The sequence below is a fragment of the Bufo bufo genome, chromosome 5 (genome assembly GCF_905171765.1).
Source record: "Bufo bufo chromosome 5, aBufBuf1.1, whole genome shotgun sequence".
NCBI classification, from domain to species: domain Eukaryota; kingdom Metazoa; phylum Chordata; class Amphibia; order Anura; family Bufonidae; genus Bufo; species Bufo bufo.
In genome coordinates this window covers 297,755,679-297,827,767 of record NC_053393.1, presented here as the reverse complement: position 1 = coordinate 297,827,767, position 72,089 = coordinate 297,755,679, and the positions used below count along the sequence as shown (strand labels likewise).

Below are 72,089 nucleotides of genomic sequence, written 5' to 3'. Positions count from 1 at the left end.
CACCACCACAATGGATTTGAACGGAAACGAACAAGATGTGCTTTAACTGCAGACTGTCAGCTTTAATTTGAGGGTATTTACATCCAAATCAAGCGAACGGTGTAGGAATTAAAACAGTTTGCATATGTGCCTCCCACTTGTTAAGGAACCAAAGGTAATGGGACAAATGGCTTCTCCGCTGTTCCATGGCCAGGTGTGTGTTATTCCCTCATTATCCCAATTACAATGAGCAGATAAAAGGTCCAGAGTTCATTTCAAGTGTGCTATTTGCATTTGGAATCTGTTGCTGTCAACTCTCAAGATGAGATCCAAAGAGCTGTCACTATCAGTGAAGCAAGCCATCATTAGGCTGAAAAAAAAACAACACATCAGAGAGATAGCAAAAACATTAGGCGTGGCCAAAACAGCTGTTTGGAACATTCTCAAAAAGAAGGAACACACCGGTGAGCTCAGCAACACCAAAAGACCCGGAAGACCACGGAAAACAACTGTGGTGGATGACCGAAGAATTCTTTCCCTGGTGAAGAAAACACCCTTCGCAACAGTTGGCCAGATCAAGAACACTCTCCAGGAAGTAGGTGTATGTGTGTCAAAGTCAACAATCAAGAGAAGACTTCACCAGAGTGAATACAGAAGGTTCAGCACTAGATGTAAACCATTGGTGAGCCTCAAAAACAGGAAGGCCAGATTAGAGTTTGCCAAATGACATCTAAAAAAGCCTTCACAGTTCTGGAACAACATCCTATGGACAGATGAGACCAAGATCAACTTGTACCAAAGTGATGGGAAGAGAAGAGAATAGAGAAGGAAAGGAATTGCTCATGATCCTAAGCATACCACCTCATCAGTGAAGCATGGTGGTGGTAGTGTCATGGCGTGGGCATGTATGGCTGCCAATGGAACTGGTTCTCTTGTATTTATTGATAATGTGACTGCTGACAAAAGCAGCAGGATGAATTCTGAAGAGTTTCGGGCAATATTATCTTCTCATATTTAGCCAAATTCTCCAGAACTCATTGGATGGCACTTCACAGTGCAGATGGACAATGACCCAAAGCATACTGCAAAAGCAACCAAAGAGTTTTATAAGGGAAAGAAGTGGAATGTTATGCAATGGCCAAGTCAATCCTCTAACCTGAATCCGATTGAGCATGCATTTCACTTGCTGAGGACAAAACTGAAAGGAAAATGCCCCAAGAACAAGCAGGAACTGAAGACCGTTGCAGTAGAGGCCTGGCAGAGCATCACCAGGGATGAAACCCAGCATCTGGTGATGTCTATGCATTCCAGACTTCAGGCTGTAATTGACTGCAAAGGATTTGCAACCAAGTATTAAAAACTAAAAGTTTGATTTATGATTATTATTCTGTCCCATTACTTTTGGCCCCTTAACAAGTGGGAGCAACATATGCAAACTGTTGTAATTCCTACACCGTTCACCTGATTTGGTTGTAAATACCCTCAAATTAAAGCTGACAGTCTGCAGTTAAATCACATCTTGTTTGTTTCATTTCAAATCCATTGTGTTGGTGTATAAAGCCAAAGATTTTAGAATTGTGTCGATGTCCCAATATTTATGGACCTGACTGTATATGTAAAAATATATATACATGTATTCTCACGATTTATAATCATGTTATTTTGTTGCCATTTTGTTGTAATCACTGATTGTAATTTTCTATAATTTTCTGTACTTAGACAGTTTGAAAAAGGCATTTGTGCCGAAACGTCACACAAAGTGTTTCTTTGCCGCATTACAATAAATACCAACTACACCCAAGCAAATCTTGCTGGAGTTTATTTTACCATATAGACGGGGTGGGATCCCGACTCCATGCTTCATCACCAAGTGTGCCACACTGGTCTACTATTGCCTGCTACAGGAGCTCCACCAGCAGCACCACGACCTGGGCAACGTCCCTTATTTGACGCTTTCCTCATTCTTTGCGTTCACAACCAAACTAACAGATAGTTTATGTCAGGCGACAATGTAACCGACAATAGTCAACAATTAAGTTCATTGACAGTAAGGCAGTGCGGGTGTCATAAAGAGAAAATGGGTGTTTTTTTAATACTAGAATATAACAGTAGTATTTAACGCTGCATTGGACTGTCAGAAATGCAGCAAATGCTGAAAATGTATTATCTAGCACAAAATGGGTATTGTTTTTTTTCCCACCAGAATATAAAAGCAGTATCTAACACTTATATTGGACTGTCACAAATGCAGAAAAGGCCGCAAATGTATTATCTTGCACAAAATGGGTGTTTTTTTAATACCAGAATATAACAGCAGTATCTAACGCTTGTATTTGACTGTCAAAAATGCAGCAAAGGCCGCAAATGTATTATCTTGCACAAAATGGGTGTTTTTTTAAAACAAAAAAATAACAGCAGTATCTAACGCTTGTATACGACTGTCACAAATGCAGCAAAGGTCGCAAATGTATTATTTAGCAAAAAATGTGTGTTTTTTTTTAAAAACAGACTATAACAGCAGTATCTAATGCTTGTAATTTAATGTTGCAAATGAAGGAAAGGCCGCAAATATAGTGTCATGCACAAAATGAGTGTTTTTTTATACCAGAATATAACAGCGGTATTTAACACTTGTAATGGACTGTCACAAATAAAGCAAAGGCCGCAAATGTAGTGTCTTGCACAAAATGGGTGTTTTAAAAAACAATCAAAATATAACTGCAGTATTTAAAGCTTGTCAGGGAATGTCACAAATGCAGCAATGGCCGCAAATCTACTGTCTTGCACAAAATAGGTGTTTTTTTAAAAAACTGGAATATAACAACAGTATTTAAAGCTTGTAGTGGACTGTCACAAATGCAGCAAAGGCCGTAAATCTAGTGTCTTGCACAAAATGGGTGTTTTTCAAAATCAAAATATAACATCGGTATTTAATGTTATGTACTGGATTATCAGAAATGAAGCATAGGCCCCAAATGTAGTGTCTTGCACAAAATTGGTGTTTTTTAAAACAGAATATAACTGCAGTATTTAACGCTTGTATTGGACTGTCACAAAAGCAGCAAGGGCCCAAAATGTATCGTCTTGCACAAATAGTTTTTTTTTTAATCAGACTGTAACAACAATATTTAAAGCTTGCATTGTACTGTCACAAATGAAGCAAAGGCTGCAGATCTAGTGTCTTGCACAAAATGGGTGATTTAAAAAAAAAATGAATATAGCTGCAGAATTTAAAGCTTGTATTGGACTGTCACAAATAGAGCAAAGGCCGCAACTCTAGTATCTTGCACAAAATTGGTGTTTTTTTTATTACCAGAGTATAACTGCAGTATTTAATGCTTGTATTGGACTGTCACAAATGTAGCAAACGCCGCATATGTAATGTCTTGCACAAAATGGGTGTTTTTTAAAATCCAGAATATAGTATTTAACGCTTGATTGAACTGTCAGAAATGTAGCAAAGACTGGAAATATAGTGTCTCGCACAAAAGGGGTGTTTATTTAATACCAGAATATAACAACAATATTTAAAGCTTGTATTGGACAGTCACAAATGCAGCAAAGACCGAAAATCTAGTGTCTTGCACAAAATGGGTGTTTTTTTTAAAATCAGAATATAACAGCAGTATTTAACGCTTGTATTAGACTGTTAGAAATGCAGCAAAGGCCGCAAAAGTATTATCTAGCAAAAAAAGGGTGTTTTTCTTTTTAACCAGAATATAACAGCACTATCTAATGATTGTATTGGACTGTCACAAATGTAGCAAAGGCCACAAATCTAATGACTTGCACAAAATGGGTGTTTTAAAAAAAACCTGAATATAACAGCTGTATTTAAAGCTTGTTTTGGACTGTCACAAATGCATCAAAGGCCGCAAATCTAGTATCTTGCACAAAATGGGTGTTTTTTTAAACCAGAAAATAACTGCAATATTTAAAGCTTGTATTGGACTGTTAGAAATGCAGCAAACGCCGCAAATGTAGTGTCTCACACAAAATGGGTGTTTTTTTAACACCAGAATATAACAACAATATTTAAAGCTTGAATTGGACTGTCACAAATTCAGCAAAGGCCGCAAATCTAGTGTCATGCACAAAATGGGTGTTTTTTTTAAACTAAAATATAACTGCAGTATTTATCCACCTCAGCCCCCATAGCTTAAACACCCTTAATGACCAGGCCACTTTTTACACTTCTGCACTACACTATTTTCACCGTTTATTGCTCGGTCATACAACTTGCCACCCAAATGAATTTTACCTCCTTTTCTTCTCACTAATAGAGCTTTCATTTGGTGGCATTTCATTGCTGCTGACATTTTTACTTTTTTTGTTATTAATCGAAATTTAACAATTTTTTTGCAAACAAATGACATTTTTCACTTTCAGTTGTAAAATTTTGCAAAAAAAAACGACATCCATATATAAATTTTTCTCTAAATTTATTGTTCTACATGTCATTGAAAAAAAAAATAATGTTTGGGTAAAAAAAAAAATGGTTTGGGTAAAAGTTATAGCGTTTACAAACTATGGTACAAAAATGTGAATTTCCGCTTTTTGAAGCAGCTCTGACTGTCTGAGCACCTGTCATGTTTCCTGAGGTGCTACAATGGCCAGACAGTACAAACACCCCACAAATGACCTCATTTTGGAAAGTAGACACCCTAAGGTATTCGCTGATGGGCATAGTGAGTTCATAGAACTTTTTTTTTTCACAAGTTAGCGGAAAATTATGACTTTTTTTTTTTCTTACAAAGTCTTATATTCCACTAACTTGTGACAAAAAATAAAAACTTCCATGAACTCACTATGCCCATCACGAAATACCTTGGGGTGTCTTCTTTCCAAAATGGGGTCACTTGTGGGGTAGTTATACTGCCCTGGCATATTAGGGGTCCAAATGCGTGCAAAGTAGTTTGAAATCAAAATGTGTAAAGAATGGCCGGTGAAATCCGAAAGGTGCTCTTTGGAATGTGGGCCCCTTTGCCCACCTAGGCTGCAAAAAAGTGTCACACATCTGGTATTTCCGTACTCAGGAGAAGTTGGGCAATGTGTTTTGGGGTGTCAGTTTACATATACCCATGCTGGGTGAGATAAATATCTCGGTCAAATGCCAACTTTGTATAAAAAAATGGGAAAAGTTGTCTTTTGCCAAGATATTTCTCTCACCCAGCATGGATATATGTAAAAAGACACCCCAAAACACATTCCCCAACTTTTCCTGAGTACGGTGATACCAGATGTGTGACACTTTTTTGCAGCCTAGGTGGGCAAAGGGGCCCGAATTTTTGGAAACATATGGACGTCTGAATGGAGCCTTACAGGGGGGTGATCAATGACAGGGGGGTGATCAGGAAGTCTATATGGGGTGATCACCCCCCTGTAAGGCTCTATTCAGACGTCTGTATGTGTTTTGCGGATCCGATCCATGTATCCGTGGATCCGTAAAAAACATACGGACGTCTGAATGGAGCCTTACAGGGGGGTGATCAATGACAGGGGGGTGATCAATGACAGGGGGTGATCAGGGAGTCTATATGGGGTGATCACCCCCCTGTCATTGATCACCCCCCTGTATGGCTCCATTCAGATGTCCGTATGTGTTTTGCGGATCCGATCCATGTATCCAAAGTCTCACTTGCCGCTAACTTGGGACAAAAATTTCAATCTTTCATGGACTCAATATGCCCCTCATGAAATACCTTGGGGTGTCCTCTTTCCGAAATTGGGTCACATGTGGGGTATTTATACTGCCCTGGCATTTTAGGGGCCCTAAAGCGTGAGAAGAAGTCTGGAATATAAATGTCTAAAAAATTTTACGCATTTGGATTCCGTGAGGGGTATGGTGAGTTCATCTGAGATTTTATTTTTTGTCACAAGTTAGTGGAATATGAGACTTTGTAAGAAAAAATAATAATTTCCGCTAACTTGGGCCAAAAAAATGTCTGAATGGAGCCTTACAGGGGGGTGATCAATGACAGGGGGGTGATCAATGACAGGGGGGTGATCAGGGAGTCTATATGGGGTGATCACCCCCCTGTCATTGATCACCCCCCTGTAAGGCTCCATTCAGACGTCCGTATGTGTTTTGCGGATCCGATCCATGTATCCGTGGATCCGTAAAAAAACATACGGAAGTCTGAATGGAGCCTTACAGGGGGGTGATCAATGACAGGGGGGTGATCAATGACAAGGGGGTGATCAGGTAAGTCTATATGGGGTGATCACCCCCCTGTCATTGATCACCCCCCTGTAAGGCTCCATTCAGACGTGCGTATGTTTTTTACAGATTCACGGATACATGGATCGGATCCGCAAAACATATACGGACATCTGAATGGAGACTTACAGGGGGGTTATTAATGACAGGGGGGTGATCACCCCATATAGACTCCCTGAGCACCCCCCTGTCATTGATCACCCCCCTGTCATTGATCAGTTAGTATATATGGGGTGATCACCCCCTTGTCATTGATCACCCCCCTATAAGGCTCCATTCAGATGTCTGTATGTGTTTTGCGGATCCGATTCATGTATCCGTGGATCCGTAAAAAACATATGGACGTCTGAATGGAGCCTTACAGGGGGGTGATCAATGACAGGGGGGTGATCAGGAAGTCTATATGGGGTGATCACCCCCCTGTAAGGCTCTATTCAGACGTCTGTATGTGTTTTGCGGATCCGATCCATGTATCCGTGGATCCGTAAAAAACATACGGACGTCTGAATGGAGCCTTACAGGGGGGTGATCAATGACAGGGGGGTGATCAATGACAGGGGGTGATCAGGGAGTCTATATGGGGAGATCACCCCCCTGTCATTGATCACCCCCCTGTATGGCTCCATTCAGATGTCCGTATGTGTTTTGCGGATCCGATCCATGTATCCGTGGATCCGTAAAAAACATACGGATGTCTGAATGGAGCCTTACAAGGGGGTGATCAATGACAGGGGGGTGATCAATGAAAGGGGGGTGATCAGGGAGTCTATATGGGGTGATCAGGGGTGATCAGGGGTTAATAAGTGACAGGGGGGTGTAGTGTAGTGGTGTTTGGTGCTACTTATTACTGAGCTGCCTGTGTCCTCTGGTGGGGACCACCAGAGGACCAGGTAGCAGGTATATTAGACGCTGTTATCAAAACAGCGTCTAATATACCTGTTAGGGGTTAAAAAAATCGCATCTCCAGCCTGCCAGCGAACGATCGCCGCTGGCAGGCTGGAGATCCACTCGCTTACCTTCCGATCCTGTGTCCGCGCGTTCACAGGAAATCTCGCGTCTCCCGAGATGACGCATATATGCGTGACTGTGCGCAGAGCTGCCGCCTCCGGAACGCGATCCTTCGTTAGGCGGTCCGGAGGTGGTTAAAGCTTGTCACGGAATGTCATAAATGCAGCAAAGACCGCAAATGCTGTGCCTTGCACAAAATGGGTGTTTTTTTTTTTTAAACCAGAATAAAACAGCATTATCTAACACTTGTATTGGACTGTCAGAAATTCAGCAAAGACCACAAATGTAGTGTCTTGCACAAAATGGGTGTTTTTTTAAAAACCAAAAAATAACAACAGTATTTAACGCTTGTATTGGACTGTCACAAATGCAGCAAAGGCTGCAAAAGTAGTGTCTTGCACAATATAAATGTTTTTTTTTTTAAAAAGCCAGATTATAACAACAATATTTAAAGCTTGTATTGAACTGTCACAAATGCAGCAAAGGCCGTAAATCTAGTATCTTGCACAAAATCGGTATTTTTTTTAATACCAGAATATAACAGCATTATCTAACGCTTGTATTTGACTGTCACAAATGCAGCAAAGGCCTCAAATGTAATATCTAGTACAAAATGGGTGTTTTTTTTTAAACTAGAATATAAAAGCAGTATCTAATGCTGCATTGGACTGTCAGAAATTCAGCAAAGACCACAAATAAAATGTGTCTTGCACAAAATGGGTGTTTTTAAAAAAAACTGAATATACCAGCAGTCTCTAGCGCTTATATTGGACTGTCAGAAATGCAGGCCTCAAAGGCTGCAAATCTAGTGTCTTGCAGAAAATGGGTGTGGTAAAAAAAACAGAATATAATTGCAATATTTAAAGCTTATATTGGACTGTCACAAATGCAGTAAAGGTTGCAAATGCAGTGTTTTGCAAAAAATGGGTGTTTAAAAAAAATACTGAATATACCTGCAGTCTCTAACTTTTGTATTGGACTGTCAGAATTGCAGCAAAGGCTGCAAATGTAGTGTCTTGCATAAAATGAGTGTTTTTTTTTTAAAACCAGAATATACCAGCAGTCTCTAACGCTTGTATGAGGCCTCCTGCACACGGCCGTTTTTTCCCCCCGTTTACTGGCCGTTTTTTGCGTTCCGTATACGGTCCGTATACGGAACCATTCATTTCAATGGTTCCGCAAAAAAAAACCGGAATGTGTCTTTTACAGATCCACGGATACATGGATCGGATCCTCAAAACATATACGGACATCTGAATGGAGACTTACAGGGGGGTTATTAATGACAGGGGGGTGATCAGGGAGTTTTTCTGTTTTTCCGTTCCGTTTTAACATAGAACATGTCCTATTATTGCCCGCAAATCACGTTCCGTGGTTCCATTCAAGTCAATGGGTCTGCAAAAAAAATGGAACACATACGGAAATGCATCTATTGAAAATGTTATGCCCAGCCCAATTTTATCTATGTAATTACTGTATACTGTATATGTCATACGGAAAAACGGAACAAAAACGAAAACACAACGGAAACAGAAAACGGAACAACGGATCTGTGAAAAACGGACCGCAAAACACTGAAAAAGCCATACAGTCGTGTGCAATAGGCCTTAAACTGTCACAAATATAGCAAAGGCCGCAAATGTAGTGTCTTGCACAAAATGGGTGTTTTAAAAAAAAAAAGCTAGAATATAACAACAATATTTAAAAATGGTATTGGACTGTCACAAATGCAGCAAAGGCTGCAAATGTAGTGTCTTGCACAATATGGGTATTTTTTTAATACCAAAATATAACAGCAGTATCTAACGCTTGTATTGGACTGTCACAAATGCAGCAAAGGCCGAAAATGTATTATATAGTACAAAATGGGTGTCTTTTTAAAACCAGAATATAACAGCAGTATCTAACGCTTGTATCGGACTGTCAAAAATGCAGCAAAGGCCGAAAATGTATTATCTAGCACAAATAGGGTGTTTTTAAAAAAAAAACTGACTATAACAGCAGTATATAACGCTTGTATTTAACTGTCACAAACAAAGCAAAGGCCGCAAATGTAGTGTCTGGCACAAAATGGGTGTTTTTTTAAAACCAGAATATAATAGCAGTTTCTAACACTTATGCTGGACTGTCAGAAATGCAGCAAAGACCACAAATGTAGTGTATTGCACAAAATGGGTGTTTTTTTTAAACCAAAATATAACTGCAGTATTTAAAACTTGTCATGGACTGTCACAAATGCAGCAAAGGCCGCAAATCTAGTATCTTCCACAAAATGGATATTTTTTTTAATACCAGAATATAATAGCAGTATCTAACGCTTGTATTTGACTGTGACAAATGCAGCAAAGGCCGAAAATGTATTATCTAGTACAAAATTTGTGTTTTTTTAAAACCAGAATATAACAGTAGAACCTAACGCTTGTATTGGACTGTCAAAAATGCAGCAAAGGCCGAAAATGTATTATCTAGCACAAATAGGGTGTTTTTTTTTAAAACCAGACTATAACAGCAGTATCTAACACTTATACTGGACTGTCACAAATGCAGCAAAGACCACAAATGTAGTATATTGCACAAAATGGGTGTTTTTTTTTTATTTCAGAATATAACAACAATATTTAAAGTTTGTATTGGACAGTCACAAATGCAGCAAAGACAGCAAATCTAGTATCTTGCACAAAATGGGTGTTTTTTTAATACCAGAATATAACAGCAGTATTTAATGCTGTATTGGACTGTCAGAAATGCAGCAAATGCTGCAAATTTATTATCTAGCACAAAATAGGTGTTTTTTTTTTACCAGAATATAAAAGCAGTATCTAAAGCTTGTATTGGACTGTAAGAAATGCAGCAAAGGCCGCAAATGTAGTGTCTTGCACAAAATGGATGTTTTAAAAATAAAAAATAATATAACAACAGTATTTAACGCTTGAAGAGGACTGTCACAAATGCAGCAAAGGCCGCAAATGCAGTGTCTTGCAAAAAATGGGTGTTTTTTTTTTTTAAAACCAGAATAAAACAGCATTATCTAATACTTGTATTGGACTGTCATAAATTCAGCAAAGACCACAAATGTAGTGTCTTGCACAAAATGGGTGTTTTAAAAAAAACCTGAATATAACAACAGTATTTAACGCTTGTATTGGACAGTCACAAATGCAGCAAAGGCTGCAAATGTAGTGTCTTGCACAATATAGGTGTTTTTTTTTAAAAAAAACAGAATATAACAACAATATTTAAAGCTTGTATTGGACTGTCACAAATGCAGCAAAGGCCGCAAATCTAGTATCTTGCACAAAATGGGTATTTTTTTAATACCAGAATATAACAGCAGTATTTAACGCTTCTATTGGACTGTCACAAATGCAGCAAAGGCCGAAATGTAGTGTCTTGCACAAAATGGGTGTTTTTTTAAAACCAGAATATAACAGCAGTCTCTAACGCTTGTATTGGACTGTCAGAAATGTAGTGTCCTGCACAAAATGTGATTTTTTTTTTAAACCAGAATATAACAGCAGTCTCTAAAGCTTGTATTGGACTGTCACAAATGTAGCAAAGGATGCAAATGTAGTGTCCTGCACAAAATGGGTGTTTTTAAAAAAAAACCAGAATATAACAACAATATTTAAAGCTTGTATTGGACTGTCACAAATGCAGCAATGGCCGCAAATCTAGTATCTTGCACAAAATGGGTATTTTTACCAGAATATAACAGCAGTATCTAACGCTTGTATTTGACTGTCACAAATGTAGCAAAGGCCGCAAATGTATTATCTAGTACAAAATGGGTGTTTTTTTGAAACCATAATATAACAGCAGTATATAACGCTTGTATTGGACTGTCAAAAATGCAGCAAAGGCCGAAAATGTATTATCTAGCACAAATAGGGTGTTTTTTTAAAACCAGACTATAACAGTAGTATATAACGCTTGTATTTGACTGTCACAAATGAAGCAATTGCCGCAAATGTAGTGTCTTGCACAAAATGGGTGTTTTTTTAAAAACCAGAATATTACAGCAGTATCTAAAAATTAGACTTGACTGTCACAAATGCAGCAAAGATCACAATTGTAGTGTCTTGCACAAAATTGGTGTTTTTTTAATACCAGAATATAACAACGATATTTAAAGTTTGTATTGGACTGTCACAAATGCAGCAAAGACCGAAAATGTATTGTTTTGCACTAAATGGGAGGTTTTTTTTTTATATCAGCAGTATTTAACACTTGTATTAGACTGTCAGAAATGCAGCAAAGGCTGCAAAAGTGTTATATAGCAAAATTATTATTTTTTTTTTAAAAAAACAGAATATAACAGCAGTAGCTAACGCTTGTATTGCACTGTCAGAAATGCAGCAAAGGCCGCAAATTTAGTGTCTTGCACAAAATGTGTATTTTTTTAAAAGCAGAATATAACTACAGTATTTAAAGCTTGTATTGGAATCTTATAAATGCAGCAATGACCGAAAATTGAGTGTCTTGCACAAAATGGGTGTTTTTTTAAAACCAGAATATAACAGCAGTATATAACTCTTGTATTGGACTGTCAGAAATGCAGCAAAGGCCGAAAATCTAGTGTCTTGCACAAAATGGGTGTTTTCTTTAAAACCGAAATATAACAGCTGTATTTAAAGCTTGTTTTGGACTATCACAAATGCAGCAAAGGCCAGAAATCTAGTATCTTGCACAAAATGGGTGTTTTTTTTATACCAGACTGTTAGAAATTCAGCGAAGACCACAAATGTACTGTCTTGCACAGAATAGGTGTTTTTTTAATACCAGACTATAACAATAATATTTTAAGATTGTATTGGACTGTCACAAATGCAGCAAAGGCCACAAATTTAGTGTCTTGCACAAAATGTGTATTTTTTTTAAAGCAGAATATAACTACGGTATTTAAAGCTTGTATTGGATTGTCATAAATGCAGCAATGACCAAAAATGTAGTATTTTGCACAAATAGGGTGTGTTTTTTTAACCACCTCCGGACCGCCGAACGCAGCGACGCGTCCTGGAGGCGGTCGATTCATTCCTCCTGGACGCATATACGCGTCCTCTCGCGAGACGCGAGATTTACTGTGAATGCACGCACACAGGCGCGCGCGTTCACAGGATCAGAAGGTAAGCAAGTGGATCTCCAGCCTGCCAGCGGCGATCGTTCGCTGGCAGGCTGGAGATGCGATTTTTTTAACCCCTAACAGGTATATTAGACGCTGTTTTGATAACAGCTTCTAATATACCTGCTACCTGGTCCTCTGGTGGTCCATTTTGCTTGGATCGACCACCAGAGGACACAGGCAGCTCAATAATAAGTAGCACCAAACACCACTACACTACACCCCCCTGTCACTTATTAACCCCTTATTAACCCCTGATCACCCCATATAGACTCCCTGATAACCCCCCTGTCATTGATCACCCCCCTGTCATTGATAACCCCCTTGTAAGGCTCCATTTAGACGTCTGTCTGATTTTTACGGATCCACTGATACATGGATCGGATCCACAAAACACATACGGATGTCTGAATGGAGCCTTACAGGGGGGTGATCAATGACGGGGGTGATCACCCCATATAGACTCCCTGATCACCCCCCTGTCATTGATCACCCAACTGTCATTGATCACCCCCCTGTAAGGCTCCATTCAGATGTCCGTATGTGTTTTTCGGATCACAGGGGTGATGAGACTTTGTAAGAAAAAAAATCATCATTTTCCGCTAACTTGTGACAAAAAATAAAAAATTCTAGGAACTCGCCATGCCCCTCACGGAATACCTTGGGGTGTCTTCTTTCCAAAATGGGGTCACTTGTGGGGTAGTTATACTGCCATGGCATTCTAGGGGCCCTAATGTGTGGTAAGTAGTTTGAAATCAAAATGTGTAAAAAATTACATGTGAATTCCTAAAGGTGCTCTTTGGAATGTGGGCCCCTTTGCCCACCTAGGCTGCAAAAAAGTGTCACACATGTGGTATTGCCGTACTCAGGAGAAGTTGGGCAATGTGTTTTGGTGTGTCATTTTACATATACCCATGCTGGGTGAGAGAAATATCTTGACAAAAGACAACTTTTCCCATTTTTTATACAAAGTTGGCATTTGACCAAGATATTTATCTCACCCAGCATGGGTATATGTAAAATGACACCCCAAAAAACATTTCCCAACTTCTCCTGAATACGGCAATACCAGATGTGTGACACTTTTTTGCAGCCTAGGTGGGCAAAGGGGCCCACATTCCAAAGAGCACCTTTCGGATTTCACCGGCCATTTTTTACAGATTTTGATTTCAAACTACTTTGCACGCATTTGGGCCCCTAAAATGCCAGGGCAGTATAACTACCCCACAAGTGACCCCATTTTGGAAAGAAGACACCCCAAGGTATTTCGTGATGGGCATAGTGAGTTCATGGAAGTTTTTATTTTTTGTCACAAGTTAGTGGAATATGGGACTTTGTAAGAAAAAAAAAGAAATTAAAAGAAATCATCATTTTCCGCTAACTTGTGACAAAAAATAAAAAGTTCTATGAACTCACTATGCCCATGAGCGAATACCTTAGGGTGTCTACTTTCCGAAATGGGGTCATTTGTGGGGTGTTTGTACTGTCTGGCCATTGTAGAACCTCAGGAAACATGACAGGTGCTCAGAAAGTCAGAGCTGCTTCAAAAAGCGGAAATTCACATTTTTGTACGATAGTTTGTAAACGCTATAACATTTACCCAAACCATTTTTTTTACCCAAACATTTTTTTTTATCAAAGATATGTACAACAATAAATTTAGAGAAAAATTTATATATGGATGTCGTTTTTTTCTGCAAAATTTTACAACTGAAAGTGAAAAATGTCATTGTTTTGCAAAAAAATCGTTAAATTTCGATTAATAACAAAAAAAGTAAAAATGTCAGCAGCAATGAAATACCACCAAATGAAAGCTCTATTAGTGAGAAAAAAAGGAGGTAAAATTCATTTGGGTGGTAAATTGCATGACCGAGCAATAAACGGTGAAAGTAGTGTAGGTCAGAAGTGTAAAAAGTGGCCTGGTTATTAAGGGTGTTTAAGGTAGGGGAGCTAAAGTGGTTAAATCAGAATATAACAGCAGTATTTAACGCTTGTATTAGACTGTCAGAAATGCAGCAAAGGCCGCAAAAGTGTTATCTAGCAAAAAAAGTTTTTTTTTTTTTTGTTTTAAACCAAAATATATCAGCACTATCTAACAATTGTATTATACTGTCACAAATGCAGAAAAGGCCGCAAATGTAGTGTCTTGCACAAAATGGGTGTTTTTTTTTTTAAACCAGAATATAACAGCAGTATCTAACACTTGTATTGGACTGACACAAATGAAGCAAAGGCCCGAATTGTATTGTCTTGCACAAATTGGGTGTATTTTCAATCCAGAATATAACAACAATATTTAAAGCTTGCATTGTACTGTCACAAATAAAGCAAAGGCTGAAAATCTAGTGTCGTACACAAAATGTTTTTTTTTTTTTAATCTAGAATATAACAACTGTATCTAAAGCTTGTATTGGACTGTCAGAAAAGTAGTAAAGGCTGCAAATCTAGTGTCTTGCACAAAATGGTTGTTTTTTTTTAAACCAGAATATAACTGCAGTATTTAAAGTTTGTCATGGAATGTCACAAATGCAGCAAAGGCCGCAAATGTAGTATCTAGCACAAAATGTGTATTTTTTTAAAACCAGATTATAACAACAATATTTAAAGCTTGTATTGGATGGTCAGAAATGCAGCAAAGACCGAAATTGTAGTGTCTTGCACAAAATGGGTGTTTTTTTTTTTAAACCAAAATATAACAGCAGTATTTAACGCTTGTATTGGACTGTCAGAAATGCAGCAAAGGCCGAAAATCTAGTGTCTTGCACAAAATGGGTGTTTTCTTTAAAACCAAAACATAACAGCTGTATTTAAAGCTATTTTTGGACTATCGCAAATCTAGTATCTTGCACAAAATGGGTGCTTTTTTTAAAACCAGAATAAAACAGCATTATCTAACACTTGTATTAGACTGTTAGAAATTCAGCAAAGACCACAAATGTAGTGTCTTGCACAGAATGGATGTTTTTTTAATACCAGAATATAACAATAATATTTAAAGAATGTATTGGACTGTCACAAATGCAGCAAAGGCCACAAATCTAATGTCTTGCACAAAATGGGTGTTTTCTTTTAAACCAGATTATAATTGCAGTATTTAAAGATTGTCATGGAATGTCACAAATACAGCAAAAGCCACAAATCTAGTGTTTTGCGCAAAAAGGGTGTTTAGAAAAAAAACTGAATATAACTGCAGTATTTAAGCTTGTATTGGACTGTCACAAATGCAGTAAAGGCCGCAAATTTAGTGTCTTGCACAAAATGGGTGTTTTTTTAAAACCAGAATATAACAGCAGTATCTATCACTTGTATTGGACTGTCACAAATGCAGAAAAGACCACAAATGTAGTGTATTGCACAAAATGGGTGTTTTAAAAAAAAAAAAAAAACAGTATATAACAGCAGTATCTAACACTTGTATTGGACGGTCACAAATGCAGCAAACGCTGCAAATCTAGTGTCTTGCACAAAATCAGTGTTTTTTAAAATCCAGAATATAGTATTTAACGCTTGTATTGGACTGTCAGAAAAGTAGCATAGGCTGCAAATCTAGTGTCTTGCACAAAATGGGTGATTTTTAAAATCAGAATATAACTGCAGTATTTAAAGCTTGTCATGGAATGTCACAAATGCAGCAAAGGCCACAAATCTATTGTCTTGCACAAAATGGGTGTTTTTTTTAAAAACAGAATATAACAGCTGTATTTAAAGCTTGTTCTGGACTGTGACAAATACAGCAAAGGCCGCAAATCTAGTATCTTGCACAAAATGGGTGTTTTTTTAATACCAGAAAATAACTGCAGTATTTAAAGCTTGTATTGGACTGTCTGAAATGCAGCAAAGACCGCAAATCTAGTGTATTGCACAAAATGGGTGTTTTTTTAATACCAGAAAATAACTGCAGTATTTAAAGCTTGTATTGGACTGTCTGAAATGCAGCAAAGACCGCAAATCTAGTGTATTGCACAAAATGGGTGTTTTTTTAATACCAGAAAATAACTGCAGTATTTAAAGCTTGTATTGGACTGTCTGAAATGCAGCAAAGACCGCAAATCTAGTGTATTGCACAAAATGGGTGTTTTTTTAAAACCAGAATATAACAGCTGTATTTAAAGCTTGTTATGGAATGTCACAAATGCAGCAAAGGCCACAAATCTATTGTCTTGCATAAAATGGGTGTTTAATATTTTTTTTATATAACTGCAGTAATTAAAGCATGTATTGGACAGTCACAAATGCAGCAAAGACCAAAAATGTAGTGTCTTGCACAAAATAGGTGTTTTTTATAAATCAGAATATAACAGCAGTATTTAACGCTTGTATTAGAATGTCAGAAATGCTGCAAAGGCCGCAAAAGTGTTATCTAGCAAAAAATGGGTGTTTTTTTAAAAACCAGAATATAACAGCACCATCTAACGCTTGTATTGGACTGTCACAAATGCAGCAAAGGGTGCAAATGTAGTGTCTTACACAAAATGTGTTTTTGTTTTTGTTTTGTTTTTTCAAACCAGAATAAAACAGCATTATCTAACACTTGTATTGGACTGTCAGAAATTGAGCAAAGAATACAAATGTAGTGTCTTGCAAAGAATGGGTGTTTATTTTTAATACCAGAATATAAAAATAATATTTAAAGCTTGTATTGGACTGTCGTAAATGTAGCAAAGGCCACAAATTGAATGTCTTGCACAAAATGGGTGTTTTTTAAAACCAGAATATATCTGCACTATTTAAAGCTTTTATTGGACTGTCACAAATGCAGCAATCGCCGCAAATGTAGTGTCTTGCACAAAATGGGTGTTTTTTTAAACCAGAATATAACTGCAGTACTTAAAGTTTGTCATGGAATGTACAAAATGCAGCATAAATCTGAAGTCTTGCACAAAATGGGTGTTTTTAAAAAAACTGAATATAACTGCAGAATTTAATGCTTGTATTGGACTATCACAAATGTAGCAAAGACCGCAAATGAAGTATCTTTCACAAAATGGGTGTTTTTTTTTTTTAAATCAGAATATAACAGCAGTATTTAACGCTTGTATTAGACTGTCACAAATGCAGAAAAGGCAGCAAAAGTGTTATCTAGCAAAAGATCGGTGTTTTTTTTAAACCAGAATATAACTGCACTATCTAACGCTTGTATTAAACTGTCACAAATGCAGCAAAGGCCGCAAATTTAGTGTCTTGTACAAAATAGGTGTTTTTTTTAATACCAGAATATAACAACAATATTTAAAGCTTGCATTGGACTATTACAAATGCAGCAAAGACCGAAAATGTAGTGTCTTGCAGAAAATGGGTGTTTTCTTTTAACCAGAATTTAACAGCACAATCTAATGATTGTATTGGACTGTCAGAAATGCAGCAACGGCCACAAAAGTGTTATCTAGCAAAAAATGGGTGTTTTTTTAAACCAGAATATAACAGCACAATCTAATGATTGTATTGGACTGTCGGAAAAGCAGCAAAGACCACAAATGTAGTGTCATGCACAAAATGGGTGTTTTTTTTTTAAATACCAGAATATAACAATAATATTTAAAGATTGTATTGGACTGTCACAAATGTAGCAAAGGCCACAAATCTAATGTCTTGCACAAAATGGGTGTTTTAAAAAAAAAAAAAGAATAAAACAGCTGTATTTAAATCTTGTTTTGGACTGTCACAAATGCAGCAAAGGCCCAAAATGTAGTGTCTTGCACAAAATAGGTGTTTTTTTTAAAACCTGAATATAACAACAATTTTTAAAGCTTGTATTGGATTATCACAAATGCAGCAAATGCCGCAAATCTAGTGTCTTGCACAAAATGGGTGTTTTTTTTTTTTTAAACCAGAATATAAATGCAGTATCTAACGCTTGTATTGGACTGTCACAAATGCAGCAAAGGCCGCAAATGTAGTGTCTTCCACAAAATGGGTGTTTTTTTTAAAGCCAGAATATAACAGCGGTATTTAAAACTTGTATTGGACTGTCAAAAATGCAGCAAAGGCCGCAAATGCAGTGTTTTGCACAAAATGTTATTTTTTTTTAATACCTGAATATAAAAGCGGTATTTAACTCTTGTATTGGACTGTCACAAATGAAGAAAAGGCACTAAATGTAGTGTCTTGCACAAAATGGGTGTTTTTTTAAAACCAGAATATTACTGCGGTATTTAACACTTGTATTTGACTCTCACAAATGCAGCAAAGACCAAAAATGTAGTATCTTGCACAAAATGGGTGTTTTTTTTAATCAGAATATAACACCAGTATTTAAAGCTTGTATTGGACTGTCACAAATACTAAATTTGCGGCCTTTGCTGCGTCTTGCACAAATTGGATGTTTTTTTTAAACCAGAATATAGCAATTATATTTAACGACTGTATTGGACTGTCACAAATGTAGCAAAGACCATAAATATAGTGTCTTGCACAAAATGAGTGTTTTTTTTTAGAACCAGAATATAACAACAGTATTTAACGCTTGTATTGGATTATCAGAAATGCAGCAAAGGCCGCAAATCTAGTGTCTTGCACAAAATGAGTGGTTTTTTATTTAACTAGAATATAACAGCTGTATTTAAAGCTTGTTTTGGACTGTCACAAATGCAGCAAAGGCTGCAAATCTAGAATCTTGCACAAAATGGGTGTGTTTTTTTTTTTATACCAGAATATATCTGCAGTATTAAAAGCTTGTATTGGACTGTCACAAATCAATCAAAGGCTCAAAATGTAGTGTATTGCACAAAATTTGAGTTTTTTTAAATCCAGAATATAGTATTTAATGCTTGTATTGGACTGTCAGAAATTCAGCAAAGGCTGCAAATGTAGTGTCTCGCACAAAATGGGTGGTTTTTTTAATACCAGAATATAACAACAATATTTAAAGCTTGTATTGGACTGTCACAAATGCAGAAAAGGCCGCAAATCTAGTGTCATGCACAAAATGGGTGTTTTTTTTTTTTAAACCAGAATATAAATGCAGTATCTAACGCTTGTATTGGACTGTCACAAATGCAGCAAAGGCCGCAAATGTAGTGTCTTCCACAAAATGGGTGTTTTTTTTAAAGCCAGAATATAACAGCGGTATTTAAAACTTGTATTGGACTGTCAAAAATGCAGCAAAGGCCGCAAATGCAGTGTTTTGCACAAAATGTTATTTTTTTTTAATACCTGAATATAAAAGCGGTATTTAACTCTTGTATTGGACTGTCACAAATGAAGAAAAGGCACTAAATGTAGTGTCTTGCACAAAATGGGTGTTTTTTTAAAACCAGAATATTACTGCGGTATTTAACACTTGTATTTGACTCTCACAAATGCAGCAAAGACCAAAAATGTAGTATCTTGCACAAAATGGGTGTTTTTTTTAATCAGAATATAACACCAGTATTTAAAGCTTGTATTGGACTGTCACAAATACTAAATTTGCGGCCTTTGCTGCGTCTTGCACAAATTGGATGTTTTTTTTAAACCAGAATATAGCAATTATATTTAACGACTGTATTGGACTGTCACAAATGTAGCAAAGACCATAAATATAGTGTCTTGCACAAAATGAGTGTTTTTTTTTAGAACCAGAATATAACAACAGTATTTAACGCTTGTATTGGATTATCAGAAATGCAGCAAAGGCCGCAAATCTAGTGTCTTGCACAAAATGAGTGGTTTTTTTTTTAACTAGAATATAACAGCTGTATTTAAAGCTTGTTTTGGACTGTCACAAATGCAGCAAAGGCTGCAAATCTAGAATCTTGCACAAAATGGGTGTGTTTTTTTTTTTATACCAGAATATATCTGCAGTATTAAAAGCTTGTATTGGACTGTCACAAATCAATCAAAGGCTCAAAATGTAGTGTATTGCACAAAATTTGAGTTTTTTTAAATCCAGAATATAGTATTTAATGCTTGTATTGGACTGTCAGAAATTCAGCAAAGGCTGCAAATGTAGTGTCTCGCGCAAAATGGGTGGTTTTTTTAATACCAGAATATAACAACAATATTTAAAGCTTGTATTGGACTGTCACAAATGCAGAAAAGGCCGCAAATCTAGTGTCATGCACAAAATGGGTGTTTTTTTTTTAAACCAGTATATAACAGCAGTATTTAAAGCTTGTTCTGGACTGTCACAAATGCAGCAAATGCCGCAAATGTAGTGTCTTGCACAAAATTGGTGTTTTTTTTAATATGAGAATATCTATACTAATAAAAGCCCTGTGTACATGCTCAGGGCTGTTGTCCGTAAGTGTGTGCCGATTAGTAAAGTGCGCATGCGCGGCGCAAAAACCAATCAGCACACACTCCACACACACAGCAGGGACCGCCCAAAGCACCGCGCCACCGGCCAATAAAAACACGACCATCCGTTCAGTGCAGATCCGTCTGCATAACAGCTTTTTCAGATCTGAGTTTTCATTATCGTGAAAACTCAGATCCAACAGTATATTCTAACACAGAGGCGTACCCATGGTGATGGGGACGCTTTAAGTTAGAATATACTAAGAACTGTGTACATAACTGCCCCCTGCTGCCTGGCAGCACCCGATCTCTTATAGGGGGCTGTGATTCGCACAATTAACCCCTCAGGTGCCGCACCTGAGGAGTTAATTGTGTGGGTCTCAGCCCCCTGATCGGGTGCTGCCAGACAGCAGGGGCCAGACCCCCCTCCTTCCCCAGTATTAAAAGCATTGGTGGCCAGTGCGGCCCCCTCCTCCCTCCTTCCCCAGTATTAAAAGCATTGGTGGCCAGTGCGGCCCCCCCTCCCTCCCTCCCCAGTATTAAAAGCATTGGTGGCCAGTGCGCCCCCCCTCCCTCTCGCCCTCCCTCCCTCCTCAGTATTAAAAGCATTGGTGGCCAGTCCGGCCCCCCCTCCCTCCCTTCCTAGTATTAAAAGCATTGGTGGCAGTGGCCACAGGCTAACAAACCCCCTCCCCCCCATCATTGGTGGCAGCGGAGCGGCATTTCCGATCGGAGTCTCAGTTTAATCGCTGGGGCTCCGATCGGTTACCATGGCAGCCAGGATGCTACTGCAGTCCTGGCTGCCATGGTTACTTAGCTTATACTTACATGCGCTGTCTGTGGCAGACCGGCGCTCTCCTACTGGTAAGTGACAGGTCTGTGCGGCGCATCGCACAGACCTGTCACTTACCAGTAGGAGGAGCACCGGCCGGCCACAGACAGCGCATGTAAGTATAAGCTAAGTAACCATGGCAGCCAGGACTGCAGTAGCATCCTGGCTGCCATGGTAACCGATCGGAGCCCCAGCGATTAAACTGGGACTCCGATCGTTAATGCCGTTCCGCTGCCACCAATGATGGGGGGGTTGTTAGCCTGTGGCCACTGCCACCAATGCTTTTAATACTGAGGAGGGAGGGAGGGGGGGCCGCACTGGCCACCAATGCTTTTAATACTGGTGAGGGGGGGTCGCACTGGCCACCAATGCTTTTAATACTGGGGAGGGAGGGGGGGGCGCACTGGCCACCAATGCTTTTAACCGCCTCCGGACTGCCTAACGCAGGATTGCTATCCGGAGGCGGCAGCCCTGCGCAGAGTCACGCATATATGCGTCATCTCGCGAGACGCGAGATTTCCTGTGAACGCGCGCACACAGGCGCGCGCGTTCACAGGATCGGAAGGTAAGCGAGTGGATCTCTAGCCTGCCAGCGGCGATCGTTTGCTGGCAGGCTGGAGATGCGATTTTTTTAACTCCTAACAGGTATATTAGCAGCTGTTTTGATAACAGCGTCTAATATACCTGCTACCTGGTCCTCTGGTGGTCCCTTTTGTTTGGATCGACCACCAGAGGACACAGGCAGCTCTGTAAAGTTGCACCAATCACCACACTACACTACACCCCCCGTCACTTATTAACCCCTAATTAACCCCTGATCACCCCTGATCACCCCATATAGACTCCCTGATCACCCCCCTGTCATTGATCACCCCCCTGTCGTTGATCACCCCCTTGTAAGGCTCCATTCAGACGTCTGTATGATTTTTACGGATCCACTGAATACATGTATCGGATCCGCAAAACACATACAGACGTCTGAATGGAGCCTTACAGGGGGGTGATCACGCCAAATAGACTCCCTGATCACCCCCCTGTAAGGCTCCATTCAGATGTCCGTATGTTTTTTACGGATCCACGGATACATGGTTCGGATCCGCAAAACACATACGGACATCTGAATGGAGCTTTACAGGGGGGTGATCAATGACAGGGGGGTGTTCACCCCATATAGACTCCCTGATCCCCCCCCCTGTCATTGATCACCCCCCTGTAAGACTGCATTCAGATGTCCGTATGTTTTTTCCGGATCCACGGATACATGGATCGGATCTGCAAAACACATACGGACGTCTGAATGGAGCCTTATAGGAGGGTGATCAATGACAGGGGGGTGATCCCCCCATATAGACTCCCTGATCACCCCCCTGTCATTGATCACCCCCCTTTCATTGATCACCCCCCTGTAAGGCTCCATTCAGACATTTTTTTGGCCCAAGTTAGCGGAAATTATATATTTTTTTCTTACAAAGTCTCATATTCCACTAACTTGTGTCAAAAAATAAAATCTCACATGAACTCACCATATCCCTCACGGAATCCAAATGCGTAAAATTTTTTAGACATTTATATTCCAGACTTCTTCTCACGCTTTAATGCCCCTAAAATGCCAGGGCAGTATAAATACCCCACATTTGACTCCATTTCGGAAAGAAGACACCCCAAGGTATTCCGTGAGGGGCATATTGAGTCCATGAAAGATTGAAATTTGTGTCCCAAATTAGCGGAAAGGGAGACTTTGTGAGAAAAAAAAATAAAAATATCAATTTCCGCTAACTTGTGGCAAAAAAAAAAAAAATCTATGAACTCGCCATGCCCCTCATTGAATACCTTGGGGTGTCTTCTTTCCAAAATGGGGTCACATGTGGGGTATTTATACTGCCCTGGAATTTTACAGGCCCTAAAGCGTGATAAGAAGTCTGGGATCCAAATGTCTAAAAATGCCCTCATAAAAGGAATGTGGGCCCCTTTGCGCATCTAGGCTGCAAAAAAGTGTCACACATCTGGTATTGCCGTACTCAGGAGAAGTTGTGCAATGTGTTTTGGGGTGTCATTTTACATATACCCATGTTGGGTGAGATAAATATCTTGGTCAAATGCCAACTTTGTATAAAAAATGGGAAAAGTTGTCTTTTGCCGAGACATTTCTCTCACCCAGCATGAGTATATGTAAAAAGACACCCCAAAACACATTTCCCAACTTCTCCTGAATACGGCGATACCACATGTGTGACACTTTTTTGCAGCCTAGGTGGGCAAAGGGGCCCACATTCCAAAGAGCACCTTTAGGATTTCACAGGTCATTTACCTACTTACCATACATTAGGGCCCCTATAATGCCAGGGCAGTATAACTACCCCACAAGTGACCCCATTTTGGAAAGAAGACACCCCAAGGTATTCCGTGAGGGGCATGGCGAGTTCCTAGAATTTTTTATTTTTTGTCACAAGTTAGCGGAAAATGATGATTTATTTTTTTTTCTTACAAAGTCTCATATTCCACTAACTTGTGACAAAAAATAAAAACTTCCATGAACTCACTATGCCCATCACGAAATACCTGGGGGTGTCTTCTTTCTAAAATGGGGTCACTTGTGGGGTAGTTATACTGCCCTGGCATTCTAGGGGCCCTAATGTGTGGTAAGTAGTTTGAAATCAAAATGTGTAAAAAATGACCTGTGAAATCCTAAAGGTGCTCTTTGGAATGTGGGCCCCTTTGCCCACCTAGGCTGCAAAAAAGTGTCACACATGTGGTATTGCCGTATTCAGTAGAAGTTGGTCAATGTGTTTTGGGGTGTCATTTTACATATACCTATGCTGGGTGAGATAAATATCTTGGTCAAATGCCAACTTTGTATAAAAAAATGGGAAAAGTTGTCTTTTGCCAAGATATTTATACTGGGGAAGGAGGGGGGTCTGGCCCCTGCTGTCTGACAGCACCCGATCAGGGGGCTGAGATCCGCACAATTAACTCCTCAGGTGCGGCACCTGAGGGGTTAATTGTGCGAATCACAGCCCCCTGTAAGAGATCGGGTGCTGCCAGGCAGCAGGGGGCAGTTATGTACACAGTTCTTAGTATATTCTAACTTGAAGCGTCCCCATCACTATGGGAATGCCTCTGTGTTAGAATATACTGTCGGATCTGAGTTTTCACAATCTAACTCAAATCCGATGGTATATTCTAACATAGAGGCATTCCCATGGTGATGGGGACGCTTCAAGTTAAAATATACCATCGGATTGTAGAAAACTCCGATCCGATGGTATATTAATAGGGACTCCTGACTTTACATTGAAAGTCAATGGGGGACGGATCCGTTTACAATTGCACCAATATTGTTTCAATGTAAATGGATACGTCCCCATTGACTTACATTGTAAGTCAGGACAGATCCGTTCGGCTCCAGAGCGGAATGGAGGCGGAACAGAGCCAAACTGATGCATTCTGAATGGATCCGCATCCATTCAGAATGCATTGGGGCTAAACTGGAGCCTTGAAACAGATCTCACAGGCGGACACTGAAACGCCAGTGTGAAAGTAGCCTTAGTGAAGTGCGCATGCGCGGCGCACAAACCAATCAGCACACACTCCACACACACAGCAGGGACCGCCCAAAACACTGCGCCGCCGGCCAATAAAAACACGATGCATCACATGCAGCCCGGACAGCCCACAGCAGCGTGGCCGTCCAATCAAAGTCGCCGCCCGGACCGCCCACAATTGCGCCAGCCAATAAACACATGACGCACCACACGCTGTACGGACCGCCCACAGCATGGAGCCGTCCAATCACACCATCCCCACAACTGCGCCGCTGGCCAATTACCGCCTCTTATGGTGTGTGGTGTCAGTTGGAGCTGAGTGCATAAGAAGCGCCGCCATTACATGCACAGTGACAGAAATTGCTCTCAGATACACACTGCAGCGGCTGCCAGCAGTATTAGCCAGCACCACCAATCAGTGCCAGCAATAATTGCCAGCCATCAATCATTGCCACCAGTCACAGTAACAGCAGTCAGTGCCAGCCCTATCAGCCACTAGTCACAGTGCCAGTGGTCTCAGCACCACCAGTCAGTGCCAGCTCTATCTGCCACCAGTCACAGTGCCCGCCGTCTCAGCACCACCAGTCAGTGCCAGCAGTCAGTGCGAGCTGTATCAGCCACCAGTCACAGTGCCAGTGGTCTCAGCACCACCAGTCAGTGCCAGCAGTATCACCCACCAGTCACAGTGACAGCAATCTCAGTATCAACAGTCAGTGCCAAGCATATTAGCCACCAGTCACAGTGACAGTGGTTTCAGCACAACCAGGTAGTGCCAGCTCTATCAGCCACCAGTCACAGTGCCCGCCGTATTAGCACCACCAATCAGTGCCAGCTGTATCAACCACCAGTCACAGTGCCAGTGCTCTCAGCACCACCAGTCAGTATCAGCCACCAGTCACAGTGCCACCAGTCTCAGCACCACGTGGCACTGCCAGTCGTCTCAGCCACCAGTCAGCGCCAGCTGTTTCAGCCATCAGCTGCAGTCTCAACACCACCAGTCAGTGCCAGCAGTTCGTGCCAGCCATCTCAGGCACCAGTCACAGTGCCCACAGTCTCAGCACCACCAGTCAGTCCTAGCAGTCAGTGCCAGCTGTATCAGCCACCAGTCACAGTGACAGCAGTCTCAGCACCACCAGTCAGTGCCAAGCGTATTAGCCACCAGTCACAGTGACAGTGGTTTCAGCACCACCAGTTAGTGCCAGCTCTATCAACCACCAGTCACAGTGCCTGTGGTCTCAGCACCACCAGTCAGTGCCAGCCGTATCAGCCACCAGTCAGTGCCAGCCCTATCAGCCACCAGTCACAGTACCAGTGGTCTCAGCACCACCAGTTAGTGCCAGCTCTATCAGCCACCATTCACAGTGCCCGCCTTCTCAAAACCACCAGTCAGTGCCTGCAGTAAGTGCGAGCTGCTGTATCAGCCACCAGTCACAGTGCCAGTGGTCTCAGCACCACCAGTCAGTGCCAGCCGTATCAGCCACCAGTCCCAGTGCCACCAGTCTCAGCACCACGTGGCACTGCCAGTTGTCTCAGCCACCAGTCAGCGCCAGCTGTTTCAGCCATCAGCTGCAGTCTCAGGACCACCAGTCAGTGCCAGCCATCTCAGGCACCAGTCACAGTGCCCACAGTCTCAGCACCACCAGTCAGTCCTAGCAGCCAGTGCCAGCTGAATCAGCCACCAGTCACACTGCCAGTGGTCTCAGCAACACCAGTTAGTGCCAGCCGTATCAGCCACCAGTCACAGTGACAGCAGTCTCAGCACCACCAGTCAGTGCTAAGTGTATTAGCCACCAGTCACAGTGACAGTGGTTTCAGCACCACCAGTTAGTGCCAGCTCTATCAGCCATCAGTCACAGTGCCAGCCGTATCAGCCACCAGTCACAGTGCCAGTGGTCTCAACACCACCAGTCAGTGCCAGCCGTATCTACCACCAGTCACAGTGCCAGTGGTCTCAGCACCACCAGTCAGTGACAGCTGTATCACTCACCAGTCACAGTGCAAGTGGTCTCAGCACTACCAGTCAGTGGCAGTCATATCAGCCACCAGTCACAGTGCCTGCAGTCTCAGTCAAAAGTCAGTGCCAGCGAGGCATATTACAGCTACATATAAGTCAGTATTACAGTAAGAGAAAATATAATAAAATTATAAAAGTACAAGCCTATATCACTTGGACTTTTTACTAACAACATGCCACCCAAAAAAAAGGACACATCAAGTAGGACAAAAGACACAGACAATGAAACACTACATAATCAAATTCTCCTGGAGAAACAGTCAAGTCAGCAAGTAAAAATAAAAAAAAGAAAGGTTGAAAAACAAAGAAAAAAAAACGAGCAAATAGATCAATTCAAGAAATACAATGTGGTTAAATTATCTTACTATTTAATATAGACTGTTTCTACTAAAGTTTATACACTACTGTTCTAGCTCCCTTTATTATAACGGGCTTAATGTCTAGTAATAATAATATTTAAAGCTTGTATTGGACTGTCACAAATGTAGCAAAGGCCACAAATCTAATGTCTTGAACAAAATGAGTGTTTTTTTTAAAAAACAGAATATAACTGCAGTATTTAAAGCTTATCATGGAATGTCAGAAATGCAGCAAAGGCCGCAAATCTAATGTCTTGCACAAAATTTGTGTTTTTTAAAAAACAGACTATAACAACAGTATTTAACGCTTATAATGGACTGTCAGAAATGCAGCAAAGACCACAAATGTAGTGTTTTGCACAAAATGGGTGTTTTTTTTTAAAACCAGAATATAACAGCTGTACTTAAAGCTTGTTTTGGACTGTCACCAATGCAGCAATGGCCGCAAATCTAGTGTCTTCCACAAAATGTTTTTTTTTTTTAATACCAGAATATAATTGCAATATTTAAAGCTTGCATTGGACTGTCACAAATGCAGAAAAGGCCACAAATCTAGTGTCTTGCACAAAATGGGTGTTTTTTTATAACCACAATATAACAGCAGTATTTAAAGCTTGTATTTGACTGTCAGAAATGCAGCAAAGGCCGCAAAAGTGTTATCTAGCAAAAAAAGGGTGTTTTTTTAATACCAGAAAATAATAAATAATACCAGAAAATAATAATAATATTTAAAGATTGTATTGGACTGTCACAAATGTAGCAAATGCCACAAATCTAATGTCTTGAACAAAATGAGTGCTTTTTTAAAACCAAAATATAACCGCAGTATTTAAAGTTTGTCATGGAATGTCAGAAATGCAGCAAAGGCCGCAAATCTAATGTCTTGCACAAAATTGGTGTTTTTTAAAAACCAGAATATAACAGCAGTATCTAACACTTGTATTAGACTGTCACAAATGAAGCAAAGGCCACAAATGTATTATCTAGCACAAAATGTTTTTTTTTTTTAAACCAGAATATAAATGCAGTATCTAACGCTTGAATTAGACTGTCACAAATGCAGCAAAGGCAGCAAATCTAGTGTCTTGCACAAAATGGGTGTTTTTTTTAAAACCAGAATATAACAGTGGTATTTAATGCTTGTATTGGACTGTCACAAATGTAGTGTCTTGCACAAAATGGGTGTTTTTAAAAAAAAAACATAATATAACTAGAGTATTTAAAGCTTGTCATGATATGTCGCAAATGTAGCATGTTGTTAAAAAAACTGACTATAACTACAGTATTTAAAGCTTGTATTAGACTGTCACAAATGCATTAAAGGCCGCAAATGTAGTGTCTTGCACAAAATGGGTGTTTTTTTAAAACCAGAATATAACAGCTGTATTTAATGCTTGTAATAGACTGTCAGAAATGCAGCAATGGCTGCAAATGTAGTATCTAGCACAAAATGGGTGTTTTTTTATAACCACAATATAACAGCTGTATTTAATGCTTGTATTTGACTGTCAGAAATGCAGCAAAGGCCGCAAAAGTGTTATCTAGCAAAAAAAGGGTGTTTTTTTTAATACCAGAAAATAATAATAATAATATTTAAAGATTGTATTGGACTGTCACAAATGTAGCAAATGACACAAATCTAATGTCTTGAACAAAATGAGTGCTTTTTTAAAACCAAAATATAACCGCAGTATTTAAAGTTTGTCATGGAATGTCAGAAATGCAGCAAAGGCCGCAAATCTAATGTCTTGCACAAAATTGGTGTTTTTTAAAAACCAGAATATAACAGCAGTATCTAACACTTGTATTAGACTGTCACAAATGAAGCAAAGGCCACAAATGTATTATCTAGCACAAAATGTTTTTTTTTTTTTTAACCAGAATATAAATGCAGTATCTAACGCTTGAATTAGACTGTCTCAAATGCAGCAAAGGCAGCAAATCTAGTGTCTTGCACAAAATGGGTGTTTTTTTTAAAACCAGAATATAACAGTGGTATTTAATGCTTGTATTGGACTGTCAGAAATGCAGCAATGGCTGCAAAAGTGTTATCTAGCAAAAAATGGGTGCATTTTTAAACCAAAATCTAACAGCACTATCTAATGATTGTATTGGACTGTCAGAAATGCAGCAAAGTCCACAAATCTAGTGTTTTGCACTAAATGGGTGTTTTTTTAAATACCAGAAAATAACAATAATACTTAAAGATTGTATTGGACTGTCACAAATGAAGCAAAGGCAACAAATCTAATGTCTTGCACAAAATGGTTTTTTTTTTAAAAAAGAAAACAGAATAAAACAGCTGTTTTTAAAGCTTGTTTTGGACTTGTAAAGAAATAATGTCTGTATCCACACACGTTCACATATATATATATATATATATATATATATTAATTCAGCTTCTATGCTTGTATTAAATATGCAGAGTTCTTCTTTAAAGGAAATATTTTATACTCTTATGACAACAAGGTCTAGTAACACAAGCTGAACAGGAAATAGCTGTCTGGAGCTCAAAACCGCATGGCTAGAAAGAGATATGCATGCTTTAGCAAAAGAAAGCCACATTTGTAATAGAGGTACCTGAAGAGAGAATTGCCAAATGCATGGCATCATAGCTGCAGAAACATATATATGCACATATATACCTGTTACACATATATCTAACATGTGCATTAGACATATATTTTACATTTACTGCAATACGAGTTATATACATATATATAAGCATTTTTTTGTATATTGACGTTCACCTGTGGTTTAGATAAGTAAAAAACGTTTGCTCAGGCAAATGTTGGTACAAGATGGTACAAGATAAACAAAGATAATTCCGAGAAATATTTGAACAAAGCTGAAATCAACAAAGATTGTGGTTAGATATCTGAGTACTAAGAATTATAAATGTGTCACATATGTACCTTGTTTTTACGAAATTATCATGACTTTTTCGTTACCTGATTGGATTAAGCTTAGGGGAGGTATATGATAATCTTGTGGTTTGTATGGTAATCTTGTGGTTTGTATCTATAAATTGTCTACGATGTCAGAATAAAGTAACAACCATTTTAAACCTATCAACGTGTATTGGTCTTCAGTGGTTGCCCGGCCGGAGGTTCACCCACAGACAAACCAGGGGCCCTTTCAATTGGTAGCAGATGATGGTTCACTGACTATCCAGGTGAGTAAATAATTTCTGCCACTGCTTATGTTGGTTGGAATGTTTCTCTCCTGGATACGGTAAATATCTGATGTATACTGGATGGCAGGTTATAGTGGCAGGTTAGTTTAGTGTTCATAGGACTGTGGGACAGACACGAGGCAGCACTCAGTGTTCTGCGTATCCTGATAGGAGCGGCGTCTCCTATAGGCACAGTGGTTGGCAGGGGATGTTGTTCCAGGAACAGACATCATATTGATGGCAGGGAATTTTTCGAATGTAGAACTAGTCTCTTCGAACGTTGGCAGGGATTTCTCAAGTGAGAATTAGTCTCTCATTTGACGGTTTATTGAGTTAAAGGATAACTCTGGATTTATGTGATTGAGTTAAAGGATAACTCTGGATTTATGTGAAACAAGGAAACAAGGTACCCGGAATATGTATAAGGAAAGGAATACATATGGAAAAAAAGGTGAGGGAAACGCATACATCTGAATGCAGATGTTGGTTTCTAACTCACTAGGATTGTCTGTGGAGTGAATTGTTTATTGAACATAACTGTACAGTTAAAACTTGGAAAGTGACATTGATTACTGCGGTCTATTAAGTTTGTAAATGGTGTTGCCCATATTAGATATTTTACACGTGTTATAAGAATATTGTGCTACTGGAAAATCTGATTGTGCTGGCTTAATTGATTCTCAACATAACAGTACTAACACAATTACTTCCTGCTATTTAATTGCTGCTATTTCTACCCCACTGTTTGTTGCTTGAAAATATATATATATAGAGTTCATTGTCCATTTCATTAAACATTATGGGTAACGGCGTGGGAAAGGATCTGGATGGTGAGTCAGAGACCAGACCCACACCGTTACATTTTGTATCAGGCACCTGTGGGATTAGTGTAACTGATCTATTTTGGGTAAATATCTGTGACCGCAGTCAGCAACTGTGTATTACGCAGATCAGCGATGTGGGTCCTCGCAATGAAGCAGACTGGGAGGAGGTTAAAAAAATGGTGGGGTTTCACCCAAAATATAACTATCCCGTTGGTGCCTGGGATGAAGATTATATGAAAACATGTTTTAAGAAATGGGAGAAGGCATTAAAAGAGTACAGAAAGAGATTTCCACCAACCCATCACATATACTTAAAACAGAACAGGGGGAAAATGAGTAAAAAGGAAGGAGTTCCATGGTCAGAAATTCTGCCCTCCTTGCCAGAAAAGCCACCGGCATATGACGTGACGGTATTAGAACCACAAAAGGCAATACTCCCAGCTGTCCCTACAGAGGACATGCTACAAGACCCTTATGATAAGGTCCCCTGTCCAAAACAAGCAACCGCACCAGAATTATTATTATTTTCTGGTGAGAATCAAAAGAGAACTGGGCTGTACCCGGATTTGGGGGATAGAGATTCCCTTTTGAGTACTGCAGTTATAGTGGCAGCAGCACTTATGGAACAAGCAGATGTGACTCCACAAGTCAAACAGGCTAAGGAAAAAAGAAAAGAATATAGAGAAAGCATGGGCAGTTATGTACATGAGCTGATTCAACTGAGGGATAAACTAAAGACAGACATAGTCCACATTAAACAACTTCCCCTTCAGGATGTCTTTCCCGTAATATATGATCACGAGGACCCAGATGATACTGACCTTCCTAGTGAGCAACAGATAGATGAATTAAACGGCATTTTGGGAGGAGAGTGTGGCAGAACCAGAGCTGTGACTAACAAAAAAAAACAGCTGCTGACCGAGATAGAAAAACTAAGACAGGAGTACTGGAGGGTGAAGAAGGACTGGGAAACCAGGGCTCAGGAAGAGTACGGTAGGAAGACAGGAATAGAAACACAAATAGAGGCGGACAGTTTGGAACCTGGAATTCCCCTGGCAACCTCCAGCCCTAGAATACCTGGAGTAATCCAACCCCTGACAGATGAATTTTCCAAACTCACTCTAACACCTGAGGAAGGGGATAGGGAAGGCACACAACTGCGGCTTCCCATGATTACTGTGGGTAGCACTGAAGTCCATATCCCTCTTCCTTTAGGATTAATGAAGGAACTGAAAGATATGTGCCCCAATCCAAAAAAGGACCCTAGAGCAGCAGCTATGTTTCTGCAGAAGTATACCGCAGGGAGCCATTTAACTTTGGAGGATATTCAGATAATACTATCAGCCATAGACCCAGACACTGGCTCCCAAATCGATCCAGAAAAGATAATGAGGGCATCAGAAAAAGAAGTTAGGGATGGAGGAGAGAGAGATGGCCCCAAGGTTTGGAAGAAGTTTTGGGATAAGATAGGAGTAGAATGGATGAAAAGATACAAAGGGGATTCAGGCTTACACACAATGCTAAATACAAAACAAGAGCCGAAAGAGGATTTTTATAGTTTCTGTAAGAGACTGTTGGACCTCTACAGTAGTACAGGAATGAATTCACCTGAATTGTTCAAGACTACATGTATGACAAATGGGGACCCTAAGACAACGCAGCTAATAAAATTAGTGAATAACGAATGAATAACGAATGGCTTACTCAATCAGTGACAGAATTTATGGATGACATAGCAAAACGCTCGGCCTCTGGTGTTTTCAATCAAAAGGGAGGAGTATTTCCATTGTTAGTGCAGCAGGACATACAACAGGAGTCTATATTGTCAAATGGGGAAAGCAATTACATGATGATGTCAGGTTTCTCCCGGGGAAGGAATAATAGAAGAGGTCCGAGAAGTAGGGGCCAGGCAGATTACCTGGGAAGAGTAGAAAGAAATCAGAGACAGGGCTGTTTCATTTGTGGGAGTCTAGGTCACTGGAGGCGGGAATGTCCAAAGGTGAGAGACGAAGATAGGAGAGAATACAGAGGGAGAGGCACCTCTGACTACCGAGGGGGGCCCAGACAACAGGAAAGACAGCAAGAAATGACAGTACCCGTCCCCACGGGGGAACAATTACTATTAGGGGTGCCCAGAACGAGTCCCATCCTTCATCATGCATTTTGTTCCAACTGATTGGCAAGTCTTACCACAAGTAATACTGCAAATTGATGGTATTAAAGTTAATTTGCTGCTTGACACCGGAGCAACGACTTCAAGTGTAAACAAAATAGACTTCATTAATAATAAATGCACCGAAGGAAGTTCTATGGGTATAAATGGGACGACAGTGATACATAAGGTGACAGCACCGCTCCCGGTTTGTACTCTTACGGGGGAACTAGTGACGCACATGTCTTTTGCAGTCCTACTAGAATGCCCCGTTTGCCTATTAGGAAGGGATTTAATGGCAGCATTACAGATTTCATTAGTCTTTGACAAAAAAGGAAGACTGACAGCAACCTCAATGAAATGTGACCTGACAAACCCAAAGAGACGTGACATGAATGGGTTCTTTTTAAGCATACCAATGTCCCTGGAAAATCATCCAATTTGGGCAAAATGTAAAGACTCAGTAGGAAGGATTAACTGTGAGCCCTACCGGCCCTGTTTGAAGGAGGGGGTTATGCCAACCTTTCAAAAACAATACCCATTGAGTGAGGAAAAGTTAGAGGGTATAAAGCCACAAATTGAGAAATACTTGCAGATGGGAATTCTTAGGAAAATTGTCAGTCCCTGGAATTCCCCGATAAATCCTGTAAAAAAGGCTAATGGCACATGGAGGCTGGTACAGGATCTAAGGAAGGTAAACAAGGCAATTATCCCACTTCCCCCCTTGGTGGCAGATCTTACAGCTGTGTTTGGGGCCATTCCTGCGGGATCCAGATACTACACTGTAGTTGACCTCAGTAATGCGTTCTTTTCCATACCAGTGGCTTGGGATGCACAAAATCTTTTTGCTTTTCAGTGGGCTGATAATGGTCAGGTGACTTGGACCCGTCTCCCACAAGGTCTTGGGGATAGCCCAGCAGCCTTTTCTATTGTATTAAAGGCTACATTGGAAGATTGGGAACCAAAGAGGGGATCCACCTTAATACAGTACACAGACGACCTTTTACTCTCCAATTCGGAGTTAGAAGCCTGCGAAATAGATTCACTGAGTTTATTAGACCATTTGGCAAGCAAAGGACACCTGGCCTCGAAGAAGAAAATCCAATATGCAAGTACCCAGGTAGAGTATCTGGGGTGCATAATAGAGGCAGGAGAGAGAAAGATCTCACCCGCTAGAGTCAAGGCAGTGAAATCCCTAAGCAGGCCGAGGGACAAAGCTACAATGCTGTCCTTTCTAGGGTCAATAGTGTATTGTAGGCAGTGGATTCCCGATTGCTCCCATTGGGATTCAATCCTAAGAAAAACTACACTCACAGAAGCACCAAAGGTAGTGGAGTGGACAGAGGACAGAGTAGAAGCCTTTGAGAGATTGATTCGGTCCCTGACCCAAGCCCCAGCCTTGGCCCTGGCAGATTATGGAAAGCCATTCCAATTATACTGTGTGGTATCGGGAGAAACCTATGCAGCGGTTTTGACACAAACACATGGGGGGAAAAACAGGCCAGTTTCATACCTATCGAGAAAATTACCTCCTGTAGTTCTTGGAATGCCTCACTGTCTCCAAGCACTAGCAGCCGCGGCTATGTCAGTAAAGGATGCTACTAAGATAGTCCATGGAAATATAATGGAACTTTTCACCACTCATACAGTCTTGTCCCTCCTTCAAAACATGACCACACAACGCATGACAGCTCAGAGACTGTCCGGATATGAGACCATATTACTCAGTATGGCAAACCTGTTGATAAAGACATGTCCAGACACCTCACCAGTGATAAGATTTTTGCATACACTTTTGAGACTTAAGCGTGAAGGTTCTGACGAACAAGTAGACCCAATACCTGAACACAGATGTGATGAAATAATCTTGTCATGCACAACACCTAGGGAGGATTTAAAGGACACACCAAAGACTGGCAGTATAGATGTTTTTGTGGATGGATCATGCACAAGACCAGATGACAGGACATACCAAACAGGTTACGCAGTGGTCATGCTCCCAAATCAAGTGATAGAAGCTGAACCAATTGTCACAACTTCGGCACAACAAGCTGAGTTAGTAGCGCTCACAAGAGCCTGTGAAATATTCGCAGGACACAAAGTGAATATTTATACTGATAGTAGCTATGCATTTGGAACAGTGCATGATTATGCATTAATATGGAAAAATAGGGGGTATATCTCAGCAGACGGGAAGAAGGTAGCGAATCAGAAATACATAGATTACTTGCTACATGCAATTCAATTACCAGAAGCCATAAGTGTGATAAAAGTGAAAGGACACTCTGCAAAAGGAGATTATCAAGCTATGGGAAACAACCTAGCAGATAGAGCAGCAAAAATGGCAGCCAAGAGAGACACGAGAAGGGAAAATAAGTTATTATTCATGACAGACTTTGAAAGTGAAAACTGGGAGTCAGTAGTATATCAACTTCAGAAACAGTCTACCAGTGAGGACATCAAGTACTGGAAATCTCAGGGACTGCAGACGACAGGTACAAGTATGTGGACAAAAGATCGGATATTGGGGGTTCCTACTGCATCAGCACCGCTCCTAATATCTTATCTTCATGGTCCTGGACATTTAGGAAAACAGTACATATCAGAACATTACAAGTCACTGTTCTGTACCCACCAATTGCAGAGATTGATAGACGATCTGGTCGACTCATGCATGACTTGTGCACAGAATAATGTTCAAGGAAAAGCACACGGGAGACATGGGAATCTACCACCCCCTACAGGCCCTCTGCAAGATTTGCAGATGGATTATACACACATGCCAAAGCAACCCGGGAATATAAGATATCTGCTTGTAATAGTCTGTAGGTTCTCCGGATGGTGTGTAGCCATACCTACTTCAGGAGAAACAGCTGGTGTGACAGCTAGGGCATTGATAAATCAATGGATTTCACTGTATGGACTTCCTCGGGTAATTCATTCAGATCAGGGACCTGCTTTCCAGTCCAAACTAATACAAGAACTGACAAAGATTTTGGGTTTCCAGTGGAAACTCAATATAGCCTACCACCCGCAAAGTGCAGGAGTAGTGGAAAGAATGAACAGAACCATTAAGGATAGGTTAGAAAAGGCTACTTCAGGAACATTGAAAGATTGGCTGAAATTTCTACCCGCCATTCTCTACCAAATAAGAACGACACCAAATAAACAAACAGGGTTGTCACCTTATGAAGTGTTATTCGGTCGACCCCCTAATACCCGTGAGGAATCGGATACTGACAGTAACATTTTTGCCTTGCAGGAACAGTACGTGAAACACTTGGTAGGTATACTCTCAGAAAATTATGATAAGGTTGCTGTCACCTTTCCTTCTCTTTCCACAGACCCAACTCATCCATTCTTGCCCGGAGACAAAGTTCTGGTGAAACAACTAGCTGCCCGCCACAAGACTGGTCCGATATACCAAGGTCCATTTGAGGTTCTAAGAGTTGCTCGAACGGCTGTCCTTACTGACCAGAGTCCACAGTGGATACACGCCAGCCGGCTCAAGTAGACACCAGAAGGAGTCCTCAAGAAATTCCCCGGACAAACATGAGTCTTCCGGACAAGATGCCTACAAAGGAAATGGCTTTGATCATACCCCCAAGCCTGCAAAGTAGATATGAGCGATGGCTAAGAGGCTATCCAAAACCACTCTGTCCAAAGGATCCAAAGACTATGCAGGACTAGTATGAGGAAGAATTTATGTTCAGGGAGTATACCAATGAACTAGAGACTGAGGACTTGAAAGATCAAAACTTTCCTGAACCGTTTAGTAAGCAGATGATTCAGAGAATGAAACTGTCACCCTTAAAAAGGGAAGTACCCTGAGAAAGATATCGAGAATTGGTGTGTGGTATAAGGAGTGATCACATGGAATGGGAATTCCATATGATCAAAGAGGGGATTGTAAGGAAATAATGTCTGTATCCACACACGTTCACATATATATATATTAATTCAGCTTCTATGCTTGTATTAAATATGCAGAGTTCTTCTTTAAAGGAAATATTTTATACTCTTATGACAACAAGGTCTAGTAACACAAGCTGAACAGGAAATGGCTGTCTGGAGCTCAAAACCGCATGGCTAGAAAGAGATATGCATGCTTTAGCAAAAGAAAGCCACATTTGTAATAGAGGTACCTGAAGAGAGAATTGCCAAATGCATGGCATCATAGCTGCAGAAACATATATATGCACATATATACCTGTTACACATATATCTAACATGTGCATTAGACATATATTTTACATTTACTGCAATATGAGTTATATACATATATATAAGCATTTTTTTGTATATTGACGTTCACCTGTGGTTTAGATAAGTAAAAAACGTTTGCTCAGGCAAATGTTGGTACAAGATGGTACAAGATAAACAAAGATAATTCCGAGAAATATTTGAACAAAGCTGAAATCAACAAAGATTGTGGTTAGATATCTGAGTACTAAGAATTATAAATGCGTCACATATGTACCTTGTTTTTACGAAATTATCATGACTTTTTCATTACCTGATTGGATTAAGCTTAGGGGAGGTATATGATAATCTTGTGGTTTGTATGGTAATCTTGTGGTTTGTATCTATAAATTGTCTACAATGTCAGAATAAAGTAACAACCATTTTAAACCTATCAACGTGTATTGGTCTTCAGTGGTTGCCCGGCCGGAGGTTCACCCACAGACAAACCAGGGGCCCTTTCAGAACTGTCACAAATGCATCAAAGGCCGCAAATCTAGTATCTTGCACAAAATGTTAGTTTTTTTATACCAGAATATAATTGCATTATTTAAAGCTTGTATTGTACTGTCACAAATGCAGCAAAGGCCCAAAATCTAGTGTCTTGCACAAAATGTTTTTTTTTTTTTTTTTTAAACCAGAATATAACAGCAGTATCTAACACTTGTATTGGACTGACACAAATGAAGCAAAGGCCCAAAATGTAGTGTCTTGCACAAAATGGGTGTTTTTTTTTAAACCTGAATATAACAACAATATTTAAAGCTTGTATTGGATTATCACAAATGCAGCAAATGATGCAAATCTAGTGTCTTGCACAAAATGGGTGTTTTTTTTTTTAAAACCAGAATATAACAGCAGTATCTAACACTTGTATTGGACTGACACAAATGAAGCAAAGGGCACAAATGTATTATCTAGCACAAAATGTTTTTTTTATTTTTAAAACCAGAATATAAATGCAGTATCTAACGCTTGTTTTGGACTGTCACAAATGCAGCAAAGGCCGCAAATGTAGTGTCTTGCACAAAATGGGTGTTTTTTTAAAAACTGAATTTAAAAGCGGTATTTAACTCTTGTATTGGACTGTCACAAATGAAGAAAAGGCACTAAATGTAGTGTCTTCCACAAAATGGGTGTTTTTAAAAAAAAAACAGAATATAACAGCGATATTTAAAACTTGTATTGGACCGTCACAAATGCAGCAAAGGCCGCAAATGTAGTGTCTTCCACAAAATAGATGTTTTTTTTTAAAACCAGAATATAAATGCAGTATCTAAGGCTACTTTCACACGAGCGTTCGGAGCGGATCCGTCTGATGTTTCATCAGACGGATCCGCTCTGATAATGCAGATGTTTGCATCCGTTCAGAACGGATCTGTCTGCATTATAACTTAGAAAATTTTCTAAGTCAGAAAGTAGCCTGAGCGGATCCGTTCAGACTTTACATTGAAAGTCAATGGGGAACGGATCCGCTTGAAGATTGAGCCATATGGTGTCATCTTCATCGGATCCGTCCCCATTGACTTCCATTATAACTCAGAATAAAACAACTGTATTTAAAGCTTGTTTTGGACTGTCAGAATTGCATCAAAGGCCGCAAATCTACTGTCTTGCACAAAATGTTTTTTTTTTTTTAAACCAGAATATAACAGCAGTATCTAACACTTGTATTAGACTGTCACAAATGAAGCAAAGGCCGCTAATGTATTATCTAGCACAAAATGGTGTTTTTTTAAACCAGAATATAAATGCAGTATCTAACGCTTGTATTGGACTGTCACAAATGCAGCAAAGGCAGCAAATGTAGTGTCTTGCACCAAATGGGTGTTTTTTTAAAACCAGAATATAACTGCATTATTTAATGCTTGTATTGGAAGGCCGCAAATGTAGTATCAGTATATTTCTTGCACTAAATGGGTGTTTTTTTAAATACCAGAATATAACAATAATACTTAAAGATTGTATTGGACTGTCACAAATGTAGCAAAGGGCACAAATCTAATGTCTTGCACAAAATGTGTTTTTTTTTTAAAGAAAACAGAATAAAACAGCTGTATTTAAAGCTTGTTTTGGACTGTCACAAATGCATCAAAGGCCGCAAATCTAGTATTTTGCAATAAATGTTTGTTTTTTTAATACCAGAATATAACTGCATTATTTAACGCTTGTATTGGACTGTCACAAATGCAGCAAAGGCCCAAAATGTAGTGTCTTGCACAAAATGGGTGTTTTTTTAAAAACCTGAATATAACAACAATATTTAAAGCTTGTATTGGATTATCACAAATGCAGCAAATAACGCAAATCTAGTGTCTTGTACAAAATGGGTGTTTTTTTAAAACCAGAATATAAATGCAGTATCTAACACTTGTATTGGACTGTCACAAATGTAGCAAATGCCACAAATCTAATGTCTTGAACAAAATGAGAGCTTTTTTAAAACCAAAATATAACTGCAGTATTTAAAGTTTGTCATGGAATGTCAGAAATGCAGCAAAGGCCGCAAATCTAATGTCTTGCACAAAATTTGTGTTTTTTAAAAACCAGAATATAACAGCAGTATCTAACACTTGTATTAGACTGTCACAAATGAAGCAAAGGCCGCTAATGTATTATCTAGCACAAAATGGTGTTTTTTTAAACCAGAATATAAATGCAGTATCTAACGCTTGTATTGGACTGTCACAAATGCAGCAAAGGCAGCAAATGTAGTGTCTTGCACCAAATGGGTGTTTTTTTAAAACCAGAATATAACTGCATTATTTAATGCTTGTATTGGAAGGCCGCAAATGTAGTATCTTGGACAAAATGGGTGTTTTTAAAAAAACATAATATAACTGCAGTATTTAAAGCTTGTCATGATATGTCGCAAATGTAGCAAAGGCCAAAAATCTAGTGTCTTGCACAAAATGCATGTTGTTAAAAAAACTGACTATAACTACAGTATTTAAAGCTTGTATTAGACTGTCACAAATGCATTAAAGGCCGCAAATGTAGTGTCTTGCACAAAATGGGTGTTTTTTTTAAAACCAGAATATTACTGTAGATTTAACACTTGTATTGGACTTTCAAAAATGCAGCAAAGACCGAAAATGTAGTGTGTTGCAGAAAATTTGTGGTTTTTTTTAAAATCAGAATATAACAGCAGTGTTTAATGCTTGTAATAGACTGTCAGAAATGCAGCAATGGCTGCAAAAGTAGTATCTAGCAAAAAATGGGTGTATTTTTAAACCAATATCTAACAGCACTATCTAATGATTGTATTGGACTGTCAGAAATGCAGCAAAGTCCACAAATTGTAGTTTCTTGCACTAAAAGGGTGTTTTTTTAAATACCAGAATATAACAATAATACTTAAAGATTGTATTGGACTGTCACAAATGTAGCAAAGGGCACAAATCTAATGTCTTGCACAAAATGTGTGTTTTTTTTTTAAAGAAAACAGAATAAAACAGCTGTATTTAAAGCTTGTTTTGGACTGTCACAAATGCATCAAAGGCCGCAAATCTAGTATTTTGCACAAAATGTTTATTTTTTTAATACCAGAATATAACTGCAGTATTTAAAGCTTGTATTGGACTGTCAGAAATGCAGCAAAGGCCCAAAATGTAGTGTCTTGCACAAAATGGGTGTTTTTTTAAAAACCTGAATATAACAACAATATTTAAAGCTTGTATTGGATTATCACAAATGCAGCAAATAACGCAAATCTAGTGTCTTGCACAAAATGGGTGTTTTTTTAAAACCAGAATATAAATGCAGTATCTAATGATTGTATTGGACTGTCACAAATGCAGCAAAGGCCGCAAATGTAGTGTCTTCCACAAAATGGGTGTTTTTAAAAAAAAACAGAATATAACAGCGATATTTAAAACTTGTATTGGACTGTCACAAATGCGGCAAAGGCGGCAAATATAGTGTCTTGCACAAAATTGATGTTTTTTTAAAACCAGAAAATAAATGCAGTATCTAATGCTTGTATTGGACAGTCACAAATGCAGCAAAGGCCGCAAATGTAGTGTCTTGCACAAAATGGGTGTTTTTTTTTTTAAACCAGAATATATCAGCAGTATCTAACACTTGTTTTGGACTGTCACAAATGAAGCAAAGGCCGCAAATATAGTGTCTTGCACAAAATGGGTGTTTTTTTAAAACCTGAATTTAAAAGCGGTATTTAACTCTTGTATTGGACTGTCACAAATGAAGAAAAGGCACTAAATGTAGTGTCTTCCACAAAATGGGTGTTTTTTTTAAAAACCAGAATATAACAGCGATATTTAAAACTTGTATTGGACTGTCACAAATGCAGCAAAGGCCGCAAATGCAGTGTCTTGCACAAAATTGGTGTTTTTAAAAACCAGAATATAACAGCAGTATCTAACACTTGTATTAGACTGTCACAAATGAAGCAAAGGCCGCAAATGTATTATCTAGCACAAAATGGATGTTTTTTTAAAAACCAGAATATAAATGCAGTATCTAACGCTTGTATTGGACATTCACAAATCCTTTAAAGGCCGCAAATGTAGTGTCTTGCACAAAAAGGGGTGTTTTATTTTTTTAAACCAGAATATATCAGCAGTATCTAACACTTGTTTTGAACTGTCACAAATGAAGCAAAGGCCACAAATGTAGTGTCTTGCACAAAAAGGGGTGTTTTATTTTTTTAAACCAGAATATATCAGCAGTATCTAACACTTGTTTTGAACTGTCACAAATGAAGCAAAGGCCACAAATGTAGTGTCTTGCACAAAATGGGTGTTTTTTTAAAACCTGAATTTAAAAGCGGTATTTAACTCTTGTATTGGACTGTCACAAATGAAGAAAAGGCACTAAATGTAGTGACTTCCACAAAATGGGTGTTTTTTTTTTAAAACCAGAATATAACTACGGTATTTAACACTTGTATTTGACTCACAAATGCAGCAAAGACCGAAAATGTAGTATCTTGCACAAAATGGGTGTTTTTTTAAAACCTGAATATAACAACAATATTTAAAGCTTGTATTGGATTATCACAAATGCAGCAAATGCCGTAAATCTAGTGTCTTGCACAAAATAAGTGTTTTATTTTTAAACCAGAATATAACAGCAGTATCTAACACTTGTATTGGACTGTCACAAATGAAGCAAAGGCCGCTAATGTATTATCTAGCACAAAATGGGTGTTTTTTTTTTAAATCAGAATAAAACAGCTGTGTTTAAAGCTTGTTTTGGACTTTCAGAATTGCTTTAAAGGCCGCAAATCTTTTATCTTGCACAAAATGTTTGTTTTTTTTAATACCAGAATATAACTGCAGTATTTAAAGCTTGTATTGTACTGTCACAAATGCAGCAAAGGCCGCAAAATGTAGTGTCTTGCACAAAATGGGTTGTTTTTTTTTTTAAAACTTGAATATAACAACAATATTTAAAGCTTGTATTGGATTATCAAAATGCAGCAAATGCCGTAAATCTAGTGTCTTGTACAAAACGGGTGTTTTATTTTTAAACCAGAATATAACAGCTGTATATAATTCTTGTATTGGACTGTCACAAATGAAGCAAAGGTCGCTAATGTATTATCTAGCACAAAATGGGTGTTTTTTTAAAACCAGAATATAAATGCAGTATCTAACGCTTGTATTGGACTGTCACAAATGCAGCAAAGGCCGCAAATGTAGTGTCTTCCACAAAATGGGTGTTTTTTTTTTAAAACCAGAATATAACAGCGGTATTTAAAACTTGTATTGGATTGTCACAAATGCAGCAAAGGCCGCAAATGCAGTGTCTTGCACAAAATTGGTGTTTTTTAAAAAACAGAATATAACAGCAGTATCTAACACTTGTATTAGACTGTCACAAATGAAGCAAAGGCCGCAAATGTATTATCTAGCACAAAATGGGTGTTTTTTTTTTAAAACCACAATATAACTGCAGTATTTAAAGCTTGTCATGGAATGTCACAAATGCAGGAAAGGCCGCAAATCTAATGTCTTGCACAAAATTGGTGTTTTTTATAAAACCGACTATAACAACAGTATTTAACGCTTATAATGGACTGTCACAAATGCAGCAAAGGCCGCAAATGTAGTGTCTTGCACAAAATGGGTGTTTTTTAATACCAGAATATAACAATATTATTTAAAGATTTTATTGGACTGTCACAAATATAGCAAAGGCCACAAATCTTATGTCTTGCACAAAATGTGTTTTTTTAAAACCAGAATATTAATGCAGTATTTAAAGCTTGTCATAGAATGTCACAAATGCAGCAAAAGCCGCAAATCTAGTCTCTTGCACAAAATTGGTGTTTGGGGAGCACCCGACAGCCTATGGAGGGTGATAAGAGACTGGGGGGTACTTCCCTATCCCCTTTGCCCCGTGTTAAGAGGGAGGGTCATGGCCCCTTTAAGGTTTAAGAGCAAGGAAGGATTGTAAGGAGTTAACGGAGCCTTCCCATGAGTCTGTGGAATGGGGGGCGGTGCTGAAGGTCTATATATTCCTGGGAGCAAGCTTCCCACTTCCTCTTGACGGTGGATGCGTTGGTTCCCCACCCGCCCTCCCCGTAGATGGTTGGTTTGGACGGATTGCATCCGTTGTTCCTCAAGCGAGGTATTCTTTTGTTTTCAAAAAAAAAATATATATATATATATAAAAATGAATAAATAAAAAATAAAAAAAAATAAAGAAAAGAAATGAAAGATGATGACAGAAATAAATATAAGTTATTTATGATATGAAAATAAGTCACAGCTGGTGGTATAGAATTTAGTATGGAGTTTGGTTATGGCACAAGGCAGACTTGCCCGCTGGGAGGCCAGCGGCTGGCATACTGCGCCATTTACAGTTATGGTGTTATCATTAAATAAAGTAAGCTGTGGCCGATCATCTCCCAGAATTAAAAGTAAATTGGTTGTCAGTCTCTTATTTAAGGTAATGGGTTGTGAAGAGGCCTGACCGGGTGGCCCATCCCCTATGGGGTTAATCCCTAACTACCAACAGTCTTAAAAAAAACAGAATATAACAACAGTATTTAACTTTTAGAATGGACTATCAGAAATGCAGCAAAGACCACAAATGTAGTGTCTTGCACAAAATGGGTGTTTTTTTTAAATATCAGAATATAACAATAATATTTAAAGATTGTATTGGACTGTCACAAATGTAGCAAAGGCCGCTAATGTAGTGTCTTGCACAAAATGGGTGTTTATTTTTTAAACCAGAATATAGCTGCAGTATTTAAAGCTTGTATTAGACTGTCACAAATGCATTAAAGGCCGCAAATGTAGTGTCTTGCACAAAATGGGTGTTTTTTTAAAAACCAGAATATAACAGCACTATCTAATGATTGTATTGGACTGTCACAAATGTAGCAAAGACCGCAAATCTAATGTCTTTCACAAAATGGGTGTTTTTTTAAAGCCACAATATAACTGCAGTATTTAAAGATTGTCATGGACTGTCACAAATGCAGCAAAGGCCGCAAATGTAGTGTCTTGCACAAAATGGGTGTTTTTTTTAAATATCAGAATATATCAATAATATTTAAATATTGTATTGGACTGTCACAAATGTAGCAAAGGACACAAATCTTATGTCTTGAACAAAATGGTTTTTATTTTTTAAAAAACTGAATAAAACAGCTGTATTTAAAGCTTGTATTGGACTGTCACAAATGCATCAAAGGCCACAAATCTATTATCTTGCACAAAATGTTTGTTTTTTTAATATCAGAATATAATTGCATTATTTTAAGCTTGTATTGCACTGTCACAAATGCAGCAAAGGCCCAAAATGTAGTGTCTTGCACAAAATGGGTGTTTTTAAAAAAAAATCTGAATATAACAACAATATTTAAAGCTTGTATTGGATTATCACAAATGCAGTAAAGGCCGCAAATCTAGTGTCTTGCACAAAATGGGTGTTTTATTTTTAAACCAGAATATAACAGCAGTATCTAACACTTGTATTGGACTGTCACAAATGAAGCAAAGACCACAAATATACTGTCTTGAACAAAATGGGTGTTTTTTTTTTTTTTGAAGCAGAATATAAATGCAGTATTTAAAGCTTGTCTTGGAATGTCGCAAATGCAGCAAAGGCCACAAATCTAGTGTCTTGCACGAAATGCATGTTGTTAAAAAACCAGAATGTAACTGCAGTTTTTAAAGCTTGTATTAGACTGTCACAAATGCATTAAAGGCCGCAAATGTAGTGTCTTGCACAAAATGTTTTTTTTTTAAAACCAGAATATTACTATGGTATTTTACACTTGTATTGGACTGTCAAAAATGCAGCAAAGACCGAAAATGTAGTGTCTTGCAGAAAATGGGTGTTTTTTTAAATCGAAATATAACAGCAGTATTTAACGCTTGTAATAGACTGTCAGAAATGCAGCAACGGCCACAAAAGTGTTATCTAGCAAAAAATGGGTGTTTTTTTATACCAGAATATAACAGCACTATCTAATGATTGTATTGGACTGTCAGAAATGCAGCAAAGTCCACAAATGTAGTGTTTTGCACAAAATAGGTGTTTTTTTTAAATACCAGAATATAACAATAATATTTAAAGATTGTATTGGACTGTCACAAATGTAGCAAAGGGCACAAATCTAATGTCTTGCACAAAATGGGTGTTTTTTTAAAAAAAAACTGAATACAACAGCTGTATTTAAAGCTTGTTTTGGACTGTCACAAATGCATCAAAGGCCACAAATCTAGTATCTTGCACAAAATGTTTTTTTTTTTTAATACAAGAATATAATTGCATTATTTAAAGCTTGTATTGCACTGTCACAAATGCAGCAAAGGCCCAAAATGTAGTGTCTTGCACAAAATGGGTGTTTTTAAAAAAAAACTGAATATAACAACAATATTTAAAGCTTGTATTGGATTATCAAAAATGCAGCAAATGCCGTAAATCTAGTGTCTTGTACAAAACGGGTAATTTATTTTTAAACCAGAATATAACAGCAGTATCTAACACTTGTATTGGACTGTCACAAATGAAGCAAAGGCCACAAATGCAGTGTCTTGCACAAAATTGGTGTTTTTTTAAAAAACAGAATATAACAGCAGTATCTAACACTTGTATTAGACTGTCACAAATGAAGCAAAGGCAGCTAATGTATTATCTAGCACAAAATGGGTGTTTTATTATTAAACCAGAATATAAATGCCGTATCTAACGCTTGTATTGGACAGTCACAAATGCAGCAAAGGCCGCAAATCTAATGTCTTGCACAAAATGGGTGTTTTTTTAAAACCAGAATATAACAGCAGTATCTAACGCTTGTATTGAACTGTCACAAATGCAGGAAAGGCCGCAAATGTAATGTCTTGCACAAAATTGGTGTTTTTTATAAAACCGACTATAACAACAGTATTTAACGCTTATAATGGACTGTCACAAATCCAGCAAAGGCCGCAAATGTAGTGTCTTGCACAAAATAGGTGTTTTTTAATACCAGAATATAACAATAATATTTAAAGATTGTATTGGACTGTCACAAATGTAGCAAAGGCCGCAAATCTTATGTCTTGCACAAAATGTGTTTTTTTAAAACCAGAATATTAATGCAGTATTTAAAGCTTGTCATAGAATGTCACAAATGCAGCAAAGGCCGCAAATCTAGTCTCTTGCACAAAATTGGTGTTTTAAAAAAAACCAGAATATAACAACAGTATTTAACTTTTAGAATGGACTATCAGAAATGCAGCAAAGGCCACAAATGTAGTGTCTTGCACAAAATGGGTGTTTTTTTAAATAACAGAATAAAACAGCTGTATTTAAAGCTTGTATTGGACTGTCACAAATGCATCAAAGGCCGCAAATCTAGTATCTTGCACAAAATGTTAGTTTTTTTAATACCAGAATATAACAGCATTATTTAAAGCTTGTATTGCACTGTCACAAATGCAGCAAAGGCCCAAAATGTAGTGTCTTGCACAAAATAGGTGTTTTTTTTTAAACCTGAATATAACAACAATATTTAAAGCTTGTATTGGATTATCACAAATGCAGCAAATGACGCAAATCTAGTATCTTGTACAAAATGGGTGTTTTTTTTTAAACCAGAATATAACAGCAGTATATAACACTTGTATTGGACTGTCACAAATGAAGAAAAGGCCGCTAATGTATTATCTAGCACAAAATGGGTGTTTTTTTAAAACCAGAATATAAATGCGATATTTAACACTTGTATTTGACTCACAAATGCAGCAAAGGCCGCAAATGTAGTGTTTTCCACAAAATGGGTGTTTAAAAAAAAAAAACTGAATATAACAGCGATATTTAAAACTTGTTTTGGACTGTCACAAATGCAGCAAAGGCGGCAAATATAGTGTCTTGCACAAAATGTTTTTTTATTTTTTTTAAACCAGAATATATCAGCAGTATCTAACACTTGTTTTGGACTTGTTTTAAAACCTGAATTTAAAAGCGGTATTTAACTCTTGTATTGGACTGTCACAAATGAAGAAAAGGCACTAAATGTAGTGTCTTCCACAAAATGGGTGTTTTTTTTAAAAACCAGAATATAACAGCGATATTTAAAACTTGTATTGGACCGTCACAAATGCAACAAAGGCCGCAAATGCAGTGTCTTGCACAAAATTGGTGTTTTTTAAAAACCAGAATATAACAGCAGTATCTAACACTTGTATTAGACTGTCACAAATGAAGCAAAGGCCGCAAATGTATTATCTAGCAAAAAATGGGTGTTTTTTTTTTTACCAGAATATAAATGCAGTATCTAACGCTTGTATTGGACAGTGACAAATGCAGCAAAGGCCGCAAATGTAGTGTCTTGCACAAAATGGGTGTTTTTTTTTAAAAACCAGAATATAACAGCAGTATCTAACACTTGTTTTGAACTGTCACAAATGAAGCAAAGGCCGCAAATGTAGTGTCTTGCACAAAATGGGTATTTTTTTAAAACCTGAATTTAAAAGCGGTATTTAACTCTTGTATTGGACTGTCACAAATGAAGAAAAGGCACTAAATGTAGTGACTTCCACAAAATGGGTGTTTTTTTTTTAAAACCAGAATATAACTGCGGTATTTAACACTTGTATTTGACTCACAAATGCAGCAAAGACCAAAAATGTAGTATTTTGCACAAAATGGGTGTTTTTTTAAATCAGAATAAAACAGCTGTATTTAAAGCTTGTTTTGGACTTTCAGAATTGCATCAAAGGCCGCAAATCTTTTATCTTACACAAAATGTTAGTTTTTTTAATACCAGAATATAATTGCATTATTTTAAGCTTGTATTCCACTGTCACAAATGCAGCAAAGGCCCAAAATGTAGTGTCTTGCACAAAATGGGTGTTTTTTTAAAACCTGAATATAACAACAATATTTAAAGCTTGTATTGGATTATCACAAATGCAGCAAATGCCTCAAATCTAGTGTCTTGCACAAAATGGCTGTTTTTATTTTTTTTAAACCAGAATATAACAGCAGTATCTAACACTTGTATTGGACTGTCACAAATGAAGCAAAGGCCGCAAATGTATTATCTAGCACAAAATGGGTGTTTTTTTAAAACCAGAATATAACTGCAGTATTTAAAGCTTGTATTGGACTGTCACAAATGCTGCAAAAGCCGCAAATGTAGTGTTTTGCACAAAAAGAGTGTTTTTAAAAAAACATAATATAACTGCAGTATTTAAAGCTTGTCATGGACTGTCACAAATGCAGAAAAGGCCACAAATCTAGTGTCTTGCACAAAATGGGTGTTGTTAAAATAACAGACTATAACTACAGTTTTTAAAGCTTGTATTAGACTGTCACAAATGCATTAAAGACTTAAAATGTAGTGTCTTGCACAAAATGGGTGTTTTTTTAAAACCAGAATATAACAGCAGTATCTAACGCTTGTATTGGACTGTCAAAAATGTAGCAAAGACTGAAAATGTAGTGTCTTGCAGAAAATGGGTGTTTTTTAGGGATGAGCGAACCCGAACTGTATAGTTTGGGTTCGTACCGAATTTTGGGGTGTCCGTGACACGGACCCGAACCCGAACATTTTCGTAAAAGTCCGGGTTCGGGTTCGGTGTTCGGCGCTTTCTTGGCGCTTTTTGAAAGGCTGCAAAGCAGCCAATCAACAAGCATCATACTACTTGCCCCAAGAGGCCATCACAGCCATGCCTACTATTGGCATGGCTGTGATTGGCCAGTGCAGCATGTGACCCAGCCTCTATATAAGCTTGGGTCACGTAGCGCTGCACGTCACTCTGATACGTTAGGGCGAGATTAGGCAGATTAACTCCTCCAAAAGACTTCATTCAGTGATCGATCTACAGCTGTGGATCATTGAAGTGCTGATATTCAATTGCTCACTGATTTTAGGCTGCCCAGAGCGTTTTTATATCACTTTTTTCTGGGGTGATCGGCGGCCATTTTGTGGCTTGTGGTGCGCCAGCACAAGCTACCACCAAGTACATTTAACCATCAATAGTGTGGTTATTTTTTGCTATATCCTACATCAGGGTCAAGCTTTCATCAAGTGCATTTAACCATCAATAGTGTGGTTATTTTTTGGACATATACTACATCAGGGGCAAGTTGAGCCTGTCACCCAGCGTCTAAAAAATAGGCCTCACATTTATATTCATCCAAATCTGTACTGTTTTAGCTGGTCAAGTTATTTTTTGTGACCGTCAAAGCACAGTTTTTGTTCTGGGTTGAAAAACAATTCCCAAATTTGCAATTCTCAAAATTAGTGGTTTCTGCTGTATCAGGCCTACTTTAAATCTATCCCTAAAAGGGTATATTAGATTCAAGGTGCTGATAGGGTCATTCTCAAAAACTTAACACACACGCTACAGTGCAGATCCAAGTCTAATTCTGTGATTAAACGTACACCTGTCACCCAGCGCCTAAAAAATAGGCCTCACATTTATATTCAGCTAAATCTGTCATTACTGGTGTGCCTGTATTAGTGTAATATGGTACCTAAATAGATAGCCAGATAGTGTTCGGTGTCTGTAAAAAAAGGCCTGAATTTTAATTCAATACATTGGCCCGAATAATATTTTTCTTATTGTGGTGAACGGTAACAATGAGGAAAACATCTAGTAAGGGACGCGGACGTGGACATGGTCGTGGTGGTGTTAGTGGACCCTCTGGTGCTGGGAGAGGACGTGGCCGTTCTGCCACAGCCACACGTCCTAGTGTACCAACTACCTCAGGTCCCAGTAGCTGCCAGAATTTACAGGGATATTTGGTGGGGCCCAATGCCGTTCTAAGGATGGTAAGGCCTGAGCAGGTACAGGCATTAGTCAATTGGGTGGCCGACAGTGCATCCAGCACGTTCACATTATCTCCCACCCAGTCTTCTGCAGAAAGCGCACAGATGGCGCATGAAAACCAAGCCCATCAGTCTGTCACATCACCCCCATGCATATCAGGGAAACTGTCTGAGCCTCAAGTTATGCAGCAGTCTCTTATGCTGTTTGAAGACTCTGCTGCCAGGGTTTCCCAAGGGCATCCACCTAGCCCTTCCCCAGGGGTGGAAGAGATAGAATGCACTAACGCACAACCAATTATGTTTCCTGATGATGAGGACATGGGAATACCACCTCAGCACGTCTCTGATGATGACGAAACACAGGTGCCAACTGCTGCGTCTTTCTGCAGTGTGCAGACTGAACAGGAGGTCAGGGATCAAGACTGGGTGGAAGACGATGCAGGGGACGATGAGGTCCTAGACCCCACATGGAATGAAGGTCGTGCCACTGACTTTCACAGTTCGGAGGAAGAGGCAGTGGTGAGACCGAGCCAACAGCGTAGCAAAAGAGGGAGCAGTGGGCCAAATCAGAACACCCGCCGCCAAGAGACTCCGCCTGCTTTAACGTTCTGAACCTTAGCACAACCTGCATGACCAGGCACCTGCATTCAAAGCATGAACTGCAGTAGAGTAAACACCTTAAAAACAAAGAAGTCACTCAGGCTCCCCCTTCTACCTCTTCTGCTGCTGCCGCCTCGGCCTCTTCTGCTGCTGCCGCCACCTCGGCCTCTTCCTCCGCCTCTGGAGGAACGTTGGCACCTGCCGCCCAGCAATCATGGGATGTACCACCAACACCACCACCTGCGTCACCAAGCATCTCAACCATGTCACACGGCAGCGTTCAGCTCTCCATCTCACAAACATTTGAGAGAAAGCGTAAATTCCCACCTAGCCACCCTCGATCCCTGGCCCTGAATGCCAGCATTTCTAAACTACTGGCCTATGAAATGCTGTAATTTAGGCTGGTGGACACAGACAGCTTCAAACAGCTCATGTCACTTGCTGTCCCACAGTATGTTGTTTCCAGCCGCCACTACTTCTCCAAGAGAGCCGTGCCTTCCCTGCACAACCAAGTGTCCGATAAAATCAAGTGTGCACTGCGGAACGCCATCTGTGGCAAGATCCACCTAACCACAGATACGTGGACCAGTAACCATGGCCAGGGACGCTATATTTCCCTAACTGCACACTGGGTAAATGTAGTGGCGGCTGGGCCCCAGGCGGAGAGCAGTTTGGTGCACGTCTATCCACCGCCAAGGATCGCAGGGCAACATTCTTTGCCTCCTGTAGCCTCCTCCTCCTACTCGGCTTCCTCCTCCTCTTCTTCCACCTGCTCATCCAGTCAGCCACATACCTTCACCACCAACTTCAGCACAGCCCGGGGTAAACGTCAGCAGGCCGTTCTGAAACTCATATGTTTTGGGGACAGGCCCCACACCGCACAGGAGTTGTGGCGGGGTATAGAACAACAGACCGACGAGTGGTTGCTGCCGGTGAGCCTCAAGCCCGGCCTGGTGGTGTGCGATAATGGGCGAAATCTCGTTGCAGCTCTGGGACTAGCCGGTTTGACGCACATCCCTTGCCTGGCGCATGTGCTGAATTTGGTGGTGCAGAAGTTCATTCGCAACTACCCTGACATGTCAGAGCTGCTGCATAAAGTGCGGGCCGTCTGTTCGCGCTTCCGGCGTTCACACCCTGCTGCTGCACGCCTGTCTGCGCTACAGCGTAACTTCGGCCTTCCCGCTCACTGCCTCATATGCGATGTGCCCACCAGGTGGAACTCCACCTTGCACATGCTGGACAGACTGTGCGAGCAGCAGCAGGCCATAGTGGAGTTTCAGCTGCAGCACGCACGGGTCAGTCGCACTACGGAACAGCACCACTTCACCACCAATGACTGGGCCTCCATGCGAGACCTGTGTGCCCTGTTGCGCTGTTTTGAGTACTCCACCAACATGGCCAGTGGCGATGACGCCGTTATCAGCGTTACAATACCACTTCTATGTCTCCTTGAGAAAACACTTAGGGCGATGATGGAAGAGGAGGTGGCCCAAGAGGAAGAGGAGGAAGAGGGGTCATTTTTAGCACTTTCAGGCCAGTCTTTTCGAAGTGACTCAGAGGGAGGTTTTTTGCAACAGCAGAGGCCAGGTACAAATGTGGCCAGACAGGGCCCACTACTGGAGGACGAGGAGGACGAGGATGAGGAGGAGGTGAAGGAGGATGAGGATGAAGCATGTTCACAGCGGGGTGGCACCCAAAGCAGCTCGGGCCCATCACTGGTGCGTGGCTGGGGGGAAACACAGGACGATGACCATACGCCTCCCACAGAGGACAGCTTGTCCTTACCTCTGGGCAGCCTGGCACACATGAGCGACTACATGCTGCAGTGCCTGCGCAACGACAGCAGAGTTGGCCACATTTTAACGTGTGTGGACTACTGGGTTGCCACCCTGCTGGATCCCCGGTACAAATACAATGTGCCCACCTTACTTCCTACACTGGAGCGTGATAGGAAGATGCGCGAGTACAAGCGCACGTTGGTAGACGCGCTACTGAGAGCATTCCCAAATGTCACAGGGGAACCAGTGGAAGCCCAAGGCGAAGGCAGAGGAGGAGCAAGAGGTCGCCAACGCAGTTGTGTCACGGCCAGCTCCTCTGAGGGCAGGGTTAGCATGGCAGAGATGTGGAAAAGTTTTGTCACCACGCCACAGCTAACTGCACCACCACCTGATACGGAACGTGTTAGCAGGAGGCAACATTTCACTAACATGGTGGAACAGTACCTGTGCACACCCCTACACGTACTAAATGATGGTTCGGCCTCATTCAACTTCTGGGTCTCCAAATTATCCACGTGGCCAGAGCTAGCCTTTTATGCCTTGGAGGTGCTGGCCTGCCCGGCGGCCAGCATTTTGTCTGAACGTGTATTCAGCACGGCAGGGGGCGTCATTACAGACAAACGCAGCCGCCTGTCTACAGCCAATGTGGACAAGCTGACGTTCATAAAAATGAACCAGGCATGGATCCCACAGGACCTGTCCATCCCTTGTGCAGATTAGACATTAACTACCTCCCCTTAACAATATATTATTGTACTCCAGGGCACTTCCTCATTCAATCCTATTTTTATTTTCATTTTACCATTATATTGCGGGGCAACCCAAAGTTGAATGAACCTCTCCTCTGTCTGGGTGCCGGGGCCTAAATGTGTGACAGTGGCCTGTTCCAGTGGTGAGTGACGTGAAGCCTGATTCTCTGCTATGACATGAAGACTGATTCTGTGCTGACATGAAGCCAGATTCTCTGTTACGCGACCTCTCTCCTCTGCCTGGGTGCCTGGGCCTAAATATGTGACAGTGGCCTGTTCCAGTGGTGGGTGACGTGAAGCCTGATTCTCTGCTATGACATGAAGACTGATTCTCTGCTGACATGAAGCCTGAATCTCTGTTATGGGACCTCTCTCCTCTGCCTGGGTGCCTGGGCCTAAATATGTGACAGTGGCCTGTTCCAGTGGTGGGTGACGTGAAGCCTGATTCTCTGCTATGACATGAAGACTGATTCTCTGCTGACATGAAGCCTGAATCTCTGTTATGGGACCTCTCTCCTCTGCCTGGGTGCCTGGGCCTAAATATGTGACAGTGGCCTGTTCCAGTGGTGGGTGACGTGAAGCCTGATTCACTGCTATGACATGAAGACTGATTCTCTGCTGACATGAAGCCTGAATATCTGTTATGGGACCTCTCTCCTCTGCCTGGGTGCCTGGGCCTAAATATGTGACAGTGGCCTGTTCCAGTGGTGGGTGACGTGAAGCCTGATTCTCTGCTATGACATGAAGAGACTGATTCTCTGCTATGACATGAAGACTGATTCTCTGCTGACATGAAGCCAGATTCTCTGCTATGGCATGAAGAGACTGATTCTCTGCTGACATGAAGCCAGATTCTCTGCTATGGCATGAAGAGACTGATTCTCTGCTGACGTGAAGCCCGATTCTCTGCTATGGGACCTCTGTCCAATTGATATTGGTCAATTTTTTTTTTTTTTTTTTTTTATTTTAATTCATTTCCCTATCCACATTTGTTTGCAGGGGATTTACCTACATGTTGCTGCCTTTTGCAGCCCTCTAGCTCTTTCCTGGGCTGTTTTACAGCCTTTTTAGTGCCCAAAAGTTCGGGTCCCCATTGACTCCAATGGGGTTCGGGTTCGGGACGAAGTTCGGGTCAGGTTCGGATCCCGAACCCGAACATTTCCGGGAAGTTCGGCCGAACTTCTCGAACCCGAACATCCAGGTGTTCGCTCAACTCTAGTAGTGACTTGCACAAAATAAGTGTTTTTATTAAAACAGAATATAACTGCAGTATTTAAAGCTTGTATTGGACTGTCACAAATGCAGCAAAGGCTCAAAATTTAGTGTCTTGCACAAAATAGGTGTTTTTTTTTTAAAACAGAATATAACTACAGTATTTAAAGCTTGTATTTTACTGTCACAAATGCAGCAAAGGCCGCAAATGTAGTGTCTTGCCCAAAATGTGTGGTTTTTTAAACCAAAATATAACTGCAATTTTTAAAGCTTGAATTGGACTGTAACAAATGCAGCAAATGCCCAAAATGTTGTGTCTTGCACAAAATAGGAGTTTTTTTTAAACTAGAATATAACTGCAGTATTTAAAGCTTGTATTTGACTGTCACAAATACAGCAAATGCCTCAAATCTAGTATCTTCCACAAAATGTGTGACTTTTTTTTAAATCAAAATATAACATCGGTATTTAATGCTTGTACTGGATTGTCAGAAATGCAGCTAAGGCCCCAAATGTAGTGTCTTGCAAAAAATGGGTGTTTTTTTAAACCAGAATTTAACTGTATTATTTAAAGCTTGTATAGGAATGTCACAAATGCAGAAAAGGCCGCAAATCTAGTATCTTGCACAAAATGGGTGTTTTTTTTTAAATCTAGAATATAACAACTGTATCTAAAGCTTGTATTGGACTGTCAGAATTGCAACAAAGGCCGCAAATCTAGAATCTTGCACAAAATGGCTGTTTTTTTAAACTAGAATATAACAGTCGTATCTAAAGCTTGTATTGGACTGTCCGAATTGCAGCAAAGGCTGCAAATGTAGTATCTTGCACAAAACCTGTGTTTTTTTAAAACAGGAATATAACAGCAATATTTAACGCTTGTATTTGACTGTCACAAATACAGAAAAAGCCTCAAATGTTGTTTCTTTCACAAAATGGGTGGTTTTTTTTTTAAACCAGAATGAAACTGCAGTTTTTAAAACTTGTATTGGACTGTCACAAATGCAGTAAAGGCCCAAAATGTAATGTCTGGCACAAAATAGGTGATTAAAAAAAAATAATAATATAACTGCAGTATTTAAAGCTTGTATTGGAATGTGTCAAATGCAGCAAAGCCCCAAAATGTTGTGTCTTGCACAAAATAGGTGTCTTTTTTTTAAAGCAGAATATAACTACAGTATTTAAAGCTTGAATTTGTACTGCCACAAATGCACCAAAGGCCTCATATCTAGTACCTTGCTCAAAAAGGGTGTTTTTAAAAAAAAACTGAATATAACAACAATATTTAAAGCATGTAAAGATCGTAAATGTAGCGTTCTGCAGCAAAGATCGTAAATGTAGCGTCTTGCACAAAATTGGTGTTTTTTTAAAACCAGAATATAACTGCGGTATTTAACTCTTGTATTGGACTGTCACAAATGCAGCAAAAGCCGCAAATGTAATGTCTTTCACAAAATGGGTGTTTTTTTAAAACCAGAATATAATAGCAGTATTTAATGCTTGTATTGGACTGTCGCAAATGCAGCAAAGGCCGCAAATGTTTTGTTTTGAACAAAATGGGTGTTTTTTTAAAACCAGAATATATCTGCAGTATTTAAAGCTTGTATTGGACTGTCACAAATGCAGCAAAGTCTGTATATTTAGTGTCCAGGGCCGGACTGGCCATAGGGCAGACCGGGCATTTGACCCGTGGGCTGGGCCGCCTCAGGGCTCGAGTCGAGACGGCCTCAGGGCTCGAGTCGAGGTTGAACGGGTGGGAACCATCGGTGTAGGAAGCGGGCGGGACGGATCCCCCCCAGGAAATAATGCGGTGGCCGCGGGGGACAGGTTTGTTCAAATCCCCCCCAGCGGCAGTGTGTGCGACGGCGGCGGGGCAGGCACTGAGATGAGCGCTTCCATTGTGGAAGCAAAGTGCTCATCTCCATAGTGATCTGTTTGTATCGCTGTCCTCAGGACAGCGATACAAACAGAAGGCTGTGCGGAGGAGCAGGGCAGGGAGGTGTGTCCCTTTCCTATTCCTCTGATAGGCTGCCGGCACTACTCGCGCCGCCTGAGCCGTACAGCGCTGGAGTCGGGACACAGGCCAGAAGAGGCCTGCATCGCATCGCTCCAAAGAGGTAAGTATAAGTGTTAATTTTTTTTTTTAACTATATACAATACTTAGTTTTTTTACTGCCACATAATGGGGGGGCCCTGTTATTACTGGCACATAATGGGGGCCTCCCTGGAATTACTGGCACATGATTGAGGGGGCCCTGGTATTACTGCCACATGATTGGGGTGGCCCTGGTATTACTGGCACATGATTGGGGGGGCCCTGGTATTACTGGCACATGATTTGGGGGGCCCTGGTATTACTGGCACATGATTGGGGGGGCCCTGGTATTACTGGCACATGATTAGGGGGGCCCTGGTATTACTGGCACATGATTGGGGGGGCTGTTATTACTGGCACATGATTGGGGGGACTGTTATTACTGGCTGATGAGAGGCGCTGGGGGGCTGATGAGAGGCACTGGGGGGCTGATGAGAGGCACTGGGGGGCTGATGAGAGGCACTGGGGGCTGCTGGAGAGGCACTGGGGGCTGCTATGAGGCATGGGGCTCTTATCTGAGGTCTGATTGGGGGTCATTCATATTGGGGTCTGAGCTGAGGTGTGATCTGAGGTCTTATTAACATTGGGGATCTTATTGGGGGTGAGGTCTGATTAACATTGGGGGTCTGATTGGTGGTCTGACCTGAGGTGTAATGAAAAATATTTTTTTCTTATTGTCCCCCTCTAAAACCTAGGTGCGTCTTATGGGCCGGTGCGTCTAATAGGGCAAAAAATACAGTACTTGCTTGCTCCAGCCGACCTCCCCTGCCCTTTGCGAACGCCGCGCGATGTGACATCACGCGGAGGCACTTGGGTGAGTTCCCACACTTTTTTTCACAGGACTTGAGCCCTGGTTAGCCTGATTGTGTTCGGCCGGGCACGGCCGCTATTCCCGGGCACGGCCGCTATTCCATTTCCCGGGCACGGCCGTTATGCTTGATGCACATGTTGAGGTAGCTCCTCCCTCTCATTGCCCTGCTCAGAGGCTGAGCAGGCAGATGTAAACGAGCGTTGGTCATCTGAGCAGGCTGATGCATACTGCACTAGTACCTGACAGATCGGCGCTCGTTTACATCTGTCTGCTCTGCCTCTGATAACATTTTATTACCTGTATGCTAGCTCCACATTCTGCAAGTATCCACCTGAGTGTCAGCATTCTCTGCTACCAACAAAGCTTTCAATTTGGAGAGGAAATTGCGTATCACAGCAGACTTCCCAGCCAATAGAGTATTGTCTTTGACAGACCAGGAAAAAGCTGTCAGTGAGGTGGTGTTGTGGTTCGCTTGTGTACGGAATTGGTGGTATTTGCCAGAGTTGCTGGAGAACTGTGAGTGCTATTTCGGGGGCACTGACCTGTACAGGGTGTGGAGGATGGGGAGGTTGAGATCCACTGAGGATATTATAAGACTTTTCTGTAGCTTCCTATATTGTTGCAAGGTCTGTATGTTGGTTGTTGCAAAGCTTGTGTGTTGGCTGAAGCCTTCCTATCTTACTGGTGGCTGGCCCTGCCCCTCAATTGTTCTTCCGGTTTTGCCTCGGACCCTAGACTGCAAGGGGGTGGGGCCCGTTGGGGGTCATGTGATTGGGTTGCTCAGTCAAAAATGCCTGGGCCTATTTTTTGTCCCAGTCCGGCCCTGCTAGTGTCTTGCACAAAACCGGTGTTTTTAAAAACCAGAATATAACAGCGGTATTTAACGCTTGTATTGGACTGTCAGAAATGTAGCAAAGGCCCCAAAAGTTGTGTTTTGCACAAAATGGGTGTTTTTTTAAAGCCAGAATATAACTGCAGTATTTAAAGCTTGTATTGGACTTTACATTTTGAGCCTTTGCTGCATTTTTGAGTGTCTTGCACAAATTGGGTGTTTTTTTAAAACCAGAATATAACAACAATATTTAAAGCTTGTATTGTACTGACACAAATGCAGCAAAGGCCGCAAATCTAGTGTCTTGCACAAAATGGGTGTTTTAAATAAAATCTAGAATAGAACTGCAGTATTTAAAGCTTGTATTGGACTGTCAGAAATGCAGCAAAGGCCGCAAATCTAGTGTCTTGCGCAAAATCTGTGTTTTTTTTTCAGATAGGAATAAGACAGCAATATATAAACCTTGTATTGGACTGTCACAAATACAGCAAAAGCCGCAAATATAGTGTCTTGCACAAAATGGGTGTTTTTTTAAATCAGAATGTAACTTCAGTTTTTAAAGTTTGTATTGGACTGTCACAAATGCATCAAAGGCCCAAAATTTAGTGTCTTGCAAAAAATAAGCGATTTTTTTTTTATAACCGAATATAACTGCAGTATTTAAAGCTTGTATTGGAATGTCACAAATGCAGCAAACTCCTCAAATCTAGTATCTTGCAAAAAATAGGTGTCTTTTTTAAAACATAAATATAACATTGGTATTTAATGCTTGTAATGGATTGTCAGAAATGCAACAAAGGCCTGAAATGTAAAGTCTTGCAAAAAATGTTTTGTTTTTTTTTAATCAGAATGTAACTGCAGTATTTAAAGCTTGCATTTGACTGTCACAAATGCAGCAAAGGCCTCAAATCTAGTATCTTGCACAAAATGTTTTTTTTTTTTTTTAAATAATATAACAACGATATTTAAAGCATGTATTGAACTATTCACAAATGCAGCAAGGGCCACAAATCTAGTCTCTTTCACAAAATGTTTTTTTTATGAATACCAGAATATAACAACAATATTTAAAGCTTGCACAAAATGGGTGTGTTTTTTTTAAACCCAGAATATAACTGCAATATTTAAAGATTGCATTGGACTGTCATCATTGCAGCAAAGGCCCAAAATGTAGTGTCTTGCACAAAATAGGTGTTTTAAAAAAATAAATAAAATGAATATAACTTAAAGCTTGTATTGGACTGTCACAAATGCAGCAAAATCCGCAAATCTAGTGTCTTGCACAAAATGGGTGTTTTTTAAAAAAACCATGATATAACAGCTGTATTTAACACTTGTATTGGACTGTCAGAAATGTAGCAAGGGCACCAAATATAGTGTCTTGCACAAAATGGGTGTTTTTTTAAAACAGAATATAACTGCAGTATTTAAAGCTAGTATTTGACTGTTACAAATGCAGCAAAGGCAGTAAATCTAGTATCTTGTACAAAATGGGTGTTTTATTAAATCTAGAATATAACAGCCGTATCTAAAGCTTGTATTGTACTGTCAGAATTGCAGCAAAGGCCGCAAATGTAGTGTCTTGCACAAAATGGCGTTTTTCTTTAAACCAGAATATAACTGCAGTATTTAAAGCTTGTATTTAACTGTCACAAATGCAGCAAAGGCCGCAAATCTAGTATCTTGCACAAAATGGGTGTTTTTTTAAATACCAGAATATAATAACAATATTTAAAGCTTGTATTGTACTGTCACAAATGCAGCAAAGGCCGCAAATCTAGTGTCTTGCACAAAATGGGTGTTTTTTTTAAAACTAGAATATAACAGCCGTATCTAAAGCTTGTATTGGACTGTCAGAATTGCAGCAAAGGCTGCAAATGTAGTGTCTTGCACAAAACCTGTGTTTTTTTTAAAACAGGAATATAACAGCTGTATTTAACGCTTGTATTTGACTGTCACAAATACAGAAAAAGCCTCAAATGTTGTTTCTTTCACAAAATGGGTGTTTTTTTTTAAACCAGAATGAAACTGCAGTTTTTAAAACTTGTATTGGACTGTCACAAAAGCAGCAAAGGCGCAAATGTAGTGTCTTGCACAAAACCGGTGTTTTTTTTAACCACTTAAGGACCAAACCCCCCTAAAGACCAGGCCCTTTTTTACAAATCGGCACTCCACAACTTTAGCGGTTTATTGCTCGGTCATGCAACTTACCACCCAAATGAATTTTACCTTCTTTTCTTCTCACTAATAGAGCTTTCATTTGGTGGTATTTCATTGCTGCTGACATTTTTACTTTTTTTGTTATTAATCGAAATTTAACGATTTTTTTGCAAAAAAATGACCTTTTTCACCTTTTTCAAAATTTTCAGTTGTAAAATTTTGCAAAAAAAACCGACATCCATATATAAATTTTGCTCTAAATTTATTGTTCTACATGTCTTTGATAAAAAAAAATGTTTGGGTAAAAAAAAAATGGTTTGGGTAAAAGTTATAGCGTTTACAAACTATGGTACAAAAATGTGAATTTCCGCTTTTTGAAGCAGCTCTGACTTTCTGAGCACCTGTCATGTTTCCTGAGGTTCTACAATGCCCAGACAGTACAAACACCCCACAAATGACCCCATTTTGGAAAGTAGACACCCTAAGGTATTCGCTGATGGGCATAGTGAGTTCATAGAACTTTTTATTTTTTGTCACAAGTTAGCGGAAAATTATGATTTTTTTTTTTCTTACAAAGTCTCATATTCCACTAAATTGTGACAACAAATAAAAAGCTCTATGAACTCACTATGCCCATCAGCGAATACCTTTGGGTGTCTTCTTTCCAAAATGGGGTCACTTGTGGGGTAGTTATACTGCCCTGGCATTCTAGGGGCCCAAATGTGTGGTAAGGAGTTTGAAATCAAATTCTGTAAAAAATGACCGGTGAAATCCGAAAGGTGCTCGTTGGAATGTGGGCCCCTTTGCCCGCCTAGGCTGCAAAAAAGTGTCACACATGTGGTATAACCGTATTCAGGAGAAGTTGGGGAATGTGTTTTGGGGTGTCATTTTACATATACCCATGCTGGGTGAGATAAATATCTTGGTCAAATGCCAACTTTGTATAAAAAAATGGGAAAAGTTGTCTTTTGCCAAGATATTTCTCTCACCCAGCATGGGTATATGTAAAATGACACCCCAAAACACATTCCCCAACTTCTCCCGAGTACGGAGATACCACATGTGTGACACTTTTTTGCAGCCTAGGTGGGCAAAGGGGCCCACATTGCAAAGATCACCTTTCGGATTTCACAGGGCATTTTTTACACATTTTGATTTCAAACTTGTTACCAGACATTTGGGCCCCTAGAATGCCAGGACAGTATAACTACCCCACAAGTGACCCCATTTTGGAAAGAAGACACCCCAAGGTATTTCGTGATGGGCATAGTGAGTTCATGGAAGTTTTTATTTTTTGTCACAAGTTAGTGGAATATGAGACTTGTAAGAAAAAAAAAAAAAAATAAATCATCATTTTCCACTAACTTGTGACAAAAAATAAAAAATTCTAGGAACTCGCCATGCCCCTCACGGAATACCTTGGGGTGTCTTCTTTCCAAAATGGGGTCACTTGTGGGGTAGTTATACTGCTCTGGCATTCTAGGGGCCCAAATGTGTGGTAAGGAGTTTGAAATCAAATTCTGTAAAAAATGACCGGTGAAATACGAAAGGTGCTTGTTGGAATGTGGGCCCCTTTGCCAACCTAGGCTGCAAAAAAGTGTCACACATGTGGTATCTCCGTTCTCAGGAGAAGTTGGGGAATGTGTTTTGGGGTGTCATTTTACATATACCCATGCTGGGTGAGAGAAATATCTTGGCAAAAGACAACTTTTCCCATTTTTTTTATACAAAGTTGTCATTTGACCAAGATATTTATCTCACCCAGCATGGGTATATGTAAAATGACACCCCAAAACACATTCCCCAACTTCTCCTGAGTACGGAGATACCACATGTGTGACACTTTTTTGCAGCCTAGATGCGCAAAGGGGCCCACATTCCTTTTAGGAGGGCATTTTTAGACATTTGGATCCCAGACTTCTTCTCACGCTTTACGGCCCCTAAAATGCCAGGGCAGTATAAATACCCCACATGTGACCCCATTTTGGAAAGAAGACACCCCAAGGTATTCAATGAGGGGCATGGCGAGTTCAAAGAATTTTTTTTTTTTTTGGCACAAGTTAGCGGAAATTGATTTTTTTCGTTTTTTCTCACAAAGTCTCCCTTTCCGCTAACTTGGGACAAAAATTTCAATCTTTCCTGGACTCAATATGCCCCTCAGCTAATACCTTGGCGTGTCTTCTTTCCAAAATGGGGTCATTTGTGGGGTGTTTGTACTGCCCTGGCATTTGAGGGTCTCCGCAATCATTACATGTATGCCCAGCATTAGGAGTTTCTGCTATTCTCCTTATATTGAGCATACAGGTAATGAGATTTTTTTTTTTCCGTTCAGCCTCTGGGCTGAAAGAAAAAATGAACGGCACAGATTTCTTCATTCGCATCGATCAATGTGGATAAAAAAATCTCTGCCAAAAAGAAAAAGGAGGGGAAAGGCGTCTGCCAGGACATAGGAGCTCCGCCCAACATCCATACCCACTTAGCTCGTATGCCCTGGCAAACCAGATTTATCCATTCACATCAATCGATGTGGATAAATAAATCATTGCCGGGATTTTTTTTTTTTTTATATATATACAAAGTGTTTGCCAAAGTATATGAACACCGCCGCCTCCTCAGCTCATATGCCTCGGCAAACGTATCTTTTATTGCAGAGGAGAAATCTCGTCTTGCAGCGCCGCATACACCGACTTGCGTGTAATCTGACAGCATCGCAATGCTTCTGTCAGAATGCACATCAGTGCTGCAGCTGCTTGATCGCTTGGTCCACCTAGAAGGTAAAAAAAAAAAAAAAAAAAAAACAGGCCGCAACGCAATAAATTTATTAACATTAACTTTAGAGAACATTAACTTTTATTAACTTTTGAAACAGAACAATAACTTTTTTGCTTACCGGTGATTTTTTTTTTGTTTTTTTGTTTTTTTACCTTTATAGGACAAACCTCTCCTTCCCCATGGGACAATGTGCAAAGCGCAAATCGCCCAGAGATGTGGCGAAGTACATTATGCACTTTGTCCCAGGTGAAAGGAGAGGTTTGTAGCAGCTCTGTGTGAAAGGGCCCTAATAGCCCTGTGTGCCTGTCCTGTGTCACGCGATCCCTACACTAATAGTGTACCTGAGTGTGGAACTTGCGGAAACACTCCCCTATGCATAGGGCAGGCTGGTCAGGACAGTCAGGACAAAAAAAAGGTGGTGTCACGCCTTATTCCACCCCTGCTGCAGACACGACATCTTTTTCTTGGGGAACGTTGAGTTGGGGTACCAGGATAGACAGACGGGAAGTGTCTGCCATGTAGCCGGCTCACTACATCAGGGCCTTGGGGCATGGACCCTCCTGGATACAGGAGTTCCGAAATGATCTCTTCCTGGAATTTTAGGAAGGATCCTGTTCTCCCAGCCTTACTGTAGAGAACAAAACTATTATACATCGCCAATTGAATTAAATAAACAGACACCTTTTTATACCAGCGTCTGGTGCGTCGGGAAACTAAATAGGGAGCCAACATCTGGTTATTGAAGTCCATTCCTCCCATGTGAAGGTTATAGTCATGGACAGAGAGGGGTTTCACAATGACTCCAGTTGCCCGTTCAATTTGGACAGTCGTGTCTGCGTGAATGGTGGACAGAAGGTAAACGTCCCTCTTGTCCCTCCACTTCACCGCGAGCAGTTCTTGGTCACACAAGGCAGCCCTCTCCCCCCGTGCAAGTCAGGTACTAACGAGCCGTTGGGGGAAGCCCCGGCGACTAGGTCGCGCGGTGCCACAGCATTGAATTCCGACTAGATGTAAGTGCCCAAAGAGGGCCACGCTTGAGTAAAAATTGTCCACGTATAAGTGGTACCCCTTGTGGAGTAAGGGTGACACCAAGTCCCAGACAATCTTGCCACTGCTCCCCAGGTAGTCAGGACATCCGACCGGCTCCAGTTTTGAGTCTTTTCCCTCATAGACCCTAAAACGATATGTATAGCCTGTGGCCCTTTCACAGAGCTTATACAGTTTGACCCCATAACGGGCGCGCTTTCTGGGGATGTACTGTTTTATGCCAAGGCGCCCGGTAAAATGTACTAGGGACTCGTCTATGCAGATGTTTTGATTAGGGGTATACGCATCTGCAAATCTGGATGACAAATGGTCTATGAGGGGCCGAATTTTATGGAGCCGGTCATAAGCAGGGTGGCCTCTTGGATGACAGGTGCTATTGTCTGTAAAATGCATAAAGCACATGATGGCCTCAAAACGTGCCCTTGACATTGTAGCAGAGAACATGGGCATGTAATGTATTGGGTCTTTAGACCAATATGACCGCAATACATTTTTTTTTGTTAGACCCATGCTGAGGAGAAGGCCCAAAAAATTTTTTAACTCGGAAACGGTGACTGGTTTCCACCGGAAAGGCTGGGCATAGAAGCTTTCCGGATTGGCGGTAATAAACTGTGTGGCGTAGCGGTTGGTTTCTGCCACAACTAGGTCATAGAGATCCGCGGTGAAGAACAGCTCAAAAAACTGAAGGGCCGATCCTAAATGAGCCGTCTCCACGCGAACTCCAGACTGGGCGGTGAAAGGGGGCAAAACGGGTGCGGCGGAAGCAGGGGAGTGCCAATTGGGATTTGCCAGCACCTCTGGGAGACTAAGGGTTCTACGGGCCTGTGAACGTGGTGGCTGCGACAGGGGAGTTACTGCACGTGCCACCGTACCAGCTGGAACTGCCCTTCTGGTGCTCGCCACTTCACCAGGGAATACGGCAGTGCTGGTAGAAGGTCCAGGATGTGCTGCGCTGCTGGTGTATGCCGCACCATAAACAAGATCAGCGCTAGCACCACTCTGCTGCAAATGAGGGTCATCATGCAGGGTAGGCAGAACCCTGACATGGGATCGGGTACGTCTGGCCGTAGCAGGGACCTCTACCTCGTCATCCTCACTAGCGGTTAGAGTGCCACTGCTGTCTACAGGTTCATATTCTGAACCACTGGATTCAGCGGGTGAGTCGTCCCCATCGCTTTCATCCATCAGGGCCAGAATCCTGTAGGCCTCTTCAGCGGAATACCCCTTGTTTGACATTTTGGGTTCACTAAATTTAGGGGGTATTCCTCTGAGACTACCCAGGAAAAAGAGCAAACCTACCTAGCAAAAAGGAGTGCTTGCGAAGTAAACCTGCGACCGCTAATAAAGATCCAAAAAGCTCAAAAGTGATCTTTATAGCGGCGCAGCGATTTTACGGTGTTTTTGCAGTGATCAGAAAAAAAAAATTCTGTCACTGCGGTGGGGCGGACTGAACGCAAGTGTGCGCACAAGATAAGGCCTGATCGGGCGAACACTGCGTTTTTTGTAGAACCTAAGGTGACCCTAATGTACTTATATAGATCTGATTGCGATCAGTATTGATCACTTACAGATACTATATAGTACTACTGCTGATTAGCGACAGCGATGACGCTAATCAGCGACTAATCGGTGACTGCGGTGCGGTGGGCGCTAAACTACCTAACAAGTGGCTAACTAACTGGCGGTGATAAGGGACCCTTACAGGGGGGGTGATCAGTGACAGGGGGTGGACAAGGGGGTGATCAGGGTGATCAGGGAGTCTAATATGGGCGATCAGGTGCTAAATAAGGGGTTAAATAAATGACAGGGTAATGTCTAATGTGTAGTGTGGTGATTTGGTGCTACTTACTGAGCTGCCTGTGTCCTCTGGTGGTCGATCCAAGCGAAAGGGACCACCAGAGGACCAGTCAGCAGTTATATCAGACGCTATTTTCAAAATAGCGTCTGATATAAGCATTTCATTCGTCTATTCAAAAATCTACAGCCTGCCAGCCAATGATCGCGGCCGGCAGGCTGCAGAAGAACTTGTGCACTATGCGTTCCTGTGAACGCTCGCTCCTGTGCGCGCGCGTTCACAGGAAATCTCGGCTCACGCGAGATGACGCCAATCGGCGTTAGCGTAGCCTGGGGGAGCCGCAGAGATGACGCCTTTCGGCGTTAGCTTAGCGGTAAGTGGTTAAAAACAGGAATATAACAGCAATATTTAACGCTTGTATTGGACTGTCACAAATATAGCAAAAGCAAAATGTTGTTTCTTACACAAAATGGGTGTTTTTTGTAAAGCAGAATATAACTACAGTATTTAAAGCTTGTATTTGTACTGCCACAAATGCAGCAAAGGCTTCAAATCTAGTACCTTGCACAAAAAGGGTATTTTTTTAAAAACCAGAATATAACAACAATATTTAAAGCTTGTATTGGATTGGCACAAATGCAGCAAATGCTGCAAATGTTGTGTCTTGCACAAAATGGGTGTTTTTTTTTAAACCAGAATATAACAGTAATATTTATCTCTTTTATTGGACTGTATGAAATGTAGCAAAGGCCGCAAATGTAGTGTCTTGTGCAAAATGGGTAATTTTTTAAACCAGAATATAACAGCAGTATCTAACGCTTGTATTGGACTGTCACAAATGCAGCAAAATGGGTGTTTTTAAAAAAAAATCCGAATATATCAACAATATTTAAAGCTTGTATTGGACTGTCACAAATGTAGCAAAGGCCGCAAAACAAGTGTCTTGCACAAAATGGGTGTTTTTTTTTTAAAGAATTAAAACATCAGAATTTAATACTTGTGCTGCATTGTCAGAAATGCAGCAAAGGCCTGAAATGTAGTTCCATGCACAAAATAAGTGTTTTTTAAAAAAAAACAGAATATAACTGAAGTATTTAAAGCTTGTATTGGACTTTCACAAATGCAGCAAAGGCTCAAAATTTTGTGTCTTGCACAAAATAGGTGTTTTTTTTAAAACAGAATACAACTGCAGTATTTAAAGCTTGTATTTTACTGTGACAAATGCAGCAAAGGCCGCAAATCTAGTGTCTTGCACAAAATGGGTGTTTTTTAATACTAGAATATAACAGCAGGTATTTAACGCTTGTATTGGACTGTTAGAAAGACAGCAATGGCCGCAAATGTAGTGTCTTGCCCGAAATGTGTGGTTTTTTAAACCAAAATATAACTGCAATTTTTAAAGCTTGAATTGGACTGTAACAAATGCAGCAAATGCCCAAAATGTGTCTTGCACAAAATAGGTGTTTTTTTTTTTTTAAACAGAATATAACTGCAGTATTTAAAGCTTGTATTTGACTGTCACAAATACAGCAAATGCCTCAAATCTAGTATCTTCCACAAAATGGGTGACTTTTAAAAAATCTAAATATAACATCAGTATTTAATGCTTGTACTGGATTGTCAGAAATGCAGCAAAGGCCCCAAATGTAGTGTCTTGCACAAAATGGGTGTTTTTTTAAAACCAGAATATAACAACAATATTTAACGCTTGTATTGAACTGTCACAAATGCAGCAAAGGCTGCAAATCTAGTGTCTTGCACAAAATCTGTGTTTTTTAAATACCAGAATATAACAACAATATTTAAAGCTTGTATTGGACTGGCACAAATGCAGCAAAGGCCGCAAAGGTAGTTTCTTGCACAAAATTTGTGTTTTTTTAAAACCAGAATATAACAGCAATATTTAACGCTTCTATTGGACTGTTTGAAATTTAGCAAAGACCGCAAATGTTTTGTCTTGTGCAAAATGGGTGATTTTTTAAAACCAGAATATAAGAGCAGTATCTAACACTTGTATTGGACTGTGACAAATGCAGCAAAGGCCCAAAATGTAGTTCCTTGCACAAAATAGGTGTTATTTTTTAAAACAGAATATAACTTCAGTATTTAAAGCTTGTATTGGACTGTATAAATCACTGAAGAAAATGCACCAAAAGGATATGCCACTGACTATACTAGCTGGTCATACAAGCAGATATTAAAAGCTGAGACTTTTGCCAATATATTCCTGTCAGGAAAATATCGGAGCCCATCATGCACCACGTCACGGTCACTGAGCATGGCACGGGGTCCTACCACTACGCTAACTGTGGTGTGAACACGGTCTGAAGGTGATGTAATCCAGCTCACAGCCAAGCTTCCACACAACCGCCTAGCAGGACAGCCAGTGCAATGTGAACAAAGCAAGACTGTAAGCCACACCTATATCAGACCGTGTGATGGAGGTTTCCAGGTGCAAAGGAATGTTCAATTGCCAGATGAAGGCACATTCAATACATATAAAACAAAATCACAGAATTGCAGTGGCCAATATGGGGGGAACTGCTCAAACCCCAAACACTGTAGCGTGTTTCTCATTGGGCGAGCAGTCCCACCGCATGTGAACCACAGAAATATCGTGGCAGATATGGGGGAGCTGCTCAAACCCCAAACACTGTAGCGTGTTTCTCATTGGGGGAGCAGTCCCACCGCATGTGGACCGCAGCAAACGACCATCCCGAGCAATTAATGCGTACAAAGGAGGACGCCAGCGCGGTCCACATGCACCACAAAAGCATCCTACACACAGACCAGAGCATTGTGTGGATGAAAATACAAATATATAAATCACTGAAGAAAATGCACCAAAAGGATATGCCACTGAATATAATAGCTGGTCATACAAGCAGATATTAAAAGCTGAGACTTTTGCCAATATATTCCTGTCAGGAAAATATCGGAGCCCATCATGTATTGAATGTGCCTTCATCTGGCAATTGAACATTCCTTTGCACCTGGAAACCTCCATCACACGGTCTGATATGGGTGTGGCTTACAGTCTTGCTTTGTTCACATTGCATTAGTTGTCCTGCTATGCGGTTGTGTGGAAGCTTGGCTGTGAGCTGGATTACATCACCTTCAGACCGTGTTCACACCACAGTTAGCGTAGTGGTAGGACCCCGTGCCATGCTTAGTGACCGTGACGTGGTGCATGATGAGCTCCGATATTTTCCTGACAGGAATATATTGGCAAAAGTCTCAGATTTTAATATCTGCTTGTATGACCAGCTAGTATAGTCAGTGGGATATCCTTTTGGTGCATTTTCTTCAGTGATTTATATAATTGTATTTTCATCCGCACAATGCTCTGGTCTGTGTGTAGGATGCTTATTGTGGTGCATGTGGACCGCGCTGGCGTCCTCCTTTGTACGCATTAATTGCTCGGGATGGTCGTTTGCTGCGGTCTACATGCGGTGGGACTGCTCCCCCAATGAGAAACACGCTACAGTGTTTGGGGTTTGAGCAGCTCCCCCATATCTGCCACGATATTTCTGTGGTTCACATGCGGTAGGACTGCTCGCCCAATGAGAAACACGCTACAGTGTTTGGGGTTTGAGCAGTTCCCCCCCCATATTGGCCACTGCAATTCTGTGATTTTGTATTGGACTGTCACAAATAGAGCAAAGGCCCCAAATTTTGTGTCTTGCACAAAATAGGTGTTTTTTTTTTTTAAACAGAATACAACTGCAGTATTTAAAGCTTGTAATGGACTGTCACAAATGCAGCAAAGGCCGCAAATCTAGAATCTTGCACAAAATGGGTGTTTTTTTAATACCAGAATATAATAACAATATTTAAAGCTTGTATTGGACTTTCACAAATGCAGCAAAGGCCGCAAGTCTAGTGTCTTGCACAAAATGTTATTTTTTTTTTTTAAACTAGAATATAACAGTCGTATCTAAAGCTTGTATTGGACTGTCAGAATTGCAGCAAAGGCCGCAAATGTAGGGTCTTGCACAAAACTGGTGTTTTTTTTAAAACAGGAATATAACAGCAATATTTAACGCTTGTATTGGACTGTCACAAATATAGCAAAAGCCTCAAATGTTGTTTCTTGCACAAAATGGGTGTTTTTTTAAACCAGAATAAAACTGCAGTTTTTAAAACTTGTATTGGACTGTCACAAATGCAGCAAAGGCCCAAAATGTAGTGTCTTGCACAAAAGTTTTTTTTTTTCTAAAGCAGAATATAACTACAGTATTTAAAGCTTGTATTTGTACTGCCACAAATGTAGCAAAAGCCTAAAATCTGGTACCTTGCACAAAATGTTTTTTATTTTATTTTTAAAACAGAATATAACAACAGTATTTAAAGCATGTATTGGACTGTCACAAATGTAGCAAAGGCCACAATTCTAGTGTCTTGTGCAAAATGGGTGTTTTATAAAAACTGCAGTACTTAAAGCTTGTATTGTACTTTTCACAAATACAGCAAAGGCCGTATATCTAGTGTCTTTGACAAAATGGTTGTTTTTTAAAAACCAAAATATAACAGCGGTATTTAACGCTTGTATTGGGCTGTCAGAAATGTAGCAAAGGCTCAAAATATAGTGTCTTGCACAAAATGGGTGTTTTTCTAAAAACCAGAATATAACAACAATATTTAAAGCTTGTATTGGACTTTCACAAATGTAGCAAAGGCAGCAAATGTAGTGTCTTGCACAAAATGGGTGTTTTTTTAATACCAGAATATGACAGTGGTATTTAACGCTTGTATTGGACTGTCACAAATGCAGCAAAGGCACAAAAGTTATTGTCTTGTAAAAAATGGGTGTTTTTTTTTTTTAAACCGGAATATAACAGCAATATTTAAAGCTTATATTGGACTGTTAGAAATGTAGCAAAGGCCAGAAATGTATTATCTAGCACAAAATGGGTGTTTTTTTAAAGTCTGAATATAACAGCAGTATCTAACGTTTGTATTGGACTGTCACATATGTAGCAAATGCTGCAAATCTAATATCTTGCACAAAATGGGTGTTTTTTAAAAAACAGAATATATCTGCAGTATTTAAAGCTTGTATTGGACTGTCACAAATGCAGCAAAGGCCGCAAATCTAGTGTCTTGCGCAAAATGGGTGTTTTAAAAAAAACTAGAATAGAACTGCAGTATTTAAAGCTTGTATTGGACTGTCACAAATACAGCAAAAGCCGCAAATATAGTGTCTTTCACAAAATGGGTGTTTTTTTAAATCAGAATATAACTGCAGTTTTTAAAGCTTGTATTGGACTGTCACAAATGCAGCAAAGGCCACAAATCTAGTGTCTTTC

The 72,089-nt window shown here is 40.1% G+C and overlaps 1 long non-coding RNA gene across 1 annotated transcript; it reads right to left on the bottom strand.

The window, feature by feature from the left end:
- Positions 1–26,918: 26,918 nt before the first annotated feature.
- Positions 26,919–33,517, bottom strand: LOC121001856. The gene is made up of 3 exons (XR_005779160.1): positions 33,381–33,517; positions 30,488–30,489; positions 26,919–26,930 (listed from the first exon to the last, which is right to left on the bottom strand). It is a non-coding gene; the product is annotated as an uncharacterized LOC121001856 (long non-coding RNA).
- Between the last annotated feature and the right edge of the window lie 38,572 nt (positions 33,518–72,089).